At 40.6% G+C, this 71,695-nt stretch overlaps 3 protein-coding genes and 1 long non-coding RNA gene across 39 annotated transcripts; 1 reads left to right on the top strand and 3 right to left on the bottom strand.

Moving 5' to 3' along the window:
- Positions 1 to 14,721: 14,721 nt before the first annotated feature.
- LOC140586876 (uncharacterized) lies at positions 14,722 to 22,534 on the bottom strand. Its single transcript, XR_011988675.1, has 3 exons — positions 22,185 to 22,534; positions 18,643 to 18,711; positions 14,722 to 15,812 (listed from the first exon to the last, which is right to left on the bottom strand). It is a non-coding gene; the product is annotated as an uncharacterized lncRNA (long non-coding RNA).
- Positions 22,535 to 23,389: 855 nt separating this feature from the next.
- On the bottom strand, positions 23,390 to 41,530 carry LOC140586872 (probable ATP-dependent RNA helicase DDX4). Of its 12 annotated transcripts, none has more exons than XM_072708320.1 (22): positions 41,448 to 41,530; positions 41,117 to 41,131; positions 39,584 to 39,626; positions 39,446 to 39,476; positions 36,288 to 36,347; positions 35,939 to 36,001; positions 35,769 to 35,819; positions 35,281 to 35,337; positions 32,544 to 32,606; positions 32,315 to 32,368; positions 31,307 to 31,360; positions 31,176 to 31,217; positions 30,307 to 30,449; positions 29,860 to 30,012; positions 29,117 to 29,271; positions 28,805 to 28,931; positions 28,394 to 28,560; positions 28,067 to 28,212; positions 27,327 to 27,426; positions 24,647 to 24,917; positions 24,435 to 24,542; positions 23,390 to 23,954 (listed from the first exon to the last, which is right to left on the bottom strand). In XM_072708320.1, exons 1-22 carry the CDS (start codon positions 41,513 to 41,515, stop codon positions 23,865 to 23,867), a joined length of 2,061 nt encoding a protein of 686 aa, XP_072564421.1. In that variant the 5' UTR covers positions 41,516 to 41,530; the 3' UTR covers positions 23,390 to 23,864. The 12 variants fall into 12 exon arrangements, with proteins under 12 accessions (XP_072564421.1, XP_072564422.1, XP_072564427.1 ...); XM_072708321.1 differs by having other exon boundaries at positions 35,281 to 35,331; XM_072708326.1 differs by lacking the exon at positions 32,544 to 32,606.
- Positions 41,531 to 42,021: 491 nt separating this feature from the next.
- Positions 42,022 to 52,368, top strand: LOC140586873 (uncharacterized). 13 transcript variants are annotated; one of them, XM_072708335.1, is made up of 10 exons: positions 42,022 to 42,070; positions 43,426 to 43,462; positions 43,748 to 43,770; positions 46,605 to 47,649; positions 47,752 to 47,898; positions 48,506 to 48,607; positions 48,965 to 50,297; positions 50,424 to 50,449; positions 50,592 to 50,617; positions 50,716 to 52,368. In XM_072708335.1, exons 3-7 carry the CDS (start codon positions 43,763 to 43,765, stop codon positions 49,193 to 49,195), a joined length of 1,533 nt encoding a protein of 510 aa, XP_072564436.1. In that variant the 5' UTR covers positions 42,022 to 42,070; positions 43,426 to 43,462; positions 43,748 to 43,762; the 3' UTR covers positions 49,196 to 50,297; positions 50,424 to 50,449; positions 50,592 to 50,617; positions 50,716 to 52,368. The 13 variants fall into 13 exon arrangements, with proteins under 13 accessions (XP_072564436.1, XP_072564434.1, XP_072564435.1 ...); XM_072708333.1 differs by having other exon boundaries at positions 50,551 to 50,617; XM_072708334.1 differs by having other exon boundaries at positions 50,380 to 50,449.
- Positions 52,369 to 59,357: 6,989 nt separating this feature from the next.
- On the bottom strand, positions 59,358 to 69,704 carry LOC140586874 (uncharacterized). Of its 13 annotated transcripts, none has more exons than XM_072708353.1 (10): positions 69,656 to 69,704; positions 68,241 to 68,300; positions 65,326 to 67,978; positions 64,077 to 65,121; positions 63,828 to 63,974; positions 63,119 to 63,220; positions 61,429 to 62,761; positions 61,277 to 61,346; positions 61,109 to 61,175; positions 59,358 to 61,010 (listed from the first exon to the last, which is right to left on the bottom strand). In XM_072708353.1, exons 4-7 carry the CDS (start codon positions 65,109 to 65,111, stop codon positions 62,531 to 62,533), a joined length of 1,515 nt encoding a protein of 504 aa, XP_072564454.1. In that variant the 5' UTR covers positions 65,112 to 65,121; positions 65,326 to 67,978; positions 68,241 to 68,300; positions 69,656 to 69,704; the 3' UTR covers positions 59,358 to 61,010; positions 61,109 to 61,175; positions 61,277 to 61,346; positions 61,429 to 62,530. The 13 variants fall into 13 exon arrangements, with proteins under 13 accessions (XP_072564454.1, XP_072564456.1, XP_072564455.1 ...); XM_072708355.1 differs by having other exon boundaries at positions 66,981 to 67,978; XM_072708354.1 differs by having other exon boundaries at positions 68,264 to 68,300.
- Positions 69,705 to 71,695: the final 1,991 nt, after the last annotated feature.

Below are 71,695 nucleotides of genomic sequence, written 5' to 3'. Positions count from 1 at the left end.
ATCAGCTAAACTGAAATGGAAGGCTTGTAGTATAAGGGGAAAGGTGAAGGAGAATGTTTTATGTGTTTTAAGTTGATTAAGCACGGAGGAGCACTTCTCTTTCTCACATAGTAAAGGTTCATTCTCTCTTCAAATGATTGCTTGCAAATTTAAGGATCTAGGAAATTAGCTTATATAATATAATATTATAATATAAATATTATATATATATACACTCACCTAAAGGATTATTAGGAACACCATACTAATACGGTGTTTGACCCCCTTTCGCCTTCAGAACTGCCTTAATTCTACGTGGCATTGATTCAACAAGGTGCTGAAAGCATTCTTTAGAAATGTTGGCCCATATTGATAGGATAGCATCTTGCAGTTGATGGAGATTTGTGGGATGCACATCCATGGCACGAAGCTCCCGTTCCACCACATCCCAAAGATGTTCTATTGGGTTGAGATCTGGTGACTGTGGAGGCCATTTTAGTACAGTGAACTCATTGTCATGTTCAAGAAACCAATTTGAAATGATTCGAGCTTTGTGACATGGTGCATTATCCTGCTGGAAGTAGCCATCAGAGGATGGGTACATGGTGATCATAAAGGGATGGACATGGTCAGAAACAATGCTCAGGTAGGCCGTGGCATTTAAACGATGCAAAATTGGCACTAAGGGGCCTAAAGTGTGCCAAGAAAACATCCCCCACACCATTACACCACCACCACCAGCCTGCACAGTGATAACAAGGCATGATGGATCCATGTTCTCATTCTGTTTACGCCAAATTCTGACTCTACCATTTGAATGTCTCAACAGAAATCGAGACTCATCAGACCAGGCAACATTTTTCCAGTCTTCAACTGTCCAGTTTTGGTGAGCTCGTGCAAATTGTAGCCTCTTTTTCCTATTTGTAGTGGAGATGAGTGGTACCCAGTGGGGTCTTCTGCTGTTGTAGCCCATCCGCCTCAAGGTTGTGCGTGTTGTGGCTTCACAAATGCTTTGCTGTATACCTCGGTTGTGACGAGTGGTTATTTCAGTCAAAGTTGCTCTTCTATCAGCTTGAATCAGTCGGCCCATTCTCCTCTGACCTCTAGCATCAACAAGGCATTTTCGCCCACGGGACTGCCGCATACTGGATGTTTTTCCCTTTGCACACCATTCTTTGTAAACCCTAGAAATGGTTGTGCGTGAAATCCCAGTAACTGAGCAGATTGTGAAATACTCAGACCGGCCCGTCTGGCACCAACAACCATGCCACGCTCAAAATTGCTTAAATCACCTTTCTTTCCCATTCTGACATTCAGTTTGGAGTTCAGGAGATTGTCTTGACCAGGACCACACCCCTAAATGCATTGAAGCAACTGCCATGTGATTGGTTGATTAGATAATTGCATTAATGAGAAATTGAACAGGTGTTCCTAATAATCCTTTAGGTGAGTGTATATATATATATATATATATATATATATATATATATATATATATATATATATATATATAATATACAGCTGCAGACTCTTAATGCCACTCTCAGGCCCCTTCCGTTTGGTGGACATATGTGCGGAAAACAAAGAAAGATGTACTTTATCAGTTTCACAAGTTTTCAAAGTAGAGTTGGATGGCACCTTTAACCTTAAAGGCTTGTTTTTGCGGCAGAATGGTCATGCAATTTAGGTTTAACACCAAAAACATGTCCCTGTGCTTGCATCATTTAATGAATTGCCCCTCTATGTTTTTTGCATTGCACTTGAGAACTGAAGAAACCTTTAATTCAATGGTAAGTCCACTACAATTCTCTACATGTACATGAGTTTAACCAATCATTATTTAAGCTAATCAAATTTTGTTTCAAACTTCACAATGTTTTAAATAACCACACAGACACAAACCAAATGCAAAATAATCCACATTTATTTATATCTTAGTCCTATTTAATTCTATGTTATCTTACGTTATACAATCTTATCTTAACCTCATCTTAACTTACTCTATATTAGTCTTATCTTATTCTATGTTACCTTATGTTATACAAAATCTTATCTTAACCTATATTAGTCTTATCTTATTCTAATCTTATGTCATACAAACTTAGGATAAGTTAAGGTTAAACTATCTTAATCTTATCTTATCCTAAGTACTTGTGAGATCTCTCACCTAATTATTTACAGGTTCTATGAAAAACTATTTACATCACACAGATAGCCCATCTCCACAGCCAACTCCAGGACCCCGGGGATGGCACTCAGCTGGTCCAGCGCATCATTAGGAAATATCACCTCAGCTTCATCATCCCAATTGTCAACATACGTGTAGTGAGCCTCTAGGTTTTGGTCCCTCCCCTGCTTGCAGATGGAAATTGCATTTAGAAACTCACTCCAAAACTGAATACACCAATGGTAAGTAAAGCACTTGGCCTCATAGGTCATTTTAGGGTAGTTGCTAAGATAATAGTTATGCAACTTATTGAATCTTTCCATTTTTTCAAAAACAACGGAAGGGGACATAAATGGGGGTGTCGGACCCGTAACCAGCTGAGATGAGGGGTGCGCTGGAACCTGATACGGAGGGGTGGGATGAACCATGTCCGGAGCTGAAGATGGATGTGGGGCTGGGCTTACAGGTGAGACTACGTGTGGTGACGGAGGAGGAGAGTCTGTAAAAAAAGATGGAGATGGAGAGGAGACAAAAGAGGATGGGATGGGTGACGGAACTAAGAAAGAAGTGGAGGAGAAGGTGTTGGAGCACGGCGTCTCCACCGGGTTCGTGGATGAGAAGAGATTCACAGCTGACACGGGGAGAAGTTGCAAATCACCGGTTTATTGTCTGACAGATTGCAATCCGGGAGCGGCCGTCTGACATACATTCAGCATGTACAGGAGGAGGCTCTGCCATATGTATCAGCTGTATCCCTTTTAAAGCCCTTTGGGCATCTCCCCCCCCTTTCTCAGTACCTTCCCTCTACTTGACAACCACATGTGTGACTCTAGCCAGCTCGTAGTTGTCCTTCTGGAAGGCTAAAAGATAAGTAGGGGCCGCTGATATTCTCTGTCGCCCCCCCTATCTGTTCCGATTAGGTAGCCTTGCCTTGCCGGCGCGCCAGTCAGTTGTTGTTTCAGTTAACTGCATTTTTTAGAATGAACCCCCCCCCTTTTCATCATGCCCTGCTTTAAGCTATATTCTCTTTTTCCTCTATTCATTGTATGTTATTTATAATTCTATTTAATCCCACAAAGGCCGGTGAGCAGGGCTCAGGCTCAGGCTCTGACACTGATGGAGTGCGACACAGGATGGTTGCAACCTCGTCGTCACTCTGGGTGAGATCCTCACACGGGATCTTCTCACCCACTTGGGTTGAGTCAAAGGGGTTTGCCAATTTGCTGTTACTGAAGCGTACTAGATTCTGTAAATTTTTTGTAAATGGCCCCTTTTGTTTTTTACACCAATTTCTACGTCCTGACCGGCCTCCCGCCGAATGAATTCCGGGTCGCTGCTCGTGCGGTCGACCGGCTGGTTAGAGGAGCGACATGTGTATCGTATTTTATCGTTCTTGTTGGTTTGTTTTTGTTTTTCTGCGTGCTTCGGTACAGTCTTGCACAAACTGCTTTGCACTTTTAACGGAGCTGCTTCTTTTTTTGAGTTTCTCTCTTATTTTTCCATACTTTTTTCCTCAATACTCACGGAGCGCTCTAGACGCGCTCACTTTGCGCTGTCTCTTTGTTCTAATCGCGCTCACGTTACGTGGCTGCTTGTTACTCCGGACACAATTTTTATTTATTTATTCTTTTAATTATTATTTTATTTATTATTATTATTCCCGGAACATACCCCAGCATGAATATCTGTGAGATTTGTGCATTTTTTTGGACAATTGCATGTACGCATTGGCTGCTTATCTGTGAGTGTGCGTCTTCTACTGGAAACAACCCTCCCGACGGATCGCGGCTCATCTAGCACAGAGATCGCTTAATTCAGCTTGGACTACAGACTCAACACTCCACAGACACGGTCAGCTTTCCAGAGGAAATTCTCCGCGTGAACTCCTCCAGCCAGCATAAATTCACACACAAAAAGGTAACCAGAAGAGGGAAGAAAAAGGGTGGCGTTAAAGCCAGGCTTAAAAGGGAGACCTTTAAACAGCGAGCGCTTCCGTCCATCATCCTGGCTAACGTTCGCTCTCTCCGCAAAAAAACGGATGAGCTGCAAGCTAGCGTTAACCATATGCATGAATACAGAACTGCTTCTATCCTGGCATTTACGGAAACATGGTTAAATGAGAGCGACAACGATGACATGCTACACATTGATGGCTTCACCCCCCCGGTACGTCTGGACCGCGTCAGTGTGCTCTCCGGTAAACATCATGGAGGAGGCGTGTGTCTCTATATTAATTCACGCTGGTGCTCCACAGACATCGAGCTCCTGGCCCTTTCTATCTCCCCAGAGAATTTCCACAACTTTTCCTCATTTTGGTCTACATCCACCCCAAAGCCAACGCCGCCACTGCTACGGAGCACATCATCAACACTCTAAATAAATTTGAACAGTTATCACCGGACTCCCCCAAACTCGTTTTGGGAGATTTCAATCACTGTTCGCTTGACAAGTCCCTCAAAGGATTCCATCAGTACGTCACATGTACCACCCGCATGGGGAAGATTCTGGACAAATGCTATGGTTCAGTCCAGGATGCATACAGATCTCTTCCCCTCCCCCCTCTCGGCTTGGCTGATCGTCATACAATCCTGCTCGCCCCAGCATACACGCCAATCATCAAAAGGGCAAAGAAGGTTGTTACAAACATCAAACAGTGGACAGCAGAAAGCATCCAAACCCTACAAGGATGCTTTGAATCTACAGACTGGGACAATCTTCTTTCTTCCAACAATATACATGAGCAGGTAGACACAGTCTCATCATACATCTCCTTCTGCGTTGACAATATCATCCCATCAAAAACAGTCACCATCTTTGCCAACAATAAACCTTGGATCACCAAAGAGCTCAAGGAAATACTAAACAAAAAGAAAAGGATTTTCTTTACTGGCTCTGAATCAGACAAGAAGGAAATCAACAGAGAAGTCAAACTAGCAATTAAAATGGCAAAACTGAGATACAAAGACAAAGTGGAGCAGAATTTTTCAGAGGGGAACCTCCGCTCTGCTTGGCAGGGACTGAAAACCATGGCCACTGTGAACACAGCTGTCTCCAGTCCCAGAACCATCCACGTTGAGGGCAGCAGCGACACATCACTCCCTGATGACCTCAACTCCTTTTACACCAGGTTTGAGTCAGACAACTCCACTCAGCTCCAGAGTTTAAGATCCTCACTTAAATCAGACAACTCCGCACTCATCTTCAACACTCTGGACGTAGTGAATGCCCTTAAGATGACTAGAGAGAGAAGTGCACCCGGCCCAGACCACATCTGCAGTGGAGTCCTGCGGCATTGTGCTCAGCAACTAGGTGGCGTATTCCGGACCTTGTTCCAGAACTCTATGGACAGCGGCATAGTACCCCGCCTCTGGAAACATTCCACAGTCATCCCCATTCCTAAAAAAAGTATAACCAGGGGAGTCACGTGGGTACCTCAAGCAAGATGGCAGCTCGCTAGATAAGCTCTTACCCACCCGCTAACTTTCTTTTAATTAATGGCGAAGTAGTTGACATTTCGTTGGTAAAATACTTTGATATCGTCCCCGATCCGGATTCTAGGGATTTACTTGCGTTTTTCGACGTGTAACAATGGCGACAACATCTAAATATTTCAAGGAAACAAACCGCATGGCGACTAGAAAGACCCCGCCACTCCCGGAGGCTACAGCAACTTCGAGTTCGCCCGGGAAACAGACTGACGTTGAAGTGAGCCTGGAGACAGTTTTTACCGAAGTTATTAAAATGAACAAGACCCTTCAGTTAGTGGCGGCGGACACAATCGCCATTAAAGGGACAATGACGGAGTTAAATAATACCGTGAACGGACTGCAGGCCCGAATGGGAGAGGCGGAGGGCCGTATCTCGCATTTGGAGGATGTGACGGAGGCGATGGCGGCAGGTAAAGACGCTACAGAAAAGAAGATAAAAACTTTGTGGGATCGTGTTCAAATGCTTGAGAACCATAGTAAAAGGAACAATGTAAGGCTCGTGGGTTTACAAGAGAAGTATGGGACGAACGGTACCTTGGAGAACTGTGTCAAGCGAGTTTTGAGCGAGGGCCTGGGGATCGACATGGAGGGGGAATTCGAAATGGAGAGAGCTCATCGAACGCCGGCCCCAATGCCGAGTGAGGATCAACCTCCGAGACCGGTGCTGATTAGATTTCTGAGGCAGTCAGCACGGGAGAAAGTACTGCGAGCCGCACGTGAACGCCGAGGAATCGAGTGGGAGGATCGTAGAATATCCGTGTTTCCTGATATGACGAGGGAATTGGCTGAAAAAAGGAAGATGTTTTTGCCTGCTAAGAAAGCGCTTCAACAGTTAAATGTGAGATACACGCTTGCTTTCCCTGCTACGTTGAGGTTTACCTGGAAAGGTAGAAATCGTAGCTTTACCAGTATTGAGGAAGCAGTACGCTTCATTGGCACACTGAGTAACGATGGGTCATAAGCAGGTATGCCTAAGATAGTAATGCTTACGGACGTTGAGGAAATTATAACAGTCAACTATGGGCGGATGTTAAGCGCGGGTGGGTTCTGAGCTTTAGAGGATGTGCTGCCCGAGCAGCATGCAGCTGGACAGTGCTGTGACCAGCTGCATGAGGGGTACTCCACGGACCAATAGGAGTTTCTTTTTTGTTGTTGCGTGTTCTATTTGCAACTGTTTTTTGTTTAGGGGTGGAGGTTTAAGGACCAGAGACTGGTCAGAGCTCCCGGTTTGTGTTTTGGGGGAGCATTTTATGTTAACTGATTTTGTTCTTTTCCATACGTTTCTTACAAAAAAAGGTTCGGTCATGACGCAGTTTAATAATGAGAATTCGTTACGTACTGTACTTCATAGGTTACGATGTCAATGTAGGTCTATATATATGGTATAGGGCGCTATGGTGTGGAGAAATATAACATGTATGTCGTGGAACATAAAAGGTTGTGGGAATCCTATAAAAAGAGGCAAAGTTATGACCTATTTGAAACATAACAAGGTAGATATAGCGTTTATTCAGGAAACACATTTTAAAGGGGAAGAGGCTCTAAAATTGAAGTATGGGTGGGTTGGACAGGTATTTCATAGCTCTTTTTCCAGCAAGCGGAATGGCGTCGCTATACTGATACACAAAAATTTAAATTTTGTTCTGACTGGTGAGGTCAGAGATGGTGAGGGTAGAATGGTGTGTCTACAGGCCACGATAAATGGAACTGCGGTGGTGTTATGTAACATTTATGCACCAAATATAGGGGATCCTAGTTTTTTTCACAAATTAAACAAGATTTTAGGGGAACTGGATGGCCAAATAATACTAGCTGGAGATTTTAACCAAGTGTGGGATGCTTTCTTAGATAAAAGTAGATATAGCGGCCAAACATGTCCTAAAGACAGAGCGGCAATTCATATGATGGGCGAAGATCATGGACTAGTGGACATTTGGCGTCTAGTGAATCCACGTGAAAGGGAATACACCTTTTATTCACATTGTCACAAATCCCACTCCAGACTCGATATGTTTTTGATCTCAAACACCTTGACAAAGCAGGTCACATACTGCAAAATAGGTGCTATCGCTTTATCGGATCATGCTGCCGTGATATTAGGAATTGATATTAGCTGTGACAAGGAGAGAAAAGGCAGATGGCGGTTAAACACCTCACTGCTGTCCCATGAGGCCTTTAGTTTATCATTAAAAGAGGATCTGCAGTCTTTCTTTGAAATTAATACTGGAAGTACAGATAAAAGATCGACGGAATGGGAGGCCTCTAAGGCATACATTAGAGGGAAAATAATAGGGTACGCATCTAGAAGGAAAAGGGAGGATCATGACAGATTACAGGAATTAGATAATAAAATAAAAAATTGTGAACAAGAATTATCTCAGTGCTTCTCAGATCAGTTATATCAAGATATTTGTAAACTTAAATTTGAATTACAGGAAATTTATAATAAAAAGGTGGAATACGCCTTATTTAGATTGGGGACTACTTTTTATGGGGAAGGGGAGAAAACTGGTAAGCTGCTTGCTAGACAGTTGAAACAAAGGACTACATGTAATTTAATATCAGCTATTAAGAAAGGAAACACAATAGTAACGTCAACGGAGGAGATAAACGATGTATTACGGAAATTTTACGAAGAGTTATATACCGCGGACATTAATCCTAAACAGGAAGAATTGCTTAGTTTCTTCTCCAGACTTAAAACGCCTACATTGTCCCCAGAGGAGATGTATATGTTAGAAGGCCCAATCACGGAACTTGAAGTCAGACAAGCTGTATCTGTTATGCAGAATGGAAAATCAGCAGGGATAGATGGGTTTCCTGTTGAATATTATAAACAGTATGTAGATTTACTTGCACCCATTTTAACAGAAGTATATAATGAGGCATATGCTAGTGGATCTCTGCCCCCGTCTTTTAATGATGCTCTAATATCGGTGATTCCTAAGAAAGATAGGGACCCCACCGAACCCTCAAATTATCGGCCAATAAGTCTCATCAATGTTGATTGCAAGATCCTTAGTAAAATTCTTGCTTTACGGCTAGAGAAGGTACTATCCAGCATTATAAACATGGATCAAGTGGGATTTATGATGAATAGATCATCAACGGATAACATGAGAAGGTTACTTCATTTAATTTGGCTAAACAGAGAAAAATCTGACCCGATTGTCGCTCTCTCACTTGATGCGGAGAAGGCGTTTGATAGGGTGCACTGGGAATTTCTATTTACAACGTTATCAAATTTTGGGTTTGGGCCTTGTTTTATCAAGTGGGTTCGAACATTGTATAAGGCCCCTAAGGCGTGCGTGTTTACTAATGGTAAAGTTTCTCCGTCTTTTGACCTCACCAGGGGGACGCGTCAGGGATGCCCGCTGTCACCATTATTGTTCAATATTACACTGGAACCTTTGGCCATGGCCATTAGGGCTAACGCAAATATTTCAGGCGTTCAAGGGGGCGGCACAGAACACAAGTTGTTCTTATATGCCGACGACATTTTGGCTTTGGTAAAAGATCCAGATAAATCCTTACCTTACTTAATGGAGACGGTTCAATCCTATTCTATGGTGTCTGGATATAAAATCAACTGGACAAAGTCAGAGGCGGCGCCTATATCCGGAATATGTAATGCAAATATGGTAACTAAATTTGGCTTTAGATGGATTCCGAGTGGGATAAATTATTTGGGTATCAAGGTAAGCAGGGAGTTGGAAGAGATCCCCATGCTAAATATGGCGCCACTTTTACAAAATATAAGAAATAATTTTGATAAATGGGGGAAAATTCAGTTAACTTTATGGGGGAAGGTAAATGTAATTAAGATGGTGGTCTCACCTCAGTTTAACTATTTGCTTATGATGCTGCCGCTTACAATACCACAATCGGTGTTTACTCAATACGGTATGATGGTTAAACATTTTTTATGGAGCGGAAAAAGGCCTAGGATAAAGCTTAGTAAATTATGTGCGCCTCGTGATAAGGGAGGGTTGGGATTACCAGATCCTCGGCTATATCAGATATCATTCGAAATGGCCAAATTAGCCATGCATTGGCACAATACTACTCAATTAGAATGGGTTACTATTGAAAAAACTTTGTCATGGCCATATAGCCCTATCGAACGCCTGTCTCAGAGTTCGGATATGATCACAAATCCTGTTATGAAGCACTCGAGAGAGATATGGGCAAAGATTCACAAGATGTATAAATTATCACATTGTAAGCAACCATACTCTTCCCTGTGGTACAATTCGGCTATTAGTATTGGGAAATCACCAATATACTGGAAGAAATGGCATATGAGTGGTTTGTGTACTGTGACTGATCTGTTTGACCAAGGTGTATTTATGTCTTATAATAATCTCGTACAGAAGTATGATTTAAAGGGGAAAGATAATTTTTGGAAATATCTTCAGATTAGAAATTGTGTTCTCACCAAAATTCAGCGCATAGATGGGAATCATATCTTGGATTTTCTGACACTGCCCCATTTTCGGATGAAAGCCTCTGTATTCTACAGGACTACCAACCATTTGCTCAGTAATGATTGCCTTAATATAAAGACAATATGGGAGAAGGATATTGGGACTGTTATTGGGGACGAGGAGTGGAAACGAATTTTGTCAAATACTGGCAAATATATAAGAGAAGCTAAAGGACAATTTACACAGTATAAAATTACACATAGGTTTTATTTGACGCCTCATAGGCTTCATAGAATGGGTTTGACTGATAATAATGTTTGCTGGAAATGTCAAAAGGACATAGGTACTTTTATTCATTGTATCTGGGACTGCCCACTTATTCGGCCTTTATGGCGCCAAACTTTGAATATTATGAGCAAATGGCTTGGAAAGACAATACCATTTTCACCAAGGCTGTGTCTATTGGGTGACAGGGAGCAGATGCCAAATCTTACAAAGGGAGGGTTCTCTGTGATTATGGTGGGGGTCTCTGTGGCGGCTAGAGTTATTTTGAGACGTTGGAAGACTCCCGACACCCCAGACTTAAAAGAATGGGTCATTATGATGACTAAGACAGCTGCGTACGAACGTTTGCTCTACAAACTGCATTCTAAGAATACAGCAGGGGTTCGGGAGGGTACTCCGGTTTGGGAAGACTTTTGGTCTTTTATATCTCTGTCTTCACAAGTGACACAGTAACTTCTCATATTGTTATTATTTTTATTTTTTATTTATTTTTTTTTTTTGGTGAGATTATTTACTTCTCCCTCCTTAATTAATTAATTAATTAATTAATTAATTACTGTCCCGTTTGAACCTGTTGGTTATAGCCACTGTGCACTTTCTGCCCTGATGTGTAGTACCTGTAAAATTTGTAACCTGTTTTGGATGACACTGTCATGTACCGAATGAAAACAATAAAAACTTGAATTATAAAAAAAAAAAAAAGTATAACCAAAGTTCTGAATGATCTTCGGCCCGTGGCTCTCACCTCTCTAGTGATGAAAGCCATGGAAAGGGTCGTAAAACACCACATCATCAGAACAACTAACCCCTATATGGACCCGCTTCAGTTTGCATATCGCACAGACAGAGGTGTTGACGAGGCAAAATCATTCATTATAGACACCATGCATAAACATCTGGAGCAGCCTAACTCATCAGTTAGACTCTTGTTTGCCGACTTTTCCTCAGCATTCAACACTCTGCAACCCCACATCCTGGCTACTAAACTCTCCCTCAACTTTCATCTGGACAACCAGTTAATCCTGTGGATATTGGACTTTCTGACCAACAGATCACAGAGGTAAACAATACTCTCTCTGACCTCCGTTATACCTCTACCGGGTCACCACAAGGATGCGTGCTGTCTCCTCTGCTCTTCATCTTATACACGGATGACTGCAGAAACACACAGCCCAACTGCCATCTGGTGAAGTACGCTGATGACTCCATCCTCCTGACTCTGCTGTCAGGCCCCTCACACAACCATGGTCACGCTCTGCAGAAGTTTGTGGGCTGGTGTGACACCTCATGTCTGGAACTAAACGTGACTTACTCCAACAAGCAGAGAGACATGGCTGCAGCAGTTACCACCTTCATCTATGGTAAATGAGGGGTTAATGATTGAGTGCGCTTGTATAACTACTAATATCTAATAAAAGACATATGTGCAGACACGCAGCCACTAATATCTAACCGAAGCTTATCTATCATTAATCATAACAGAAAAGGGGAATTGATACTGGCCCTGCACTATGGAAAGAGCTTACCGATGCAGGTGCAGACCAGTAGGAACAGAATGTGCATAAAAACAGGAACTTAGCATTTGACTAATGTTTATATTAATCAGGTGCCAGACAAGAGACGGGGACATGAACCTACTGGCTAAAGGGCTTGCGGGCAGATCATACCATAACGTCAGAACATTATATTAAGACATATTACCTATCAAAAGCTTGCTGGCCAATCAGACTATAATGTCAGAACAATTATTTTCAGAGATGTACCAGACGGGTTGAATAAAGGTTGGAATGTGCTGTTGTCATGAGCAGGGGAAAGTACCGAAGAGAAGAAGGGGGGTTGTCACCCCAGAAGGCCTATAAAGGGGCAGACTCGATACCTGTGGATCGAGCTCACTCCTCTTGCTGTACATTCTGTACGTGTGTGAGATGTGTGCTCCCTGATTGCAATCAGAATAAGATAATAAACTGGTAACTGGCAACAACTCCTCTGGTGTGCAGTGAGTCTCTTCTCATCAACGGACCCGGCGGAGTTTTGACTCCAACATAAACCAGTAGAGCTAGTCCAGGAGTATAAATATCTGGCCACCATCTTTGACCATCTGCTGAATTGAGATTCTTAGGAAGTGTCATCAGCGGCAATACCTCCTTAGGAAGCTCAATTCCTTTGGAGTCAGGAAAGACATTTTACGGTCCTTTTACTACTCCTTCATAGAGAATGTCATCTCATTCTCCATCATCTGCTGGTTCCATTCCACCAGCATGCAGCACAGAAATCGGCTACAGAGCACTGTCAGCATGTGCTCTAAGATTATTGGTCTGCCCTTGAGATCCATATCACACATCTGCGACCAGCAGACACACAGGCTAGCACTCAAAATCATTAAAGACCCATCACACCCGCTGAACTCTGCCTTTGAGTGGCTCCCCTCCAAACGTCGGCTCCGATGTCCCGGTTGCAGGACACAGAGGAGGAGGGCCACCTTTGTTCCTAAAGCTGTCCTTCTTTTGAATTCCTGACACCCCCCCAAACCCACCATTATCACCTCACACTCCCACCTCCCCTCCCCCTACAATCCAGACCTCCTCTGATCTGAGTCTCTCATCTCTCTCTTTTTTTTTTCCCACTTTCATCATCATGCATCTTATTGCCTCTGTACTTTAAGCTTTATTTATTTTGTTCATAGTTCATTATGTGTGTGTGTCATCTGTTGTGTTACTACTGTTATTTGTGTGCGTTGCTCCTCTGTGCCTTTTAAATTGCCCCTCGGGGACAAATAAAGTTTTTTGAATTGAATTGAATTGAATTGTATTTCTACGGCGTCCTGAGCCCTGCTGACCCCTGCTGGTTGCCACCGGGGTGGGAGTAGACGCAGTGGCGGCAGACATGGTCATGGAGCTGGGTGCCGGCGGCCCAGTGCGGCATTTCCTCCGACGGCCTCCACTACTGGTGCTGGTTCGTCCTTTGGGGTTAAGGTCACATTCGATCTTCCTTCTTCCTCATACTTTTTCTACCTCCAGCTGAGGTCCATGCTTAGGGCCTGTAATATCTCTTTTTCCTTGCTTCTTCCTCTTCACCCGCTGTGCAGATTTGCTCTGTCCTTTCACCTGTTTCTAAGCCCGTGTCCTGTCTCTATTCTCTCCTCTGCAGATCCTCTCATAAACCTCTCCCCATGATTTCTGTCTGGCAGGGGGAGCTCTCTCCAAACCCTGTCCTATCTTGGAGTGTTATTTTTCATAATATTAAAAACTGCTCTAAAAATCCCAATCACCAGCAAACACAATTTAAGTTTCTTCACAGGTTGTACCCCACTCCCCGGAAATGCCATCTCATGGGCTTAGAGCCTGACCCCATATGTCATTTTTGTCCCCTTCAGGTCCCTGGTACCTTTCTCCATATGTTCTGGGACTGTCCTCCAGCGCCTGCTCTTTGGGATTATGTGGCCAGATCTCTCTCATCAGTTCTTTCCTCTCCCATCCCTCTGTCTCCCGTGGTCCTTCTTCTCCTGGACTTCTCTTCTCTTCTCTCTCTCGCTTCCAGCGGAGGCTCCTGATATCCGCCTCCTTAGCGGCTAAGTTGTTATTAGCCTCTCGTTGGAAGTCTCCTGATCGTGCCATTCCCACTGTCTGGAAGTCTCCTGATCGTGCCATTCCCACTGTCTGGAAGTCTCCTGATCGTGCCATTCCCACTGTCTGGAAGTCTCCTGATCGTGCCATTCCCACTGTCTGGAAGTCTCCTGATCGTGCCATTCCCACTGTTTGGAAGTCTCCTGATCGTGCCATTCCCACTGTCTGGAAGTCTCCTGATCGTGCCATTCCCACTGTCTGGAAGTCTCCTGATCGTGCCATTCCCACTGTCTGGAAGTCTCCTGATCGTGCCATTCCCACTGTCTGGAAGTCTCCTGATCGTGCCATTCCCACTGTTTGGAAGTCCACCTTCCTTGATCTGCTTCTGCTGGAACTCTCTGCAGCCTGGATTAACAACTCGTCTGGTTCTACGATCCAGAGCTGGCTCCATGACGTGCAACTGGTAAAGGACTGGCTGTGGGTCACGTCCTGAGGCCGTATCCCTTGTTTTTTGTTTTGATTTTTACTTTCCTAATTTTGACATTTCTTACTGATTTAAGTATGTTATTTCTTTTCTCCTCAGTTTTTAGCTGCACTCTTTGGGGCTGGGTGCTGCCGGTGACCACTGTTGGTCCTTTGTCTCTTTTCCTTTGAGGTGCTGTCTCAGAGTGTATTGGGGGGGGGGGGGGGGTCGAGTGTGTTTTGTTCTGTTCCGTCTTGTTCTTTGTTATAAAATCTCCAATTAAAATTTGATCACAAAAAAAAAAAAAGAAAAAGCAGAAATCCTAGTTTCGATAACTTGAGAGTGAAGATGCAATCCCTAATACTAATAATGCAATTTATGGAAATTGAAAGATATATAAATGATTTTACTTAATAGTCAGTTCCTGATGTCAGCATTTGGATTGAGCAGGCTGCTATATTTGGTGCACATGAACCTTTCCAGCGTTGTTTTTCGCTGTTGTTCTGCATATCAGGGAATCTGTGCACCAACTGTCATGTTTTTATAGGTCAAGTTCCCCTGTTGAAACGCAGGCGGCCCAATTCAAGACCAGCGCATAAGTCTCCCAAGCCTATATTTCCTGTATCCAATAAGATGGCAGAATTTTTCTCAATGTGCAATACTGACTGCCAAGTGTGATATCTGTGATGTAGTTTTGTTGTAGAGTGACATAAGGATTCAGTTTAATTAAATGTGCTGTCCCCTGTCTTTTTAATCCCAAAGGACGAACCAGTACCAGTAGTGGAGGCCGTCAGAGGAAATGCCGCACTGGGCCGCCGGCAGCCAGCTCCATGACCATGTCTGCCGCCACTGCGTCTACTCCCACCCCGGTGGCAACCAGCAGGGGTCAGCAAGGCTCAGGACGCCGTAGAAATACAGCGGGAGGCCGGTCAGGACGTGGAAAGAGGTGTAAAAAACAAAAGGGACCATTTACAAAAAATTTACAGAGTCTACTACGCTTCCATAACAGCAAATTGGTAAACCCCTTCAACTCAACCTAGGTGGGTGAGAAGATCCCGTGTGAGGATCTCACCCAGAGTGACAACGAGGTTGCAACCATCCTTCACTGAGCTCTCATCGGAGGCGGACGCACTTCTCTCCCTCTCCCTCCCCTTATCTTCCCTGCTTTGCTTCTCTCGTCTCGTCTAGTCTACTGTCTTACTGTCTATACTTGAGAGACTCTCTCAGCCCTGCTCTTCAAAACTAAGGAAGTTATGGATTTGATCAACTGGTCTCTCAACGCAATTGACACCATCTTCTCGACGAGAAGCCCAGGTTCAGGGGAACCTGACTGTTCTGCAGGAACATGCGCAGCTGGCTACACGATGGACGGATGGGAGAAGTGGAGGGTCGTGTGTCTGGCAGCTCTTTCCGTGGAGGACATCGAAGACATTTAGGGACCTGAAGGGGACAAAAATGACATATGGGGTCAGGCTCTAAGCCCATGAGATGGCATTTCCGGGGAGTGGGGTACAACCTGTGAAGAAACTTAAATTGTGTTTGCTGGTGATTGGGATTTTTAGAGCAGTAATTTGAAATCAATACGCTAGATGGCAGACTTCCGAGAATTTCAATCCGGGTTTTGAAGCCTTTCTATATACATAAATATTCCGTTCACCATGCACGTTTTAAACGTCAAGTAACCACGATTGTATTTCTTTCCTGTTTATATGGCATTGTGTATTATACCAGATTTACAATAAATTAAAAAAGACATACGTTAATAAACAGCTGTCATGAAATGCTCGTATCGTCTTGGTCTCGCCAGCACATGAAATGTCTAAAGAATTTGCTTCTATAACACGATTGCTATGAATCAACACATAAATAATGACTCGTATAAATAGATTTACACTGCTCATAATCCAAACTATCATATTGATCTACATACAGAAGTTCGTGATACTGGATTAAAAAAATTTTTTTCTATTATTATTGATTATTATTAAGTATTGATTGGTTACACTTAGCTGTCTATGCATCTATGTTATACTGACAGTGAAATACTCTCCAATGTACCACTCTCACTGCTAATATACAGGGGAAACCAATCTGCCCAGTGGCCAGGCAAAATGGTTCCCCCTGCTATAAGGAATAAGCAGTAATTCCCAGGCACTGTATTGAACACACTGATCTGTCTATAGGTCCATGTGATACTGGCAGTGAAATACTCTCCAATGTACCACTCTCACTGCTAATATACAGGGGAAACCAATCTGCCCAGTGGCCAGGCAAAATGGTTCCCCCTGCTATAAGGAATAAGCAGTAATTCCCAGGCACTATATTGAGCACACTGATCTGTCTATAGGTCCATGTGATACTGGCAGTGAAATACTCTCCAATATACCACTGTCACTGCTAATATACAGGGGAAACCAATCTGCCCAGTGGCCAGGCAAAATGGTTCCCCCTGCTATAAGGAATAAGCAGTAATTCCCAGGCACTATATTGAGCACACTGATCTGTCTATAGGTCAATGTGATACTGGCAGTGAAATACTCTCCAATGTACCACTCTCACTGCTAATATACAGGGGAAACCAATCTGCCCAGTGGCCAGGCAAAATGGTTCCCCCTGCTATAAGGAATAAGCAGTAATTCCCAGGCACTATATTGAGCAGACTGATCTGTCTATAGGTCCATGTGATACTGGCAGTGAAATACTCTCCAATATACCACTGTCACTGCTAATATACAGGGGAAACCAATCTGCCCAGTGGCCAGGCAAAAAGTATAATCTTAAATAACTTGTTAAGAACAAGTATATATAGCCATGGAAAAAATTTAGAGATCACTTCACTTTTCTTCGTGTTCATTGCTTTTACAATTTGTTGGAGTGTGTCTGTATAAAATGTAAATGTTACTATTGTTCTATACACTATTGACCACACCCAGTTCAAAATTGCAAATTTAAAAAAAGGTTTGGAAAAAATAATAAATAGCAAATGTATATAATGTATTATACTTAGGAAATGACAAACTAAACAACACATATATATATATATTAGGGCTGTCGAAATTAACGGGTTAACGCGGATTAATCCATCATCATGATTAATCTGATTAAAATTTTTTACGCAATTAACCCATCTGCAGTGCAGAATGACTCTAAATCCCTGAAATGTCTCTGTCAACCCATTTCGGCCAGTTTTAGTGCATTCCATTTGCCCTGGGAACTCGTATTCCGAGTTGTATTCTGGAGTTTTGAAGCCGGAAGTGACAACATATGCGCTCCCGTTTCTCGGAGATCCGAGAAATATCTCGGAGCAGCACAGAGGATCCCGAGTTCAGAATCCAAGATGGCTGCGCCTTTTATCAACAGAAGGGAAAGTTGTAGTTTTATACTGTTTAAGCACTACTTCTCATTTATGGCTCATTAAATCAGTCGCACAAATTATACCGTCCAACTTATCTGTGGACGTGTTGCTACGGAGTTTTATACGTAAAGCACCGCGCGTAATGTGTTAACTGATATTGCTAATAATGGCAATTAACTGGGCTAGAATTGGATTTCATGATTAGTCGGATTATTTGTCGGATTTACGGTAGTTCGGGCTAATTGTAAGTGAACGAAGATAAACTGAGGTACCTTAAATATGACAAGTTGTCCGGCTCAGAAAAAATCTTGCTTTTTGATATGGGTTCATGGTATTGCACTTCTGTGGCAGATGGAATGCATCCGACTCGTGTTCAAGATGTTCAATAAACATGTTAAGTGCATATATATTCCCTTTTTTCTTGAGTCCGTTTGCTCATGTAAAATGAATTGTGATTAATATAGATTAAAAATGAATGATATTTAATCGTGATTAATCTAAATTAATCCACAGCAACCCTGTGATTAATCTGATTAAAAATTTTAATCGTTTGACAGCACTAATATATATATATATATATCTAACCTTGTGTACAAATTCCCTTCCCTGATCTGTCAGAATCCTTTTCGGTGCACCAAATCTGTAGCAAAAGTTCACTATGCACATAGTGACATCTTCAGCATTTTTCGATGGCAGTGGAAATGTTTCCACCCACTTCGTGAAATAATCTATCAGCACACATATGTACTGGTTTCCCCTGTCCGTCATGGCCAATTTGCCCACAAGATCCATGCCAATTAACTCCCATGGTTCAGTTACCTGTCAGACAAAATGTCATATATCAAAAAATATATCAGTTGTTCAATTTAAAAGTCATACAACATACTAATCAAATATCAAATAATGAAGACTTACAATGATGGGTGGGTGCTCTTCTATGGATTTGACAGTCTTCTTTGATTGACATTCTGAGCATTGTTTAATCTGTAGTTAGAAAAAGAACATCTATTATGTTATTAAGAGAAAACATATTAGAAATAAAAATAGTGAATTATTCCTGAATTAATTCAGTAAAGTGCCATAGGTTGTTATACATTGCACGCAAAGTATTGAATGAAGCTCTAAGTTCAGGATTAATAACATACTTTTGTTGCTACTCTATGTAAAAGACTAAAAATAATATTAACAGTAATACAATGAATAACCCAAACTGATATTATTAATAACATCAAAACACAGATTAATTTAAGCACCTTGCAAGACATTTTTCCTTATGTCAGAAGGTCACGATGAAGTGTTTAAACTATGGTTTTGTAAGCTGTAGCATTACTGTACATGATTCATAAATGCTATTATTGATTCATTTTAGCCTGTGTGTAGTACTTAGTAATTGCTTTTTATTGGTGGGTGGTAATGAACAATATTTAGTCCAACTTTTACACTTGTCTGTGATGATTAAAAACTGTGCAGTTAATTTTTGTCAGTGGGACAAGATAAAACACAAAAACACAAGCCTAATGCTGTGCACCTTTTCGATATCTTGGGCCTATTTGCAGCATGTATTAGTGCGTCGGTGAATCACGTTCTAAGAAGCGCAGTTAAAGCGCAGTGAAAAAAACGTGCATTACAATGTTACCATTCTATCAAAAATGTAAATAAACATTTATGTCACTTGGTTAAATACATTATCAAAATTAAATTGCACATATCTGGCAATGGTGTATGCAGGGTTCCTGATTTTAGAATAATGTAAAATATATATGTAAATAGTACACTGTAACTGGCGCATTAGGATCAATGTTTATGTGTTACAGTTGTATATAAATTAGTGCCGATATAACTGTTAGTATCACATGGACCTATAGACAGATCAGTGTGCTCAATATAGTGCCTGGGAATTACTGCTTATTCCTTATAGCAGGGGGAACCATTTTGCCTGGCCACTGGGCAGATTGGTTTCCCCTGTATATTAGCAGTGACAGTGGTATATTGGAGAGTATTTCACTGCCAGTATCACATGGACCTATAGACAGATCAGTGTGCTCAATATAGTGCCTGGGAATTACTGCTTATTCCTTATAGCAGGGGGAACCATTTTGCCTGGCCACTGGGCAGATTGGTTTCCCCTGTATATTAGCAGTGACAGTGGTATATTGGAGAGTATTTCACTGCCAGTATCACATGGACCTATAGACAGATCAGTCTGCTCAATATAGTGCCTGGGAATTACTGCTTATTCCTTATAGCAGGGGGAACCATTTTGCCTGGCCACTGGGCAGATTGGTTTCCCCTGTATATTAGCAGTGAGAGTGGTACATTGGAGAGTATTTCACTGCCAGTATCACATGGACCTATAGACAGATCAGTGTGCTCAATATAGTGCCTGGGAATTACTGCTTATTCCTTATAGCAGGGGGAACCATTTTGCCTGGCCACTGGGCAGATTGGTTTCCCCTGTATATTAGCAGTGAGAGTGGTACATTGGAGAGTATTTCACTGCCAGTATCACATGGACCTATAGACAGATCAGTGTGTTCAATACAGTGCCTGGGAATTACTGCTTATTCCTTATAGCAGGGGGAACCATTTTGCCTGGCCACTGGGCAGATTGGTTTCCCCTGTATATTAGCAGTGAGAGTGGTACATTGGAGAGTATTTCACTGTCAGTATAACATAGATGCATAGACAGCTAAGTGTAACCAATCAATACTTAATAATAATCAATAATAATAGAAAAAAAAATTTTTAATCCAGTATCACGAACTTCTGTATGTAGATCAATATGATAGTTTGGATTATGAGCAGTGTAAATCTATTTATACGAGTCATTATTTATGTGTTGATTCATAGCAATCGTGTTATAGAAGCAAATTCTTTAGACATTTCATGTGCTGGCGAGACCAAGACGATACGAGCATTTCATGACAGCTGTTTATTAACGTATGTCTTTTTTAATTTATTGTAAATCTGGTATAATACACAATGCCATATAAACAGGAAAGAAATACAATCGTGGTTACTTGACGTTTAAAACGTGCATGGTGAACGGAATATTTATGTATATAGAAAGGCTTCAAAACCCGGATTGAAATTCTCGGAAGTCTGCCATCTAGCGTATTGATTTCAAATTTGATCGTGAACGCGCATTTCAAGGGGAAACATAGGGAAACTGAATTGAGCATTTAAGGAAGTTTCGAAAGCCAGTGTTTTTTTTTCTTCAAGATATATTCGAGGAAGTTACTCAGCTCACCATCAACACCACTGGAACAATCCTCCTTCTGAGAAGCCGCGCCTTTGCATGACCCTTTTAGTATTTGCGTTCATCATATATAAACCTCGTTTTTAATTCATTGGAAAGTGGCGGAGCAAATGCCATTAAAAATATAAATGCCAGGCTTTTCAATATTTACAATGAAACAATTTACAGGATGCTAACTTGCATATATATGACATTCAACTGAAAGTCATATAAACATCCCGCGATGTTATCGCCTACTTTGGTATATTATATAGAGAAGATAGGACGTTATAGCTGGGGGGAATGTAATTTGATTCATCTTTGTTTAGTGCATTGTTGTTTAGTTGTTTCGGCAACTCCCTTTTGAAAAAAGCATTCCATGCATAGAGCGTCAGTTTAGCTTAAAAACGATAGTGCACAGCAATAAGCACTTTCTGCCAGCTGGAGATTTCGGAGAATGACGCGTGTGCCCTTAGGAATACCCGCCGGAGAGTTACCAGCGAAATACGTGCAAACAGATTTTATACCTGTGAGGGCATGTTATGTTGCCGTTGAAGGCATTCATTAAATAAAAAGCCTTCAGGCATAAATGTGTAAACAGTGCCAGACACGAAACTAGAAGAGACAGAACTAAACTACATATTTTGCTAATTTTTAAATAACCAGTAACACTACTAAGACCAAATTAACAAAACTCTCAGCAGCACGTTTCCTCCTATTTTAGTGAGGAAGCATCCACATCCTCCACGACTTATCAGCCCCAGGTTATAAGTTGTAAAGTCTGTCAAGCTCTTGGGGAAAACAATCAGCTGAGACTTGGGATGGGAGACTCACAACACCGCCACCATCAAAGTAACTCATCAGAGAATATTTTTCCTCGGGCTGCCGCGAAAAACGGCTGGCGTGAGATTTTCCATTCGAGACAAATCCGCGCATACATAGGCCTTTACGTACGTGTAACAGTTTTATTACTTTGTACATAATCTGTAGGGTTTTCATACTACCCCAACGCTTTTGATCCATATTTGTTATCCAATTTTAGGTTTTATAATAGAAAACAGATTTGCCGTACGATTTTTAATTATTTTTTTTTTGCGTGAGCGTGAGAATAGCGCCAGATGCGCTACCTACAGAGCCACTATTATAAGCGTCCTCATCTCATTTATCACTGTATGGTACCATCACCCGATGCTGCAATAAAACACAGGCTGAAACGTACCGTGTGATCAGCTAGGAGGCTGGCAGGCTAGGAGCATGTGCCTGCGGGGGTCCAGCACGACGCGAGAGCCGGGAAGCCAGCCAAAAACGTTGAGTCGGACTCACACCATCTCGCCCACTTCCTCTTCAGTCGGCACCACACTGTTCACAGGTTCCGCTCATTCAGCTCCAGGACCACCAGACACCTTAACTATTTTCTGAAAGCCGTAAACATCCTTAATAATCTTATACACAAGTCAGTGTTATACTTATACCGTTAACTCAATTTTCCGTTTTTCATTTTATTGCTGCTGCTGTCCAGTTGTACCAAATTTTATTGTGTTGCATCACCAGGTGAAATTCTTGTGTGCTTGTACATTTGGCAAATAAACTGATTCTGAACCAGACACGCACGCGCACACACAAACACACCTACAGTAGCAGACAATTATTTATCGTACTGTATCGCTTGCTGTGAACAATGAATGGGTTGGCCCTGTAGCACCGGGGGACAACCATGCTGCCACAGTAAGTTTAACATGCGGTAGACAAACATTTAAATCTAACCTCTATTTATTCTAAGCAAACTCATTATTTTAAAATGTTTAATAAAACTAGTGAGGGCTTTGCAACTCCGCACAGAACAGAGGTGATATCTTCTTGTAGCTCAGGTCTCCACTGGGTGTGTCCTGTCACATTCCAAAGACGTGGGTAATTGGTATCTTTCAATTGCCTTGTGTAGGATTGGGCACTTGCACATGGTGCACCCTGTGGGTGACTGATAATCATCCAGGATACAACGCTGCCTCATTCCCTATAGCAGGGGTCTCCATCTCCAGTCCTGGAGAGCTACTATCCAGAAGTTTTCTATCCTACTTGCTTCTGATGAGTTGACACCTGTTCCTGGTATTTATCCAAAAACAGGTGTGGCTCATCAGAAGTCAGGTTGGATAGAAAACCTACTGGATAGTAGCCCTCCAGGACCGGAGTTGGAGACCTCTGCCCTATACTATCTGCGCTATAGAATAAGCAACTTAAGACAAATATGAGTCTGTCACTGAACCTTAAACAATCTCAGACATATAAAAAGGGTGGACTCCTTCCAGAAATAAGTACGATACCATCACCTTAAACTGACTCGCACAGTATCCGGCTACCCCCATTCTCCATGGCCCTAAGCAATCCTAAAGCAAACCGTACAAGAAAAATCACAAGCTGCAATACAAGAAAATTCAAAAACTTAATTTTATTGCTGTCAGGACACTCTTACCCTAGGAAATGAGGCACATGCATGAAATTGCCACAGCAAAGTAAACATTCTGCCAAAACTACAAAAGAAAAAAAAAAATCTAGGTAATATAAAGGCAGCTATGATCTCAAGTCTATGCAGTAATTTAAACAGCATGCAGACTTTAGGATATCTTGAAATCACAGCAATGATAAACATTACTAATAAACTGTGCTGGTAGTAGGGTCTTGAACAAAAGCACATCTACTTGATCAACACTTGTAACGTCAGTTTGAAACCAAACTTTGGCAAATGGCCAGAGATACCCAAGTGCACTGAGTCAAGGTCAATATTGTCCAGCAACTGTGCACATAAGTTACATTTCTGAAAAATATGCTGTCCTGCATATTTTAAAGACAGGAATGAAAATAAGGGCACAACTGCAAAAGCTCAGTCCCACAAAGCGAAGGGGACTCAATCCCATACTTCGTCGTCGTCATTGGCAGTGGCTGCTGGGCTCTGGGTGATGGGCTGCAGCTTCTCCTCCTTCTGAAACGAACCTCCCTAAAAGACAACAGCCAGTCAGGGCAGGGACTACAGTAGGATTAAGCAGAAAATACTTCACCAGCAGACCATTATAGCCTCTTCCCCACTTGTGTCTCAAACTCACAACATTTACCGGAATCTGAACAAGCATGGAAAGTGCTTAGCATACTTTTCCAGTTCTTATACAGTAACATTATGACACTTGCACGTAGTGTGCATAGTTAAGGATTTTTATTTGGCAGCGAGGACCTTTTCTGAAAAAGGGACCCCAGAAACGACAGGGTAGCCAAAAACAACAGATGTAAATAAAAAAATGTTTCCAAAAAGACAATTGTTTTTACAGCAAACAAACCAGTGTACGATTCCAAAAATAAACTCCAGCATAAACACTCCCCCCACAAATTACAATGACTCCCAAACTGAAGTCTAATGTTCAGAAAAGTGTCTGTGAGGGATCAGCTGCCACCATTCAAGTACAAAGAGAAAAAGGTAACATACTTTGCGTGTATCGACAGAAGCGAAGGCCTTCCCACGTGGATTAAAGCCAGTTGTCCCATGTGCGCTGAATGCTATGTCTTCCAGCCAAGACGGTACTTCCTGCTGGGCCTTAAACAGAAACATGCTCCATCCAATCGTGTTGCAGCGGAACGTAAAACTGCCTGGGCCCAAAATTTAGAATGCATCTCTGGATAGGACAAGGTCCCACTTACCCTGGAGAGGACCTTCACCAGGGAGCGAGCCAGTGGGGTGTCGCACTCGGGGTCGAAGAATGACACCGCTCTGCCCGTGTTCCCACAGCGGCCCGTCCGGCCAATGCGGTGCACGTACTCGTCGATGTTAGTCGGGAGGTCAAAGTTGACCACGTGCTGGACGTGCTCAATGTCCAGACCCCGTGTGGCGACGGAAGTGGCCACCAGGACAGGACATTTCCCGGAGCGGAAGTCACCCAGGGCTTGTTCCCGCTCTCTCCGCTCCCGGTCACTGCGACAAAGACATGACCAGCAGAGTAAGCACATACTAAGCTCTTTGGCCGCCGTCACATTAGGGGGTTTTGTGACCTGCTGATTTTTTAATCAGTCACCAACTCTGGCAATTTAGTAAACTGCTGATTGCGTAATTATGACACGACACAAAAAGTTTTCTGCCTCTGCTCTGTCTGGTTAGTGCTACTGAGGCTGAGTACTTGGCAGCAGGTGTTTCATTTTTAGGTAGTAAGCATGGTAGTAAGCATGCATGGTCAAAGCAGAATCTGGGAGGGAGCCCTGTCAGCTTCAGAGAAGGGGTCCTGTACATTCGTTATATGCATTTATGATGCAGTATGTTAATTTGTTGGGATGCGTTACCACTTTAAAACAATACGAAAAAATTATGGGTATTGCCCATCTCATGGTGAAGAAGTACTTCAGTAATAAAATGCATCAATGACATCACTACAAGTAATATTCTTGCTTTTTCATTAGTAATATCCCTGTGAAAATGCATAAAAATATATTCACCACTTGCTTCTTACACACGACTGACCTCCACCAGTCTAGTCAGGAAGTGATGTTTTGGCAGAAGAAAGATCAGCAAAATAAGTCAACACACAAAAACACAAGACAGAAAATGTGTCATGTAGGAATATCTCATCCACTAAAATGTCTGGTCAGAGCTACTAATGAAAATTCAATTCAAAGCTGAGGATTTAACTTTTTGGTTTTAGACTAATACTTTGAATCTTTCAATAAAATTTTGGGACATGATGAAAGGAACCGGAGCCGGGTTCGTCTATATTTGAGCCCTGCTTTTGTGGTACTTCAGGGCAGCATAATTTGCAGGTAACACTAAAACGGATATCTTTTGTAAAAGTATTTCCGTACTGCTTAGTCTGTTTATCATCTTCAAACACGGCTGCTTCCTCTGGATGCCCTGTTGCATTGTAAATGGCACACAGACACACCCAGGCATCAGATACGTTTTTAAAAATGCCACTAATTTAAAATATAAATTCTTCAAAGCCAAACAAAAGATAGGCAAAGAAATCTAATAGTCAAAGATGGCTTACAGACTTACTATTGAAAATCTGGTACACATTCTGAAACCAAATTGCCAGCGACTAGTCCAGTATGACCAAAAGCTTCAACTGGTAAAGTTATTAGTTGACTAGTCGATTGGGAAGCAAAATTCAAGAAATACGCCCAGTTGGAACCATGAGAAAACCCTGGTGTTTGACAAATCTGCCTACTGCCAGAACCGCACACATGCCAGTCTGACGGATGACAGCAGAATGACTCGGACCATATCAGATCACTTTCTCCAATGAAGCGTTACTAATGTCAGGGACATGTTAAAACCTGTCAACCTTGCTTGCATACAGTAGCAAGGGCGTTCCAGAGTTGTCAGTTTAAACTGAGAGTCTGCAGCTGAATTCTGTAGCTCATTCACCTTTATTCGTGGCAGGTAGAGGTGGATGGTATAAACTATTTCTATACATACAGTATCTCTCTCTCACACACACACACACACACACCATGCTGAACAGTCATGCAGGCTCAGGCTTTGTCACCACCAGCCTGCACCAGCATAATCCAGAAAATGTCAGAGTCCATGCTGCTTAAATAAAGTATTGGCTGACAGTGCTGGGCACATTTAAGAGGACTTGGTTTAAAATAAATTTACAAAAAATGGAACTTCCATCATATGGAATTTGTGATTTAAAAACAGACAAGCAGAAAAAGATAATCTGCAAATTATGTCGGGCAACAGTGGTTGCCACTTGTTCTATAACCTCAGAACAAAACATCCTGCTGTACTTGGTCAATTATTTGCAGTTTGCAGCTTGAATTTATCGATTTCATCGTTTTTCAGAGATGGAACTTACTTGAGAACAGGTTTTGTATCATTTCTATTATTGCAGTTTGCGTTTGCACAATAAATGTTCTTAAAATACCAGTGTACTATGAAATATGTCCGGGTAATACAGTTAAGAGTACAGTAACTGCTATGCAGTTCACACACCAGTGCATTGCCCCTTCAGAAGCACATTGTTCAAATTAAGAAAAACAAATATACAGCAATATATACACTGTTACCAACAGTGCTGCAAATTATAAAGTGATATAAATTTTAGGTTAAACTGCCCAGCCCTAATGGCAGGCATCCAGTTTTGTTCTCAGAACCCCCCCTGACACCCTCCCCATGATTTCCCAGGGGAGAGCCCACTGCTCACAGATCTTTCTGCAGTTTCTACTGGATTTAAAACGCCAATTTTAAACATTCACTGTCTGATACATCTAGAGGAGTCCTGTACAGCACGGTGCTCATAAAACTTTCGTGTGGGGCGCTGTGTTAATGCCCGTAGGACAGGGGACCATGCCAGTGCCAGCCAGAAGCCTGGCACGATACACTTACCCATGAATGCTTGTAGCTGATATGTTCTCCTGACACAGAAATACTGCGATAAAATCCGCTTTTCTCTTCGTCTCTACAAACACCATTGTGCGCTCTGTGCCTAATTTAAAAAAAAAAAACACATTTCTGCCACAACAGAAACCCAAGGCAACCCCACAGCAGTAAGGAATACACCCTCTCTCTTCACAACTAGACCTAACAAAGCAAATAATGGATTTTACCATTTTAGCACCAGAGATATGGCTGCTTGAAGTTATGACTTCAGTCCACGGCTGCGAGACATTTTCAAAGTACTGACAGAATTTTCATCTTATATCCTTATTTTGGGTGTTAAAATTAGGACTGCCAAAGTCTTCTAATGAACACAGTGGAGTGAAAAGCTTGTCATGGCTGCTTTATCTGATCCATGGAACACTGATATAGGTGTAATTTTCTTTTCATTTTTAGACTGATGTATGGAAAAAATACATTTCTATACTGAATAGTAGTACATTTGCCAACAGGGAAGGAAACATAATACTTGCACTTCACTTTGACCATAATGTTTCAATAGAAGTGTTTGCGAAACCTGAAATGCTTCCAACTTCGAACTGAACATTTCACTCACTACTGCCCAACACTACCAGCTGCTGTTTTATCAGAGGAGCAAAAGAATTTCTGAGAGCTTGGTCTTTTTAATCCGCGGGGCGTTATTTTTCAGACACACGTAAGGACAGAAGCCTATGGAGAGGAATGAGTACCGGTTGTGTTCAGCAGCTCCAGAAGCTGACCCCTCTTTGAGAATTGGGAGACCTGAATTAGGTTCTGCTCCACATCACTGCAGGCACCACCGACTTGCCCAACAGCCAGGAAGAGGTAGTCAACCTTAAAGAAGTCGGCAGCAAGCCTACAGGAGAAGAAACAGTCTCGAGGGCATTCCCTTCCCCTGCCAGGAGTAACCCCCCCCCCACCCCCGATGCAGGAACTCAAGCACTGCTGAACACGATATTGTACACGCAAGTCTGGGATATCATGTTAAGTTGTATGTTAATTCCCTTCCCCCTCCCCCCCAACGGCCACAATTGTACTTCTGGATGTCATCAGGAAAGGTGGCGCTGAACATGAGGGTCTGCCACTGCTCTTTGGGGGGCATGCCAGGGGAGGACACCAGCCGGCGCATGTCTGGCTCGAATCCCATGTCCAGCATGCGATCGGCCTCATCCAGCACCAAGTAGCGAATCTTGCTCAGTCCCACCTGAGAAGGTCACATCCCCAGAAGCTCAAATCACTATTACTCACAAAGGCAAAATGCATAAAGCCGATCATATTTCCAACAAGCTTGTCTTTAAAACTGGATCTCTGTTTATATGGATCCTTCCGGAGCTGACAACTGCATAAAACTGCATCAAAAACCTATGCTGTATTATTCAGGAACAAAAAGAGGGATTGGATCTACCAAGCTGCTATCCAATTATTTGGTTCATCTATCAGTTTAGTACCTTTCCTTTGCCAATAATGTCCAGCAAGCAGCCAGGAGTGCCACACAGCACATTGCAGCCACGGAACACCTTGCATATGGTGTAGCCTGTGCTGATGCCCCCATAGACGACAGGCCACACGTATGTCCTGTGATGAAATCAGCGCAAAACACAGCAACTTCTGCTTAAGAAACAGGCTTGCTTCAGACGTCCTCTCAGGACAGTCGGCACCAAAAAAATGCATAACAGACTGAAATCAGGCTCAACTATATCTAGGACTTTAAAATGAAAAGATGATACATGTAGCTGTGGAGGGGGCAGTTGAAGAAATACCCATAGGCAAACTTTCTAGCCTCCAAATTGATTTGGTTGATGAGCTCGCTGGTTGGGGCCCCGATGATGACCTCAGGCTCCTGGATCTTGCTGAAGCGGTTGGCTGCCACCCCGTCTGTCATCAGCTGCTGGAGTATGGGCAGCAGGAAGGCAGCCTAGTGTGGAGAAGGCGTTTAGAAGGTTCCAGATGCATCGGGACCAGATCGGGACCTGGGGGTCCACTCTTCCCTGTCCAAGCCGTTACGACAGAAATCCATGCAATACTCCGCTTGATATTCCTTACAATGTTACCATTTAATGTTGCTCATTATTTGTTACAATTTAAGTGTGTATATATATCTAATCTAAATGACTGTTCAACGACTGCAAACCTGCAATCTCCTTTCAGGATTAATAAAGGATCTATGCACCCAAGCAAAGCTCTTTAAGCTTCTGTCAAAAACAGCTCTCATGTGGGCTGGGTGTGAGCAAGATACCTTAAGCTTGCACTTCCCAAGTTACTGTATATCACTTTCACAACCAATGATTAAGAGCATCTGAAACATTTCTGAATATATATTTATCATCATCAGGGTAGGGAGCATTCCCTCCCACTTTAGGGAGGCAGCCCGTCAATGTTCATCCAGAACGCCAAGTCACTGGAAAACAATGGAACAATGGAAGCCATAATGGTCCCAAGTGGGGGCAGTGACCAACCCAAGCCTGGACACACTGAATCCTTCCTCTAACTTCCTCTAACTCACCGTCTTCCCAGAACCGGTTTGCGCACATGCCATTAAGTCACGTCCCGCCTTGGCGATAGGGATGCTGTACTTCTGGACCGGCGTGGGCTTCACGTAGCCCGATTTCATGACGTTCCTGCTCGATGACTCGCAGAGCGCGGCCTCTTCAAATGACTATCACAGTGATTCAAGCACAAGTTTCAAGCGGAGCAACTGCACTCAAAACAAGCCACAAAATTTACTGGTACAGAAATGAACGTAATAAACAGAAAAAAGTCATTCCAAAGTAATTCAGTGGTCAAACTGTAAATTATGCAATTCAAGTCATATCAGTGGCCAAATGCCTGTGGTCTGGACCAGGGTGAGTAATTGGAAGACAAATGGCAATATACTATTGGAAAAAAGCCGCATTTAAAGGTAAGGTAATAACATTTTAAAATGCTGCCCAACCTCCACAAGAGCACTTACCACAATGGCCGGTGGTGGGTTGTGCCCGCTGATCTCCACCAGCATGTCATTATATGTGTCAAAGTTGATACCCGTTTCATAGTGGGCAAAAATAGAGCTCTCCTCTTCAGGAGGGAGAGGAGGTACATAAATAACCTTTGGACCTGGTAGACAAGGTGAGTCGACAAAACTGGATTAGGAGAAACAGCATATAATTTATCCCAAGAAACAGAGTTCCAGCAATCAAACCACAGTTAGTGGCCTAATGGTTAGGGAAGTGCACTTGTAATTGAAAGATTGCCGATTCGAATCCCCGAACCAGCAAGGTAACACTGCGGTACCCTGAGCAAGGTACTGCCCCCAAGCACTGCTCCCCGGGCACTGAATTAGCTGCCTCCTTCTATGTCAACAGTGACCACCGATCACCAAAATACACCGGCATACGAAATCCATCCATAATTCCAAACCACTTATGACCAGCAGGATCATGGGAAGAATGCAGCAGGCCTGGAACCTATGTCAGGCAGCACAGGGAGGGCAGGGAGTTTACAGGCCCATTCAGATGCCAGTCCTTGGCACACACACTTGCATGCACACACAAAGTTAGCTTAAACAAAGTTAGCTTAAACGCAAATATTTGCACCATGGCTCCACCCAACATGGGGAGAAAGCTTCACAGCCCAGACAGTGGGGGAGCAGGCTCCTAACACCAGAGGGATAAGCAAACAGTGCTACCCACTGAGTAACCTTATCACCGCCTATATCCCAATCCACTTCCAGAAAACACACTTTCTGAGGAATCTACATGGGGAGGGTGAGGGGATGTTAGGTAAAAAAGCAAATATTAAAAATATTTTTTTTAAAAAGACCAATGACAAACCAAACAGAACCTTTTGCATCAGAAAACACTTCCTCATCTCTTCCTCGATATCCTGGTTGGGAAGGAAAAAAAAAAAGTTGTGGTAAAGGAAGGTGGGGAGAGAGAACAGAGGGTGAGTGCGAAAGAGAGAAAGAGACTGACCTCCCCCTCCAGATCTCCCTCTACTGCCTCTTCCTCCACCCTCAAAGGAGCCCCCTGTGATGAGCAACATTTCCTGTCAGCATCCCTTCCAAGTAAAGCAGCCTGCACAAGCTCAGCGCGTGACATATGGTGAAGCACGGCCCTCACAACCGTGAGCAGAGTTCCCAGGAATTTGGATTGTGCAAATTTTGAAATGAAACCAATTTTGCAGTTCGCTTAAGTATAGGTACATTACAATGCTTTCATTTTCACGTATCCCATCTTGCCACCTTTGTTTGAATCACAAGCTTCTCTGTTTTCCTCACAGTGTTGGCCATTTATCCAGTACCTGGGGCATTTCTCGGGCAGTTAAGGGCCAAACAGAGATGTGACTGAAACTGGCGACGTTCCAATTACAGGGCCCGACTTAAAACTGCGTAAACATTTGAAACGAAGAACAGTGCTGGTCAATGGTTGATGCATATATTCATAGCTTTTGAAACTGTACTTCCTGTACAAAATTATACAATAACCCTAGGGTTTAATTTTACAATTTTATATTTAGACAATCACAAATAATATGACAGCAAACGTTAAAAAATAGTCTAAATTTGATTAAAACTGAAGGACACACAGCAGTACCCTGGTTATGAACGAGATTCGTTCTCTATGCATCTTTAAGCTGAATTTGTAGGCAAGTCGGAATATTTTCACAAGTGACAGAGAAATGTGTGATTTCGTTATTACAAACCAATGCATTTCACAGTTCTACCAAATGACAAGGTTTTGAGCACGTACAGCTCAAAGTCAGGCATGCAGCCGTATAGACAAGTAAGCTTAAGTGCCCATTTCTGCATTGCATGACATCCTATTTGAGGCTTCAGGTGGGAAGCCTCTGGCCAGTCAGATATCGGTAATTATTTAACTGCCTGGGAGAGCTGAAAACAAGGCCTGGATTTGGAACCAAGTGCCAGATTTGAAGAGCCCTGCTGTATATCACATGGACTTCACGTGCAACCTCAAAATTACCTGAGGGGGCACTGCTGAACCCTCCTCTGCTGCCACCACGTGACCCCCCACCTCCTGCAGAGCACAACAACAAAACGCACAGATGACTAAGGCTTCCATCAATTTACTACACTGCAGGCTCACTTTACAAGCTGAAAGCTATGCATTAGGACTTAATTGATGCCATTAAAAACCATCACTGCCTACGAAAGGAGGAAGACGAAAGTGAAACTGGGGCTGGAGAACTTGCCTCGACCTCTGGCTCTTCCCCCATATCCACCTGGAGCACCACCCCAGGAGCTGTCCTCATTACCTGAGAAGCGACACTGAGGTTCACATCAGAAGCCAAAAGGAGCAAAATAACATGAAAGAGGCACGCTTGTCATTTCGCCACAACAAACATCTGGCCCTGGATCCTAGTAGCATTCCTGCCACGCACCAATAAACATTTGAGAGGCTGCTTACAGGAAACCACGTGACCTGCACCAGACAGGTTACGCTGGCTGACTCATTATAAGAACATAAGAACATAAGAAATTTACAAACGAGAGGAGGCCATTCGGCCCATCAAGCTCGTTTGGGGAGAACTTAGCTAATAGCTCAGAGTTGTTAAAATCTTATCTAGCTCTGATTTAAAGGAACCCATGGTTTTAGCTTCCACTACACTAGCAGGAAGACTATTCCATACTCTAACTACACGCTGTGTAAAGAAGTGCTTCCTCAAATTTGTTTTAAAATGTTCTCCCATTAATTTCCACTTATGGCCACGAGTTCTAGTATTTAGACTAATATTGAAATAGTCATTTGGCTGAACAGCATCCAGACCCGTTAGAATCTTATAGACCTGAATCATATCCCCCCTTAGTCTCCTTTGCTCAAGGCTGAACAGATGCTTCCTATCAGTTAGCCAGTTTTTGATCCAAGCTGCCACAGTTCCTAAAATCCCTGTAGCTTTAAGCTTTAGCAAGAGCCGTTTGTGGGGGACAACATCAAAGGCCTTCTGGAAATCTAAGTAAATCACATCATAGGCCTTTTTGTGATCAATTTCACTTGTAGCTTCCTCAAAGAACTCAAGTAGATTCGTTAAGCAGGATCTACCTCTCCTAAATCCATGTTGGCTATCCTTTATAATGTTATTTGCATCTAGGTAATCTACCATTTTCACTTGAATTATAGCTTCCATTATTTTTCCAGTAATGCTAGTTAAACTGATTGGCCTATAGTTTGCTGGATTACTTCTATCCCCTTTTTTGAATATGGGTGTTATATTAGCATGCTTCCAATCTGACGGTACCACACCCGCAGATAACGATTTCTGGAATATTAAAGTTAAAGGTTGGCTAATAATATCCCTCATCTCTTTTAAGACTATAGGTAAGATGCCATCAGGCCCCTGCGATTTATTTATTTTGAGTTTAGCTAGGCTTAGTATCACATAAACCTCAGTTATACATATATTGGTCATAGACGATGCTGTATTCGTATTAATTGGTGGTAAGTTACTTGTGTTCTCTATTGTGAACACCCTTGAAAAATAATCATTAAACTCATTTACCATATCAATTTCGTTATCAATTATAAGTCCCTTACTATCCTGCAAATTAGTAATTTCAGCTTTTAGTGCTCTCTTGGAGTTAAAATATTGGAAGAAACCTTTACTGTCATGCTTAGCCTCCAATGCAATTTTTCTTTCTACATCCCTCTTTGATAGCCTAATGTCATTTTTTAACTCTGCCTGTAGACTTAGATACTCCTGCTTGATTTTGAAATCATTAGTTATTTTCCAATTGTGGAACAGAGCCCTTTTCCTCCTGACTTTATTCTTAATTTCCTTAGTAAACCACCTTGGTTGTCGTTTCCTAGATTTAGTTTTGCTGGAAACAGGTATGAAGTCCTCTTGCACTTGCAACAATGTGCTTTTAAAAAATTCCCATGCCTCTTCAACTGTTTTGCTATTTAACTCTGTCCAGTTTACGGTTTCTAATTTCCGTCTCATACCATTAAAGTTAGCCTTCCTAACATTGTATACTTTTAATTTAAGACTTTGCTCTTCGGACACTAAAATTAACCTCGAATTTAACCATGTTATGATCACTACCGTACAATGGGTCTAAAACCTCTAATTTTCCAATCCTATCCTGGTTATTACAGAAAACTAGATCAAGAAGGGCTTCTCCCCTGGTAGGAGTATTAACAAACTGAGTAAAAAAACAATTCTGTACTAATTCCACCATCTCAAGTTCATTTACTGTACAGAAGAGCCAGAGACTGTGTCCCACTGTATCCCAGGTAAATTAAAATCACCCATAACCACCACATCATTTTTATTACTCATAATCCTGATATCATCATATAATATTCTGCTTTCCTCTACAGCTACATTAGGTGCCCTATAACAAACCCCGACAATTAGGCCATTTGAATCTTTAGCATCAAGTTTTATCCATACAGCTTCTGAATTTTTATTTTTATCAGTGAGATCCCTTGCCTGCAAGTTTTCTTTTACGTATACTGCAACACCACCTCCCTTCTTGCCTATCCGGTCCATACCATTATTCCATATCTACATCACCATCTTTTTAACAGGAACCCAATTACAGGAATAGCACCATTATTAGGTTCCAGCACTTCAACTCCCTTTAAGACGGCAAAGCCAGGTCACAGTAAACTGGATGTCTGGGAAATTGGGGTGTGTGTTTAAGTGCTTTCTGCTGGTGTAAATTCCTACCTTTATGTTTTGGCACCTGGTTTGAAATCATTTCATATGCCACTAGTCAACTAACAGACTTTCAGTTTGCAAAAGTAGAAATCCCACAAATCTTTCCATAAAAATACATCTACGAACTATTATAGCTACTTAAAAAGTAACCCTTAATGTTAGCACATGACTGTAAATTTAATCATTTAAAAAACACTGGATGCAGAGTGTATAATACAACATGCGTGAATCTGCTGCAATAAGCGAATAAAACTATTACTGCACTTACCATTATTTTCACCATCTCCATCACAACTGTCCTCATTGTACACTTGAGGTCCTTTTCCTCCAAAAGATTTAGCATTATCCAAATATTCCAGAAATTTAGGTTACCCATTACATTCATAGGTTAGCTCAGAGATAGACAGGAAAGCAAGATGAACATATGATCATAAACTCTAGGCTTTGTACACTGGCAGTTTTAAATCAATAATCAGTATAGAGAGAGAACAGAAAGAGCCAGTAAAAATCCCAAAATGTATTAGTCCAATCAAGAAATAAAGCTTATTTCCACAATGGGAAAACATCATGTATACATAAGTTTAACACTTCAATTGCTTACATAACGAAGATTTTTTTTTTATTATTATTATTTGGCTATGGGTACATCAGAAACAAATCCCTTTAATCAACTGAAAATCTTCCCCAAAACTCTCAAATGTTAACTTTCACTAATGTTTCTTAGCAGTTATATTTAAAAAAATTAAGAGAGAGAACCTGAGGCACTGGAGCCCCTGTACCCTCCACCTCCTCCCCTCGAGCCCCTACCTGTAAAAAAACAAAAGGGGGGGGGGAGGCTTTCAGCAAGTGATTCTGTACTTCTGAAATCCAGGGGCAACATGCTGTAAATAAAATATAATCCCCCGTTCATCCTAAAAGACCCTCACCACTGCCCCTTCCACTCCCGCCAAAGCTGCCTCCAGAACTGTTCCAAGAACTGCTTTCACTGCCTGAACACACAACAGCAACATGTAAGAAAAAGAACAAACAACAACCTTGAGTGGAAGGTCCTACATTAAATAACTACACATTATAGAAAAACAGCAATGCCCAAGTAAGCACTTTGCCTTTGGAACGCAAGTTTGTACATGATTCTTTTCAAAAGTCAAAATCCATGTTATCCACACGGGTTGTAGAGTTTGCATTCATCCACCAATAGCTGTACATCATCTCTTTGAAAACAAAGTATTCCACTGATACTGCAGACATGGATACACAAAAAGCACAATGACCCACCGTTAAGGCTCCCATGACTTTTACTCTGGTAATCACCACTGTTCCATGAGCTTATGGGAGCTGCAAGGGAATACGAAAGGGAAAAGCATAAGGATCAGCTTTTAGGCAAACTCAGCTCACCTGCATCGCATTAAGTACTGAACTCTTGGCACTTCCAACCCAGTAACCTTAATAGGACAAGGTCTCAAATAAAGAGTCATAAGGGACATACGCTTGGATCCCAAATAAGATGAGCACCCAAGGTGGTACCATTCAATTAAAGTGCAGATCTTCATTGAAAAGTCTTCACACTCACATAGAGCAGGAGCCCTACAGATCACACAACGTCAGCTGTGTGTATTTCCTTTAAGCACCAAGCAGGTCCATGGTGCCCAACCCTTCATTTCACACCAAATGCTGCAAGGCCCCTTAACCCTCTGGAGTCAGCGATCCCGCCGGCGGGATCGGACAGAAATTTCGCCAAACCGTTTAAATAACACTGCGAGTTTTTGTCATATACACATTTAAAAAACACCCTCAGAAACCTTGGATGGTCTACTTTTCAAATATATATAGGCAGAAACTAAATATATTCGTACAGCTTCGTGATACAAATAGAAAGAACAAGAGTGACTGACTTAAGCGTCTGCGTCTCGAAGCAGCTCTGATCGGCCACTCACTTGCAAATCGCGCTATTCGCATGATAACATGATAAATCGACAGTTAGTATTGGGTAAACAAATACGTGAATACGCCCATTGTGATTGAAATAAACAAGAGCACATGTCTGGGTAGTGTTTACACTGATCGGCTACAATATAGCACACGGATACGTCGCTGCCGCTGAAGCTTTGTGCCAGTGTTGCCACTTTCAGCAGCGAATCTCACACCTGTGTTCATGGCTCAGTGGGCTAAGCTTGTATGCCTGTAATTATACGGTCACCAGTTCAAATCCAGCCTATTGAGAAAGTGAATAGCGATCTTCAGCTAAGAGCAGTACTATACACCCCCGATGCAGGTAAAACAAAGAAAGGTGACATGGTTTATTTTTTGCCGATTTAACCTAATTTTAAAAACTTTAATACTTCTGACAATGAGACTTTTGAAAAGAAGACAGATTAGGGATTTAGTCAGTGTTTTTTTCATGATTCTACATAATGATTTCAGCGAGATATAAACTGAAATACACAAGAAAGATATGCGGTTGACAATGCCCTCGTCCCCAAAGCGTTAATAATAGTGAATTATTTTATTTCTGTTAACTCTGCATAGGCACTGCATCTTATTTATATGGTCACAATTTTTCATTTTTCATTCCATCTATCAATAAACTGGGAAAAGGATCTTATTGTTGCTACTTTTCTTGCGTTTCAAACTACCTTTCCAAGGTTATGGGTGTGGGGTGCAGTGACATTCCAGACTGATGGGCCATTGACAGTATGCAAACTACTACAGGTGTGAGGACACCTATCTCATCAATATTCATTGTGCAGGCCACTGACTTTGAGGAAAAAGAGTGTCACTCTAAAGTTCTAACACTTTAGTAATCAAACTACATAAAATTTCAGAATGTCACTTTCACCTATGTGTAGCCAACCCCTGGGTCTATAAGCTTCAGAGCTCAAAAGTCTTGGCTAGAAATGTCTATAATGTGATTTTTTACAATTTCTGAAAACAGGTTTTTGGAAAGCATATGTTTAAAGTTGATTTTAACAAAAAACAGAATAAATATTCTAAGTGGTGTCAGATTATTTGTGCCGAGTTTGTGCTGAATAAAAGCAAATGTAACACTTTGGGATAAATGTTTTTTAGATAGGTGAAATATTTTAAAATGTCAAGGCATGTTCTCACTTACACTCTAGGTGCAACTTAGACACATCGTCAGTGTTGTATCCTGGGTTCATTGGGTGTTTCGGGTCTCACAACAGACACCCCCGCCCAGGTGACCCAGCCGGGGTTGATCAGGCCCCGGCTTGTGTCTAAGTGGCCTGTGTAGCCCACGGATCCCCCCGCTTGATCCACAGCCATCTTGACGCCTTTTCTGCTGCGTCAGAGATGTTTCTAATGGCTTTCTTGTTCTGCAACCCTTTCACTCCCAACAACTTGAGTGCCCTGATGAGAGACTGGCCGACGAAGCCTCTACACCCGACCTCAATGGGGTTGACTCGGATTCTCCATCCTGCGCTCCGACATTCGCCTGCCAGCTCCTCATACTTGGCCCTTTTCCTCTCAAAGGCCTCCTCCATCCGGTCTTCCCAGGGAACAGTCAGCTCCAGTAGGACCACTTGACTCGTTGTTTCAGAGACCAGGACTATGTCTGGCCTGAGTGTGGTCACTACGATGTTCTCTGGGAACTTGAGCTGTCTCCCTAGGTCGACCTTCAGCTGCCAGTCCTGAGCTGTTGCCAGCAGCCCCCCTGCCTGGCTCCGGTGCTGTTGTGGCTTCTCCCCAGCACTAACAAAAGCAATGGGCTGCCATGTTGGTTGTTGGTACTTACTGCTGGAGATCCCTGTACTGATGACCTCAGCGATGACCCGCAGCACTTGATCATGGCGCCAGCGGTAACGCCCGTCTCCAAGTGCCCGGGGGCAGCAGCTCAGAATGTGCTCCAGTGATCCGGCTTTCTGGCAGAGAGGGCATAACGGAGTCTCGGCTAAGCCCCAGCGGAAGAGGTTGGACGGGCTTGGGAGTACATCATACACTGACTGTATGAGGAACTTGATCCGGTGTGGCTCAGATCTCCATAGCTCTGTCCACGAAATCTTTCGGTCAGCTGCCTCTTCCCATCGAGTCCATGCACCCTGCTGTAACATCCCTACTGTCCTACTGCAGTGGGCTTCCTCCACCCCTGCTCGGATCTCCTCCTGAATCAGCTGTCGCCTTTCCTTTCCCTGGGACTTACTATAGAGAGGTCTTGGATTGCTCCCTAGGCCTGCCCGTCCGACTGCCACTGTTCCCACCAACTCACTATGTCGCAGCTGTGCCTCAGCCTGATGTCAGACTACCCCGAAAGTGGCTGAGAGGCCTCAGACTCCAGAGGGTTAAAGTTTCCAAACAAGCACCCATGACAACCTGACTGGTGAAATAGGTGGGCAGTGAAGCGCCTGATAGCAGCACTAGCTTCATTCAGACCTGACCTGAAGAGTCAAGGAATGGGAACGACTTAACTCTGCACCTACCATTATTTACAATGTTGCCTCCAGAAGTGTCCTGCAAGGAAAACAGGATCAAAGCATAAGAACTATGCATTTTCAATACAGTTGCGAACGTATTGTTTTTTACAATATATATCAACGAGCTCAGATGCCTTTGCACACCTGGTTGTCTTCTTCCCAATCCTCCATGGTTTCACCAACTGTGCTGTGGGAAACAAAGATGAGTGTTAAGAGAAATATGTAATCTAAGATATCTAGAGGTTTTTTACAACCTCAAACAAACCTATTTACAGTAAATTTTGCTTAGCGGACAAAAATTCACACACGGAGCGGTTAAACCCACATCCATCACTCTAAATTAAAAAATGTTATACTAACTGTTAATAAATGTGAAAGTACTCGATTTACACGATGCCCGAGGCGCTGGTTTAGATAAAACCTTTGCACACCAAAATATCTAACCAGCACAAAGCGCAGAAACGCTGTGGTTCCGCTAACCTCCTCAAGGTCTGTTTTATAACTGGCAGCTATCTTGCAAAATTAAGCTTCCACCCATGGCCTGAACTCAAATGAGTCCGGTAAATCAGCCAACGACCCACGGGACACAAGTTAGCCAAGCCGGCGCCTGGCCTGGTCCATCCACACCTCGGTAACAAACCAGGGCGAAAAGGAGGTATTTGAGCGGTAGGGCAACAAAAAGCAACTCAGACAGAAACTGCACTCAAATCCCTTTTTCTAAATAATTAATATTTGACATTTTACCAGTAATACTAGGGACATAAACAAGGGACAGCCTGAGGATGTCCTTTGGAGGGCCAGCTCAATTTCCTTTATTGGGTACATTCTTAGGATGACCATGTTACTGACGTGCTGCTGTGGCCAACAGGTTACCCCATACTGTGGTCTGTGTGGATCCCAATGTCTCAGTGCAGTGATGGGGACACTGTACTGTAAAGTGTTGCCGTCCTTCAGATAGACATAAAACCGAGGTCCTGACTGTCCCAGGTTATAAAAGATCCCTGGGCATCTTTCCAAACAGTAGGGTTGGTACCCTGATGTTCTGGCTAAAATTGCCCACTGTTGCCTTATCAAATGTTACCTAAGGTGGCTTATCAAATCTGGCCTCCTAATCATCCCCTTTATCTAACTGGTAAATTCTCTCCTGCTCCTTCACCACCTTAGCTACTGTGTGGTGAGCGTAATGGGGCAGAACGGCTGATGTCACATCATCCAGGTGGGTGCTACACAGTGGAGGTGGCTGAAGTGGCTCCCTATTGCATCTATAAAGCACTTTGGGTGTCTATAGTTCTATATAATGTAACTTTCATTCATTCTTTCATGAAAAGTAATGAAATCCTTCAAAAACAATTCATTATGACAGCTTGCTGGAATAGCATTTAAATAGATATAATTTTGTCTTAAGTATTTCTCTGTTTATTAATGTTCCATTAGGATGTCCAGAGGACAGCCACAGGATATCCTTCAGCTTTGACCTTCTTTGAAATTTTTTTTAAAAATTCGTTGAAATATATATTTTTATTGTAAGAACATTAGAAATTTTCTTTAAGTTTCTAATTTAACAAATGGCATTAAGAAAAATACAACATAAATATTAAGACAACACATTTTAAAGGTCTTCTTGTGAACATTTCATTCTGAGTCATCAGTATCGATGGCCGGATATTGCTTCCTTACTTCAGAACCTGTGCCCTGTAACAAAAGCATTTATGGAATGTTTGATCCCAATCCATTGATTACTTCATTACTGCTAATTAAAACTGTCAGCACAGGCGATAGATATCTCCTCCACTCTTCCTAGAAAATTCATAGCGATACCGTTAGCTCGTTCTGACAGGAATTTTAAATGTTGATTTAATCGGTTTAATACCAATGACACTAAAAAATAATGTAGGATTACGCCTAAATGTGTTTCAACCCATCGTATTTTATCACTTTATACACGTTAATATGATACTTAGAGGATTTTATTAAAGTTTTATGCACAAAGAAGAGTGTCGCGTCTTACCCGTGACAGTGCTTTGAACTGCGCGTGAGGGTGAGCGAGGGAGCGCGAGCCGCAAAAAGCGTCTCCATGGCATCAAGTACAAAAACGCAGCTGGCCTAAGTTTGAATCTGACTGCAATTCACTAGCATGTAGCATGCAATTCACTCGACAGCCATGCATATCCAGTCAGTTTTTATATATTTATAAATACTGTTCCTGCGGGCTGTCATAATAAATTGTTTCTGAAAGATTTCTTTATTTTTCATAGTGGCACAGAAGAACGGGCTTCACTCCACTGTAAAAACTGTGATTGGGGTTAATTATTATCTAATAGGAGAGTAATAGTAATTATTACTCAGTAAAAACGTGTATGTGTCGTTTTAATTAAATCTAAGCAAAATTCAACAATTTTGAGATGTTCAGTTATTTAAATTTACACACTTTCGTTTGGGATAAATTAAGCAATGGTTTGTTGAGTAGATTTAACAAAAAATGTATGAGTACCAAGAAAATTTAAGAAATCTAATAGATTTAACTGATGAAAGCATTTTCATTTTAATCATTGTACACTTCCGCCCATAATCCTTTGTGCCACGTGCAGGACACACACGCTTCATGAGTGGACGATCTCCATTTTGTAAGAGGTAAGATTTCTTAATTTGTTCGAATATAAGACACGGTTTAAACAATAACGTATATCGGTTTTGAGTAAAGGTTTTAAACAGTATGATACGTCAAAATTAGATTAATAATGATCACTGTAATGATAGTATCGTTTTTTTACACAAATGGCAGTTAGTGGACTGCTAGCACAAGGTCACTTTCCAAGACTTCACGACTGTGTTACTGAACAGCTTTAACTAACCACATGTTTTACCGTATTAAAAAATATCAACGATATATTCCGATGAGTTTTAACGTCTTTCATCCACTTTTAAAAGTTCATGAGAAAGTTTTGCGCTCAGTGGTGAGTGATTTAGTTTAAATCATTTGTGCCGGATTTTGTCAGCCACAGTCAGTTTTTCGAAGCTTTTGTCTCGATGCGGTGGTTTTCAGTTGTGGTTAATGAAGCTAAAGTGACTCAGTCCAGCGACATAACTGTTTTTTCGCGTCATGCTGTCGGAGCCCCGTGACTGTGGCGTTATTTTTGTGCCACTATTCTGAGCGCACGTAAAAAAGAATTTCAGGTGCAAGTGTTGCATTTTGAGGAGAAATTTATTTTGAGTGAAGAAAAGCTAAATTTGAGTGAACAAAATTCATTGCTGCGTGCAAAAAATGTATTTCACCGTTTGCTATTATCCATACACACACACACACAATAGCAGCTCCTCTCGCTCAGTTTTTGCATTTGCGCTTGCTCGCAATGTGTTGCTTATACGCTCTCAACATTTCTGCCCGTGCGCGCTCAACTCTTTCTGAACACTGTTATATTTGTGCCACAAAACCAGCCAATCAGCCCTACCCTCAAACGAGGCAGTGGCGAAGGAACGCAGAGTGGCGGAGTTTGAAATATTACTCTTTCTGGGTCACAAAATAAACTTTTAAGATATTTCCATGCGAGAATGTAGCTGTGTAAACTTCAAATATTTGCTTGATTTGTCAAGACATCGCATATTTGCATAAGTGTTCTAACGTTTTGTGTTTGTTTAGAGGCGTTAAGTCAGTGTCAGTGAGTTTATATTTACTGTTAAGAGTAAATATCTCACATGAAAATTTGTAGAATCATTATTAGAAAATAACAGTAAACATCCTTATATGTTTTGAAATGTGTTAATCTATTGGAATGACTGCATATCAAGTGCTCACATTTGCAATTTTGAAAAAAGGGGGAAGAATTATCCCCTTTTTAATCTAATAAAGAGTTTCCTTGTGTTATATAGGAACCTCACCTTTAAAAATTTTTGCATTAATTTAGACATGTCTTTAACAATCTGCGTGTGTTTGTGTAAGTTTTTTATTTTGGAGACTGCTATTAATGATAATGTTGCTTTCCTTTCAGGTAATGGAAGATCCCTCAACTTAAATTCACCTGATCGGTATGTAGACTGTGCATTATAAAGTAAGTTGTGATACCATGTTGTATTAAATTAAACTAATGGTTTTGAAATTGAAGCAGCAGAAAATTATCAAGTTGACCCCACTTAATCTAACGTATTTGTTTTTGTAAAAATAATAAATAGAAAATAATTGCTTATTATTTGTAGGATTTTTTTTCTTCTTCTCTATAATCTCAACATCAAATGTGTATAGATACCCATGCTCTTACATTTGTCATGAAAAACTATTTAGATTCTTACATATATATTTTTCCATCACTTTAGGACCTGGCAAATGGGATGGCAGTGTAAGATATGCAAATCTTTTTCTACTACAAAGGGGAATCTACTACGTCATTACAGATTACAACACGCAACATTTGGTCGTGGACAGCACCAGCCATGTCTGTATGGCAGTTGTCCTTGCACATTTAAAACACAAGGAGCCCTTCGCACACATTTGTCCAGATACCATGCTGCTGAAGAGAGTCCAAGGCCTGGAGTGATCACTGCATTTAAGTGTTTGGCTTGCACTGCTTTTTGCTCTACTCAGAAGGACTATTTTCAACATATAGGAAATCACTTGAAGAGACACGAAACTGTATTTTGCGTTTTTAATGGATGTGACTTTCGCACAAATATATACAATACATTTCTAAAGCACAAAGGCAGGAGACATACATGTTGCTCCTTAACTGATTTTAAGAAAGAAGTCTTGGAAAGTCATCCTAGTCAGAACACTGACCATTCTGATGTCCCTGAACTCAACAGTGATGAATGCTCTAGTGATGTTGATCCAGAAAGTGCATCTTGTACTGTTCTTCAAGGACTGGGCTTACTTCTACTCAAGTTAGAAAGCACTTATAATGTTTCAGTGAGGTGCATTGATGCTTTGGTTGAAGATCTGTTCTATATTTCTTCTTCAGCATCTGTAGAGGCAGTTAAAAATATAATTGATTCAGCACTGAAATCTAACAAATGCACAGTTGACCACACTATCATAAAGGACTTGGCTGAACAGTTGTGCCGCTCTCATCCCATTAGCAGAGCTCTTGGAGCAGGCGGGCCACTTGGTTCAGCTTTTAAGAGAAATAAGTATTTTAAGGAGCATTTCCAGTTTGTGGATCCTATTGAATATATTCTTGATGCTGAACAAAAAAAGAGCTTTCAATATGTACCAGTTCTAAAGACTTTGCAAGAAGTACTGAAGAACAAAGATATTGCAGTGGAAGCCTTTTCGAGGTGCTCAAGTAGCACTGGGCATTTTAAGTCCATTTTTGATGGTAGGTGTTTTAAGGACAATGACTTCTATGCTGTAGAAGAAACAAGACTCTCAATAATAATTTAGGTTGATGATTTTGAGGTGTGTAACCCATTAGGAACCTCTCGAAAAAAACATAAAATAACTGCAGTTTATTGGGTTTTGGCCAATTTGCCATTGAGATTACAGTCTGCCTTAACATCAATACAACTAGCTTTACTTTGCAAATCTGTTGATGTGAAACAGTTTGAATACAAAGTAGTATTGGATCCACTTTTGAAAGATCTTGTCACTCTTGAACAGGAGGGGGTTTTTATTTCATGTTTAGGGAGAAATATTAAAGGCGCCCTACACTGTGTTGTAGCCGATAACCTTGGTGCTCATGCAATTAGTGGACTTGTTGAAAGTTTTAACGGGCCATATGTTTGTAGATTCTGCCTTGGACATTCTTCAGAGTACCAGACATATGAAGTACGGTCTGGGGTCTTCCCACTTCGAAAAAAGGATGACTATGTTTTACACGTGCAAGCTGTCAAAGAAAATCCAAATTTAGTGCCTCATTTTGGCTTAAAGCGGTCATGTCCATTAACTGATCAACTTAATAATTTTCACTTTGTGTCTGGATACCCACCAGATGTCCTTCATGACCTTTTTGAGGGAATAGTGCCAAGAGAGTTAGCATTGTGTTTTCAAGTGTTTTTGAAGAAGCACTACTTCAGTTTGACTGAACTGAATAATATAATCACACGTTTTCCATATAAGGGCTCAGACAAATTGAACAGTCCACAAGCAATCCCTTCAAATTTTGCTGGTCGCAAAACTATAGGAGGAAATGCTCATGAAAACTGGGCCCTAATACGTTTGTTACCTCTCCTTGTTGGTTTACGTGTACCTGAAGATGATCCTGTTTGGCAACTTCTTCTGACTTTGAAGGACATTGTTGAGTTAGTGGTTGCCCCTGTTCACACAACACAAAGTATTGCCTACCTTGAATTTAAAATATCTGAACATCGTATCAGATATTTGGAAGTTTTTCCTGATCAAAGGCTCACACCAAAACACCATTTTTTGGAGCACTACCCTGCTTTAATAGAAAAATATGGGCCATTGGTTGGAGTATGGACAATGCGCTTTGAGGCAAAACACAGATTTTTCAAGCAAGTTGTGAGACACACTAACAATTTCAAAAATGTGTTGCTGACCCTTTCTACAAGGCATCAAATGATGATGACATACCACATGCAATCAAAAGAGGTGAAACCTGCCCTGCTTGTCACAAAAATATCCAGAATGCCTGTAGATGTGCTGCATCCAGACATACAGGCAGATTTAAGAGCAAGATCACCATCTCTGACTTGTGTGCAGCTTGCCACCACTGTCACCTACAGTGGAACAAGATACACTGCTGGGATGATCCTGTCTAATGGTTCAACATGTGGACTACCAGACTTTGCTGAGATAATACAGATAGTCGTTTTGGACAATTGTGTATATTTCATTGTGAAGTTACTTGCTGCATGGTATGTAGAGCATCTGAGATCTTTTCAACTGGAGGACACTGGCAAGATCAGTCTTTTGGAGCAGCAGAAACTTGGTGACATGTGGCCCTTGGCTTCTTACAATGTGGGAAGAAAACGCTTGGTAACCCTGAAACGTTACATCTGCTGTGAATAATAGGTAAAAAAAAAACCAAAACGACAACAACAAAAACTTGATAACATGTACATCTCCCAAGTATTTGTTTTTTGCAACATTTGGTGTGTTGAAGTGTGCTTTTTGTTTTATAGTTTTATATCTCTACTATTGTATAAATGAAAAGTAATAACTAATTTTATTTAATTGAAGGGAAATTTAACTCTGCCCATTTACATTTTATTCTAGGTTGAACGAGATGGAGGCAAAGCTTCGTGTAATTATTGATGACCAAATCGAGAAGTTGGTTCTTCCATCAGGGATCCCACCAACATTGGAGGAGCTGCAGAGTGTTGTGAAGGATACTTTTGGGATTTCAAATGACTTCAGTCTTCAGTATTTTGACCCAGAATTTCAGGACTACTTCACTCTTCACAGAGCTGACCAGATAAAAGACAAAGACACTGTGAAGGTTGTTGGCATCACCCCGGTCATCCTAAGCTTGACTCCGGTTGATGACAGTTTTGGCAGCCCCTCTGGCCAACTGTCTGACTATGAGTCCTCATATGCTGAGTCAATTGTATCCAATGCAGACTCTGCTGCAACCACTTCTTCTCAGGACACCATTATTCTCAAAAGGCAGAAGACCACAGAACGTTGTGAGCCCTGGCCAAAACAGTTTCCCATTCCACAGTTTGCATATGAAACTGAGATGTACCTGGAAAGAGCCAATGAGGAGTATAAAAAGAATGGAAATCTTCTGCCCACCTCCAAAGTAAAGACTGATATTTTTGAGAAGTTGGCTGAAACTGTATTTACATTTACAGCCTATCCTTCAAGTGCACAGGTTAGTTATGTTGCTGAGGCACTTGTGACAAAATACCCTTGTCTCAAGGAACCTGGCTCTTTCTCAGGTTATTATGGTTGGCAACAAAGCATCAAATACAAGATGGCCAATTATCGTACAAAACTTAGAGGGTTTGGTGTTCCTGAGTTGACATGCAATGCCATGAAACACAAGAGTCCAGGTGACCAGAAGTCTGCAAATAAAGTGAAAAAGCCTCGGAAAGCAGAGGTAAATTACCTTCCGCCATATCCAGCAGGTGAAGATGAGGACAGTCAAGAAGAAGAGAGAATTCAGTTGCTTACTGAAGTCAAGAAAAGAGACAACAACAAAGTGATAAAAGAAAAAATGGCTAAAACATTTGCACATAGACGACATGAAATTGTCAACCTGTCCCCCAGCATTGAAGACATCAAAGCCAGATGGCCAGCTTTGTTTGAGGCATCTCATGTGAGTTCCAAATTCATTTTGGGTAGGCTTTTGGGTTTTTTTAATGTAATCTTTCAAGCTTCAAATAATTTGAGGCTTTATCGTGTTTTATTTGTCATTCAGCTGCAGGATGAGTTCTACAGGATCACCCTGGTACACCTTGAACCCAAATTCATGTCCATGCTGGATGAGTACACTCCCAAACTGTTGGCCCTTTTCCATTCCAAGGGGGGAGCCATGGGATTGAAGTTGCAGGCTATCATAGCCAAGGTATTTTCCACAGACATTTCAGCTTGTAATTTTATTTAAAGAATTATTTTGTCAAATTTCAAGAGTCATTTGCATGGTGCATAGCTCCACTAACTTGTTTGCATGTTTTTGTCAGTGCAAGAGGACGTCACTGATATAATTAACAACACAATTATGGGTTTCATGTTTTAATTGTATTTTAAATACATGTCTGTTCTTAGTAAAAAAAAAACCCAAAAAACCCCACAAGTACAGGTATTGCTGGGGTTTTGTTTTTTCCCAAGAAGGAAAAACCCTTTCTGACAATCATAAACTAAATTAAATAAAAAACTAAATGACTAAATTAAATTAATTTACTAAAACGACACATTTAAAGATTGAAGCATACAACTTGTTGAAGCATACAACTTGGAATTGTCTTTACCTATATAATGTTGACAATACCGTTTTGTTGACTGTCAGCACCCAGGCATGTGCATTAACATCAGCTACTTATCCCACATAATGTTCCATGTGATGATAATTTGATATTTAACAGTTTTTTTTAATACTGCCAATTCTCACAGTTTTGTCTTAATAAATGGTCACTTATCTGATGGTAATTTTTGGAATTCTTGCTCATTTTCAGTCACCAAGCAATCCTAGCAATAACATAACCAGAAATCTGGTTATTCAGTGCTTGATGGTGTACCTTGGGGAGTCCATTGATCAACTGATCAAAGAGTACAGTGTAAGTGTTGAAGTAGAAACATTATTCTGTTTTTGTTATTCATATGTGTTTGTGTATGTGTTTGTCAATTTTCAAATAATTTGAGATATTATCATGTTTTATTTGTCATTCAGCTACAGGATGTGTCCAGGAAATACAATTGTGTATATAATGTAGTTGCAGTTTGTCAGGACTAAAGACTGGCTAATATGACATGGTGAACAAGTCCTGTGGTTAAAGAATGCCTGCCTGTTGCTTAAAACATTGTGTTGTATGCCGAATGTTTCTTGCCCATAGACTACATGTTGCTATACTGTTCCTTTATAATATTCAAGTGTGCAATTACAGTCAGAAAAACCCATGTGTTTGTTGTTTCAGGATGCTGATGAGGACAGTGTGTCACAAGATCTTTCTGAACAGAGGATGAAAATCTACAAAATCAAGGCTGTTGGATCTGAGGAGGATGACATTGGCATTGTGCTGGAGGGTGTGAGAGTTATGCCTGAGAGAGATGGAGAATACCGCTTTTGTCAAAGTGACAGGTTGGGTCAAAGGTCACAAAGGTCAAATAAATCAAAAAGTGACAGGTCCGGGCTGCAAGCCAGGTGACGTCATGAGCTAGTGCGAGGTGGCAATTTTTTTTGGCTGTGAGCGAGTTGAGCGTTGGGATAGGGGTTTATTTGTATATAGTTTATTTATTTATTATAATTATTATAATTTAATTATTTATTATTTAATTATTTATTATTTAATTATTATTTATTTTTATTTGAGTAGAGTGAATTGTGTGCTTATGAGTGTGGTTTTTTGTGGGAATAGCCCCGTGCTACGAGGGTGCCGAGCAGGGGGACTGAGCAGGGGGGTTGGTGCGTTAAGGTCTCAAACACTGGGTCTGAGTGGGGTGGGTTACCTGATGGAGTGTGAGCGTACGCTGTACCGTGGTAAGGTCCCGGGCTTTGGAGAATCCGTGGAAAAGGGCTCGGAGAGAGCGATGCTGTGTCTGCTGCGGTACCGTGGTAAGGTCCCGTGGCTTTGGATAATCCGCAAAGGACTCGGAGAGAGCGATGCCGGAGAGCTGAGAGTTGTGCTGCGCGAGACTGAAAGAAACCCTGTGAGAATGAACAAGTTGGAGCTAAGAATGAGAGGAGGAGTTGGGTCTGACGCTATCCTCCTCCAATGAACGCTTAGCGGCAGTTTGAGTGTGTGTGTGTGTGTGTGTGTGTGTGCGTGAAAGCCGACACTCCCCTGCAGCAGTAGCAGTTTGGCCTTGTGTGGTAGAAAAACTTGTGTTTTTCCTCATGCAACCTATGTACATCCCGATAGGTCAAATCCCGGTCAAACTGTAATTTGGGTCACACATCAAGTTGGACATTTTGTATTCCAGTAAATCTTGTTTGAAATTGTGTCTTTTGCCCCCCCGAGGGCCACACATCAAGTTTGACATTTTGTATTTCAGTAAATCTTGTTTGAAGTTTTGTCTTTTCCCCCGACTCCCCCCATACCGTCTGTGTAGTTAAAACGTACATCGAAATAGACATCAGATAAAACTTGACAGGACGTATATTTCTCCTTAAAGAATCCTAATAAGTAACCAACCGCAGATATTTTTAGTATGCCGAGCAGGGATTCCCTCCTTTGGTAGACACAAGTACCCAGTATCATCAAGGCCTTGCCCTACTGGAAAGAGAAAACTACACGGGACCTGCATAGAGTAAGTATATTATTTCTTTTACGCGTGTTTTATGATAAACACCATACAATAAAATAACTTAAAATAATTATTTTATTTTTAGAGATTCAGCTATTTTGGGTTTGTTTTTTTTTTTCTCTACGGGAGACGCTGCGGATAGAAAACTCCATATAGTGAGTATATTATTTCTTTTATACGTATAATAAAAACGCTATTCATTAAAAATAACTTATTCTAAAACAAAATAACTTAAAATAATTATTTTATTTTTTAGAGATTCAGCTATTTTTTGTTTGTTTTTTTTCTCTACGGGAGACGGTGCGGATAGAAAACTCCATATAGTGAGTATATTATTTCTTTTATACGTATAATAAAAACGCTATTCATTAAAAATAACTTATTCTAATAATAGGTATTCTCTGTTTTTTCTATGTACAAGAGAGACGGGGCGGACCGGTCAAGAGAAAATCTACGCAAGACCTGAATCAGCAGTTATGGACGGAGCAACACCCCTTCCTATACCCGAAGCGTTATTAAATGAAACAGACAACAACAAAAACGCTAATAATGAAAATGATGCGGTTTACTTTGCTCAACACGACTCGCCACCCGCGGCGTCTGGTGACGCGACGGCCCAAGAGCCCTGTTTGCTACCATCCTTAGAGACATTATTAATAACCTTCCTGTGCTGATAGGGTCGGCACCGACCCATTTTTAAGTTTAACATGCATAAAAGCACCACATATATTTGTGCATACTCTTAAAACAAAAGGCTCCATATTGAACCTTTTAGCTTGGTACATATATGACACTCCTTGGACATTCTCAATTAAAAGACATGGCACCTTTTTGAAGGCAATGGTTATATTTCCTCTGGTTAGAACCCCTATAGTTCTATATAGCACACCCAAGAACCTTTTTTTCGAAATATATACTGCATCAAAGCTTTTTGACTTTGTCAGGAATCTCTATTTAAACTAAATAAATTAAAACAAAATCAAGGTAAGGCATCCCCACACATGTAAGGTAAGATAAGACCAGTTCAGTTTATTTATATAATTCTCTAGAGGTTTATTTTATCATTATTTTTTATTGAAAACGAGAGGAATGCTGTCAAAAAAAAAGGTCCAGAAAGCCACACCAAAAATATTAAAACCAATCTTTTCATGGATAAGGAAGCATAACAAGGTAACCAAGAAGTAAGAAACAAATTGGATGATAAATAATTGTTTTGAGGGTATCTTATGGCTGATGTAAGACACGTGCTGCTTGACACCGACCCGTCTAACATAAGAGACAGGAACAGAAAGCTAACATAGGCCGAAGGTTAAGCGTGTTAAATGAAAGGCAGCGGGATAATTCCCCATAATGCCGCACTATAACAAAATCAAACGCGACGTGAAAACGTTTAATAGACCTCAATAAAAATGTCAGGGACGTCTACGACAAACGCAGATTGTTGCCTAGTGGGGAAACTGCCTTTTGGATACCGAAATGTAAAACTAGCAGCATCGCAAAAGGGTGTTGTAAGTCTTTAAAAATATTTCATCGAATGAATTTGTTAATGTAACATGAAAGTTTTTTCAAAGTAAGATGTACAGATGTCTTAAAATGTAACATATAAAAGTTTTTTCAAAGTAAGATGTACAGATATTTTAAAATGTAATATGAAAGCTTTTCAAAGTAAGACGTACAGATGTTTTAAAATGTTCGGGTGTTTTATTTTCTAGACGCGTTGTACAAAAACGTTTTGTTACGTGTATGCAGCGCAAGCGTGTTTGTACAAAGTTATATGCATTCATTTTGCGAATCGGTTTTGAAATCTAATATATGAACGTGGCTTTTATTTTACAAAAACAAAGTTGCAAAAAATTTGTAGGCTCTTTATCAAAGCAGATTTTGTTAACATAACATGAAGTTTTTTTTATTTTCAAAGTTGCACAATGGTTTTAAAATGTAACATGTATACGTGTGTTTTATTTTTCAAACTTGTACAAAAATGTTTGAGTACATTTATCAAATGAGTTTTAAAATGTAACATGTACAGGTGTTTTATTATTCAAAATAAAAGTTGTACATACATTTTGTTATATGTATGCAGCACGGTCATGTTTTTAAAATGTGCTAATATTTGCGGGATGGTGGGAATAAAGTGTATTTAAAGGGGTACCTCTCGTGGAATCTACCAATCTTTAGCAGCTTTTGAAACCTGAGCCAGACGGGGACTGGGGTGTTTAACCGTGAGACTCGACACCGAGCTACGCATTAGATCCTTACTTCAGCAATGGTCCCCATGTACCCAGTGTAGGGTCAGGTCCATCGCAAGAGAATGTCTCCGCCGTGAAAGAACGATCCGCCAGCATTTTGTGTATCAACGAATCTGTAACCATTCTTTCCATTCATTATATGCTGAGTTTTCCAAAATTGTTTTTTAGCTGAAGCATCAAAAGCTGTAACTTCGAGTGCACCTGGTTTAATAGCATTTTATTTATAACAGTAGGAGCTTGTAAACTGCATTTAGCAGTCGCATTAAAACACATTAAAAACTTTAAAGAATAAAGCCTTAGTTATTTTTAATAAAGACGGCTTTCTAGTAAATGGTTTTCCTACAAGGTGACCCCGCGGCCTATACTTAAGACATCCGGGCGCCTGATTTGAGATGTTTACTGAGGACGGTATGTTAAGTTAACAGTGGTGACCGAGCTGCACCGTGTTTGACTCTTAATGAAACTTAGACCTAATTCAACAGAACCAGTCGTCATCCACTTTGCAGTGAGATTTCTGAGCGAAATGTGAACAGAGATTCATTTTCTTACTTTACTACTTACCGGATAACAAGGGAAATGGCAGCGGCAATAACCTACACAGTTATTTGTTCCTTCCATATGTATATATGTAGCACCGCAGAACGTTTTGCACTTTTTTTGCACTATTTGTTTATTGTTTGTTGTGTGTTCTACGTGCATGTTTGCACTGGAGGATCTGCTTTTTATTCTCATTGTACATGTGTATAGTGACAATAAAAAGGCATTTCATTCATTCATAATATGTCGGACACAATGGCTCTGAGCACGATGGAGTCCGCGGTGAGGCGCACGAGCTGCTAGCTGATGTAATTCTGCGAACGGTCCGGGCTCTGACATTCTTAAGGTGCGGCTATCTATCCCCGAGACACTTTAGCCAGGATCGTGTATATTTGCGCTTATTAATGCTGCAATGTCAGGGTTTTGCTGACTCTTATAGGAAGCTGGCTAGCAATAACATTTTTAGCTGGTCTTTTTCATTTAGTACATACACGGTTTAGAAGAAAATCTAATCACCATTAAAAAAATAAATAAATAAACGTACAAAACTATTGAAATCCCCCAGAAGCATGTGCATATTTTTCTGGTTTGCATGTTGTGTGTGTATGTGTGTGTGTGTGTGTGTGTGTAGTTACCTAAGCACAGTCGGCCTAGTGTTTGATAGGTGATGGAGAAGCGTATGGTCGTGGGGACAATAAACTACATGCGCCTATGCCAACATGTGTTTAAGTATAGCGACGAACATGGACGCTTTCTTTAACGTAAAACAGTTAAAGGCTCATTCGGTTTTGTTTACATTTTTATTTTTTTTTTCATTTCAAGTAGCCTCTAATCACCTTACATTAGTTCTGATTTACTGTAGTCACCAATCAGAGTATTTTAAAACAATGGCACTGAAATGTCACCACATGTTAAAGCTAACAAAGTAACATGATTATATCAGCGGAACAAACCAGTCGCCGGTACGTATAGACAGATCATGTGTTGCTCAACAATCGACAGCATTTTGAAATCTATTTGTATTTAGACAAATATATTGGGAATAAAGCGTTGTGTTTTAAAAGGCAGACATTGAGGTAGAATTTAAATTGGTCACAATTGTATTTTTTTCCGCAGCTAGAAGTGTCGGCTGAGGCTGATTTTAATTGGCATGTCAGTTTAGGATTCTTGCAGTAGAGGTTATGTAGTGAATTGCGGTACTCTGAAATGAAGTGATATGTGTATTAGAATCGTGAAGCGTCATCTTCCTTTGTTTTAGGTTCACCCCGGGCATTTTATGAATTGTAATGTAATGTCAGACAGTGTGTGATGAATTTCTGAAGGCCTGTTATAGGCCTATATGACAATTTCGTGGAAACGTCTCATGGAAAAATGTAGTTGCAGTTTGTCAGGACTAAAGACTGGCTAATATGACATGGTGAACAAGTCCTGTGGTTAAAGAATGCCTGCCTGTTGCTTAAAACATTGTGTTGTATGCCGAATGTTTCTTGCCCATAGACTACATGTTGCTATACTGTTCCTTTATAATATTCAAGTATTATTTTTTAAATCATTTAATGAAATAGGTAAATACCTCATCATTGATGACTATGGTCAACCTGAGTGACAAGTAACCCGTCCTGGACAGAGGTTTCTTCAAGGCCTGTGGTGGGAACCCCATGGTGTAGGATTAAGAGAAAGAATACAGGGAGTGGTACAAATGAGCAGTTGTCCTGCCCCCTTTTACTCATTTTGGATGCTTAAATTACTAAATTGTGATTTTAATGCTAATCTGTATGATTCTATGGTCTGAGCGAGTCTCCAGTACTACATGAATGGTAAACTTAAAAACTCTACTTCTCTTAGCTTAATGATATTTTCTTTTACTGTGTACGATTGGTAGAAATGAAAATCGTGATTTGTCTCTCAGCTTGTGTGTGTGTGTGTGTGTGCATGCGGTGTGTCAACAATGGCAATTAATCACTAAATTCTAAACAAACCCACATATAAAACCCCCTCCCCACCCTCCCCAGACACCTATAAAACACAGGATTCTTGCTCTCACCCCCCACTCATTTTGTGAAAAAGCATGTCTGTTGCCAAGACTACAGCTCGTGTCTTGAGTCGTACATACTATGACCCCAGCCACCCGGGGTCATACGGAGGGGCCTCCAGACTGCAGAGAGCCGTGCAGGAAGATACGGGGAAAAAAGTGGCTACTGATGACACCAGAGAGTGGCTGTCTATGCAAGACAGTTATACTTTACATAAGCCGGCTAAAAAGAATTTCCCCAGGAGCAGAGTGTTTAATACCGAGAGCCATGTATCAGCGGCAGGCCGGTTTATGCGACATGCAAGGGCTGGCGATGTACAACGACGGGTTAAAGTATCTCCTTACGGTGATTGATGTTTTTTCCTAAAAGGCATACTTGCGTGTGTTAAGAAACAAGACAAGGGTGGTTGTAACGGAGGCCTTTGATTTTATTTTATCCGAGGGGGCGTGTCCCTCAAGTTACACACGGATGCGGGTAATGAGTTTTCAGAATGAACTTTTCAGAAACTTCTAAAAAGTCATAAAATCACCCAATTCACCATTTAACCGAACGTTAAAAGAGAGGATGTCCAAGTCAAATTGTATTTTCTTACAGCTTGAAAACTACATCTTTTCATTGTGCCACACATACAATGTGTAGTGTACATTTGAATGTGTAGTGTACACAGGGGAAAAAGTAAATGAAAATGAAAATGTTAAATTATAGCATGTTAAATTAATGTGTGCAGTCCTGCTACTCTTGTAGTTAAGGGAGAGCGGTCGCTGATATTACTGTTTAATAGAATTATTTGGGGGCAAAATGTTTTTACTTTATTAAAAAGCGTTACATTTGAATGTGTACACTACACATTCAAATGTACACTACACATTGTATGTGTGGCACAATGAAAAGATGTAGTTTTCAAGCTGTAAGAAAATACAATTTGACTTGGACATCCTCTCTTTTAACGTTCGGTTAAATGGTGAATTGGGTGATTTTATGACTTTTTAGAAGTTTCTGAAAAGTTCATTCTGAAAACTCATTACCCGCATCCGTGTGTAACTTGAGGGACACGCCCCCTCGGATAAAATAAAATCAAAGGCCTCCGTTACAACCACCCTTGTCTTGTTTCTTAACACACGCAAGTATGCCTTTTAGGAAAAAACATCAATCACCGTAAGGAGATACTTTAACCCGTCGTTGTACATCGCCAGCCCTTGCATGTCGCATAAACCGGCCTGCCGCTGATACATGGCTCTCGGTATTAAACACTCTGCTCCTGGGGAAATTCTTTTTAGCCGGCTTATGTAAAGTATAACTGTCTTGCATAGACAGCCACTCTCTGGTGTCATCAGTAGCCACTTTTTTCCCCGTATCTTCCTGCACGGCTCTCTGCAGTCTGGAGGCCCCTCCGTATGACCCCGGGTGGCTGGGGTCATAGTATGTACGACTCAAGACACGAGCTGTAGTCTTGGCAACAGACATGCTTTTTCACAAAATGAGTGGGGGGTGAGAGCAAGAATCCTGTGTTTTATAGGTGTCTGGGGAGGGTGGGGAGGGGGTTTTATATGTGGGTTTGTTTAGAATTTAGTGATTAATTGCCATTGTTGACACACCGCATGCACACACACACACACACACAAGCTGAGAGACAAATCACGATTTTCATTTCTACCAATCGTACACAGTAAAAGAAAATATCATTAAGCTAAGAGAAGTAGAGTTTTTAAGTTTACCATTCATGTAGTACTGGAGACTCGCTCAGACCATAGAATCATACAGATTAGCATTAAAATCACAATTTAGTAATTTAAGCATCCAAAATGAGTAAAAGGGGGCAGGACAACTGCTCATTTGTACCACTCCCTGTATTCTTTCTCTTAATCCTACACCATGGGGTTCCCACCACAGGCCTTGAAGAAACCTCTGTCCAGGACGGGTTACTTGTCACTCAGGTTGACCATAGTCATCAATGATGAGGTATTTACCTATTTCATTAAATGATTTAAAAAATAATACTTGAATATTATAAAGGAACAGTATAGCAACATGTAGTCTATGGGCAAGAAACATTCGGCATACAACACAATGTTTTAAGCAACAGGCAGGCATTCTTTAACCACAGGACTTGTTCACCATGTCATATTAGCCAGTCTTTAGTCCTGACAAACTGCAACTACATTTTTCCATGAGACGTTTCCACGAAATTGTCATATAGGCCTATAACAGGCCTTCAGAAATTCATCACACACTGTCTGACATTACATTACAATTCATAAAATGCCCGGGGTGAACCTAAAACAAAGGAAGATGACGCTTCACGATTCTAATACACATATCACTTCATTTCAGAGTACCGCAATTCACTACATAACCTCTACTGCAAGAATCCTAAACTGACATGCCAATTAAAATCAGCCTCAGCCGACACTTCTAGCTGCGGAAAAAAATACAATTGTGACCAATTTAAATTCTACCTCAATGTCTGCCTTTTAAAACACAACGCTTTATTCCCAATATATTTGTCTAAATACAAATAGATTTCAAAATGCTGTCGATTGTTGAGCAACACATGATCTGTCTATACGTACCGGCGACTGGTTTGTTCCGCTGATATAATCATGTTACTTTGTTAGCTTTAACATGTGGTGACATTTCAGTGCCATTGTTTTAAAATACTCTGATTGGTGACTACAGTAAATCAGAACTAATGTAAGGTGATTAGAGGCTACTTGAAATGAAAAAAAAAATAAAAATGTAAACAAAACCGAATGAGCCTTTAACTGTTTTACGTTAAAGAAAGCGTCCATGTTCGTCGCTATACTTAAACACATGTTGGCATAGGCGCATGTAGTTTATTGTCCCCACGACCATACGCTTCTCCATCACCTATCAAACACTAGGCCGACTGTGCTTAGGTAACTACACACACACACACACACACACATACACACACAACATGCAAACCAGAAAAATATGCACATGCTTCTGGGGGATTTCAATAGTTTTGTACGTTTATTTATTTATTTTTTTAATGGTGATTAGATTTTCTTCTAAACCGTGTATGTACTAAATGAAAAAGACCAGCTAAAAATGTTATTGCTAGCCAGCTTCCTATAAGAGTCAGCAAAACCCTGACATTGCAGCATTAATAAGCGCAAATATACACGATCCTGGCTAAAGTGTCTCGGGGATAGATAGCCGCACCTTAAGAATGTCAGAGCCCGGACCGTTCGCAGAATTACATCAGCTAGCAGCTCGTGCGCCTCACCGCGGACTCCATCGTGCTCAGAGCCATTGTGTCCGACATATTATGAATGAATGAAATGCCTTTTTATTGTCACTATACACATGTACAATGAGAATAAAAAGCAGATCCTCCAGTGCAAACATGCACGTAGAACACACAACAAACAATAAACAAATAGTGCAAAAAAAGTGCAAAACGTTCTGCGGTGCTACATATATACATATGGAAGGAACAAATAACTGTGTAGGTTATTGCCGCTGCCATTTCCCTTGTTATCCGGTAAGTAGTAAAGTAAGAAAATGAATCTCTGTTCACATTTCGCTCAGAAATCTCACTGCAAAGTGGATGACGACTGGTTCTGTTGAATTAGGTCTAAGTTTCATTAAGAGTCAAACACGGTGCAGCTCGGTCACCACTGTTAACTTAACATACCGTCCTCAGTAAACATCTCAAATCAGGCGCCCGGATGTCTTAAGTATAGGCCGCGGGGTCACCTTGTAGGAAAACCATTTACTAGAAAGCCGTCTTTATTAAAAATAACTAAGGCTTTATTCTTTAAAGTTTTTAATGTGTTTTAATGCGACTGCTAAATGCAGTTTACAAGCTCCTACTGTTATAAATAAAATGCTATTAAACCAGGTGCACTCGAAGTTACAGCTTTTGATGCTTCAGCTAAAAAACAATTTTGGAAAACTCAGCATATAATGAATGGAAAGAATGGTTACAGATTCGTTGATACACAAAATGCTGGCGGATCGTTCTTTCACGGCGGAGACATTCTCTTGCGATGGACCTGACCCTACACTGGGTACATGGGGACCATTGCTGAAGTAAGGATCTAATGCGTAGCTCGGTGTCGAGTCTCACGGTTAAACACCCCAGTCCCCGTCTGGCTCAGGTTTCAAAAGCTGCTAAAGATTGGTAGATTCCACGAGAGGTACCCCTTTAAATACACTTTATTCCCACCATCCCGCAAATATTAGCACATTTTAAAAACATGACCGTGCTGCATACATATAACAAAATGTATGTACAACTTTTATTTTGAATAATAAAACACCTGTACATGTTACATTTTAAAACTCATTTGATAAATGTACTCAAACATTTTTGTACAAGTTTGAAAAATAAAACACACGTATACATGTTACATTTTAAAACCATTGTGCAACTTTGAAAATAAAAAAAACTTCATGTTATGTTAACAAAATCTGCTTTGATAAAGAGCCTACAAATTTTTTGCAACTTTGTTTTTGTAAAATAAAAGCCACGTTCATATATTAGATTTCAAAACCGATTCGCAAAATGAATGCATATAACTTTGTACAAACACGCTTGCGCTGCATACACGTAACAAAACGTTTTTGTACAACGCGTCTAGAAAATAAAACACCCGAACATTTTAAAACATCTGTACGTCTTACTTTGAAAAGCTTTCATATTACATTTTAAAATATCTGTACATCTTACTTTGAAAAAACTTTTATATGTTACATTTTAAGACATCTGTACATCTTACTTTGAAAAAACTTTCATGTTACATTAACAAATTCATTCGATGAAATATTTTTAAAGACTTACAACACCCTTTTGCGATGCTGCTAGTTTTACATTTCGGTATCCAAAAGGCAGTTTCCCCACTAGGCAACAATCTGCGTTTGTCGTAGACGTCCCTGACATTTTTATTGAGGTCTATTAAACGTTTTCACGTCGCGTTTGATTTTGTTATAGTGCGGCATTATGGGGAATTATCCCGCTGCCTTTCATTTAACACGCTTAACCTTCGGCCTATGTTAGCTTTCTGTTCCTGTCTCTTATGTTAGACGGGTCGGTGTCAAGCAGCACGTGTCTTACATCAGCCATAAGATACCCTCAAAACAATTATTTATCATCCAATTTGTTTCTTACTTCTTGGTTACCTTGTTATGCTTCCTTATCCATGAAAAGATTGGTTTTAATATTTTTGGTGTGGCTTTCTGGACCTTTTTTTTTGACAGCATTCCTCTCGTTTTCAATAAAAAATAATGATAAAATAAACCTCTAGAGAATTATATAAATAAACTGAACTGGTCTTATCTTACCTTACATGTGTGGGGATGCCTTACCTTGATTTTGTTTTAATTTATTTAGTTTAAATAGAGATTCCTGACAAAGTCAAAAAGCTTTGATGCAGTATATATTTCGAAAAAAAGGTTCTTGGGTGTGCTATATAGAACTATAGGGGTTCTAACCAGAGGAAATATAACCATTGCCTTCAAAAAGGTGCCATGTCTTTTAATTGAGAATGTCCAAGGAGTGTCATATATGTACCAAGCTAAAAGGTTCAATATGGAGCCTTTTGTTTTAAGAGTATGCACAAATATATGTGGTGCTTTTATGCATGTTAAACTTAAAAATGGGTCGGTGCCGACCCTATCAGCACAGGAAGGTTATTAATAATGTCTCTAAGGATGGTAGCAAACAGGGCTCTTGGGCCGTCGCGTCACCAGACGCCGCGGGTGGCGAGTCGTGTTGAGCAAAGTAAACCGCATCATTTTCATTATTAGCGTTTTTGTTGTTGTCTGTTTCATTTAATAACGCTTCGGGTATAGGAAGGGGTGTTGCTCCGTCCATAACTGCTGATTCAGGTCTTGCGTAGATTTTCTCTTGACCGGTCCGCCCCGTCTCTCTTGTACATAGAAAAAACAGAGAATACCTATTATTAGAATAAGTTATTTTTAATGAATAGCGTTTTTATTATACGTATAAAAGAAATAATATACTCACTATATGGAGTTTTCTATCCGCACCGTCTCCCGTAGAGAAAAAAAACAAACAAAAAATAGCTGAATCTCTAAAAAATAAAATAATTATTTTAAGTTATTTTGTTTTAGAATAAGTTATTTTTAATGAATAGCGTTTTTATTATACGTATAAAAGAAATAATATACTCACTATATGGAGTTTTCTATCCGCAGCGTCTCCCGTAGAGAAAAAAAAAAACAAACCCAAAATAGCTGAATCTCTAAAAATAAAATAATTATTTTAAGTTATTTTATTGTATGGTGTTTATCATAAAACACGCGTAAAAGAAATAATATACTTACTCTATGCAGGTCCCGTGTAGTTTTCTCTTTCCAGTAGGGCAAGGCCTTGATGATACTGGGTACTTGTGTCTACCAAAGGAGGGAATCCCTGCTCGGCATACTAAAAATATCTGCGGTTGGTTACTTATTAGGATTCTTTAAGGAGAAATATACGTCCTGTCAAGTTTTATCTGATGTCTATTTCGATGTACGTTTTAACTACACAGACGGTATGGGGGGAGTCGGGGGAAAAGACAAAACTTCAAACAAGATTTACTGAAATACAAAATGTCAAACTTGATGTGTGGCCCTCGGGGGGGCAAAAGACACAATTTCAAACAAGATTTACTGGAATACAAAATGTCCAACTTGATGTGTGACCCAAATTACAGTTTGACCGGGATTTGACCTATCGGGATGTACATAGGTTGCATGAGGAAAAACACAAGTTTTTCTACCACACAAGGCCAAACTGCTACTGCTGCAGGGGAGTGTCGGCTTTCACGCACACACACACACACACACACACACACTCAAACTGCCGCTAAGCGTTCATTGGAGGAGGATAGCGTCAGACCCAACTCCTCCTCTCATTCTTAGCTCCAACTTGTTCATTCTCACAGGGTTTCTTTCAGTCTCGCGCAGCACAACTCTCAGCTCTCCGGCATCGCTCTCTCCGAGTCCTTTGCGGATTATCCAAAGCCACGGGACCTTACCACGGTACCGCAGCAGACACAGCATCGCTCTCTCCGAGCCCTTTTCCACGGATTCTCCAAAGCCCGGGACCTTACCACGGTACAGCGTACGCTCACACTCCATCAGGTAACCCACCCCACTCAGACCCAGTGTTTGAGACCTTAACGCACCAACCCCCCTGCTCAGTCCCCCTGCTCGGCACCCTCGTAGCACGGGGCTATTCCCACAAAAAACCACACTCATAAGCACACAATTCACTCTACTCAAATAAAAATAAATAATAATTAAATAATAAATAATTAAATAATAAATAATTAAATTATAATAATTATAATAAATAAATAAACTATATACAAATAAACCCCTATCCCAACGCTCAACTCGCTCACAGCCAAAAAAAATTGCCACCTCGCACTAGCTCATGACGTCACCTGGCTTGCAGCCCGGACCTGTCACTTTTTGATTTATTTGACCTTTGTGACCTTTGACCCAACCTGTCACTTTGACAAAAGCGGTATTCTCCATCTCTCTCAGGCATAACTCTCACACCCTCCAGCACAATGCCAATGTCATCCTCCTCAGATCCAACAGCCTTGATTTTGTAGATTTTCATCCTCTGTTCAGAAAGATCTTGTGACACACTGTCCTCATCAGCATCCTGAAACAACAAACACATGGGTTTTTCTGACTGTAATTGCACACTTGAATATTATAAAGGAACAGTATAGCAACATGTAGTCTATGGGCAAGAAACATTCGGCATACAACACAATGTTTTAAGCAACAGGCAGGCATTCTTTAACCACAGGACTTGTTCACCATGTCATATTAGCCAGTCTTTAGTCCTGACAAACTGCAACTACATTATATACACAATTGTATTTCCTGGACACATCCTGTAGCTGAATGACAAATAAAACATGATAATATCTCAAATTATTTGAAAATTGACAAACACATACACAAACACATATGAATAACAAAAACAGAATAATGTTTCTACTTCAACACTTACACTGTACTCTTTGATCAGTTGATCAATGGACTCCCCAAGGTACACCATCAAGCACTGAATAACCAGATTTCTGGTTATGTTATTGCTAGGATTGCTTGGTGACTGAAAATGAGCAAGAATTCCAAAAATTACCATCAGATAAGTGACCATTTATTAAGACAAAACTGTGAGAATTGGCAGTATTAAAAAAAACTGTTAAATATCAAATTATCATCACATGGAACATTATGTGGGATAAGTAGCTGATGTTAATGCACATGCCTGGGTGCTGACAGTCAACAAAACGGTATTGTCAACATTATATAGGTAAAGACAATTCCAAGTTGTATGCTTCAACAAGTTGTATGCTTCAATCTTTAAATGTGTCGTTTTAGTAAATTAATTTAATTTAGTCATTTAGTTTTTTATTTAATTTAGTTTATGATTGTCAGAAAGGGTTTTTCCTTCTTGGGAAAAAACAAAACCCCAGCAATACCTGTACTTGTGGGGTTTTTTGGGTTTTTTTTTTACTAAGAACAGACATGTATTTAAAATACAATTAAAACATGAAACCCATAATTGTGTTGTTAATTATATCAGTGACGTCCTCTTGCACTGACAAAAACATGCAAACAAGTTAGTGGAGCTATGCACCATGCAAATGACTCTTGAAATTTGACAAAATAATTCTTTAAATAAAATTACAAGCTGAAATGTCTGTGGAAAATACCTTGGCTATGATAGCCTGCAACTTCAATCCCATGGCTCCCCCCTTGGAATGGAAAAGGGCCAACAGTTTGGGAGTGTACTCATCCAGCATGGACATGAATTTGGGTTCAAGGTGTACCAGGGTGATCCTGTAGAACTCATCCTGCAGCTGAATGACAAATAAAACACGATAAAGCCTCAAATTATTTGAAGCTTGAAAGATTACATTAAAAAAACCCAAAAGCCTACCCAAAATGAATTTGGAACTCACATGAGATGCCTCAAACAAAGCTGGCCATCTGGCTTTGATGTCTTCAATGCTGGGGGACAGGTTGACAATTTCATGTCGTCTATGTGCAAATGTTTTAGCCATTTTTTCTTTTATCACTTTGTTGTTGTCTCTTTTCTTGACTTCAGTAAGCAACTGAATTCTCTCTTCTTCTTGACTGTCCTCATCTTCACCTGCTGGATATGGCGGAAGGTAATTTACCTCTGCTTTCCGAGGCTTTTTCACTTTATTTGCAGACTTCTGGTCACCTGGACTCTTGTGTTTCATGGCATTGCATGTCAACTCAGGAACACCAAACCCTCTAAGTTTTGTACGATAATTGGCCATCTTGTATTTGATGCTTTGTTGCCAACCATAATAACCTGAGAAAGAGCCAGGTTCCTTGAGACAAGGGTATTTTGTCACAAGTGCCTCAGCAACATAACTAACCTGTGCACTTGAAGGATAGGCTGTAAATGTAAATACAGTTTCAGCCAACTTCTCAAAAATATCAGTCTTTACTTTGGAGGTGGGCAGAAGATTTCCATTCTTTTTATACTCCTCATTGGCTCTTTCCAGGTACATCTCAGTTTCATATGCAAACTGTGGAATGGGAAACTGTTTTGGCCAGGGCTCACAACGTTCTGTGGTCTTCTGCCTTTTGAGAATAATGGTGTCCTGAGAAGAAGTGGTTGCAGCAGAGTCTGCATTGGATACAATTGACTCAGCATATGAGGACTCATAGTCAGACAGTTGGCCAGAGGGGCTGCCAAAACTGTCATCAACCGGAGTCAAGCTTAGGATGACCGGGGTGATGCCAACAACCTTCACAGTGTCTTTGTCTTTTATCTGGTCAGCTCTGTGAAGAGTGAAGTAGTCCTGAAATTCTGGGTCAAAATACTGAAGACTGAAGTCATTTGAAATCCCAAAAGTATCCTTCACAACACTCTGCAGCTCCTCCAATGTTGGTGGGATCCCTGATGGAAGAACCAACTTCTCGATTTGGTCATCAATAATTACACGAAGCTTTGCCTCCATCTCGTTCAACCTAGAATAAAATGTAAATGGGCAGAGTTAAATTTCCCTTCAATTAAATAAAATTAGTTATTACTTTTCATTTATACAATAGTAGAGATATAAAACTATAAAACAAAAAGCACACTTCAACACACCAAATGTTGCAAAAAACAAATACTTGGGAGATGTACATGTTATCAAGTTTTTGTTGTTGTCGTTTTGGTTTTTTTTTTACCTATTATTCACAGCAGATGTAACGTTTCAGGGTTACCAAGCGTTTTCTTCCCACATTGTAAGAAGCCAAGGGCCACATGTCACCAAGTTTCTGCTGCTCCAAAAGACTGATCTTGCCAGTGTCCTCCAGTTGAAAAGATCTCAGATGCTCTACATACCATGCAGCAAGTAACTTCACAATGAAATATACACAATTGTCCAAAACGACTATCTGTATTATCTCAGCAAAGTCTGGTAGTCCACATGTTGAACCATTAGACAGGATCATCCCAGCAGTGTATCTTGTTCCACTGTAGGTGACAGTGGTGGCAAGCTGCACACAAGTCAGAGATGGTGATCTTGCTCTTAAATCTGCCTGTATGTCTGGATGCAGCACATCTACAGGCATTCTGGATATTTTTGTGACAAGCAGGGCAGGTTTCACCTCTTTTGATTGCATGTGGTATGTCATCATCATTTGATGCCTTGTAGAAAGGGTCAGCAACACATTTTTGAAATTGTTAGTGTGTCTCACAACTTGCTTGAAAAATCTGTGTTTTGCCTCAAAGCGCATTGTCCATACTCCAACCAATGGCCCATATTTTTCTATTAAAGCAGGGTAGTGCTCCAAAAAATGGTGTTTTGGTGTGAGCCTTTGATCAGGAAAAACTTCCAAATATCTGATACGATGTTCAGATATTTTAAATTCAAGGTAGGCAATACTTTGTGTTGTGTGAACAGGGGCAACCACTAACTCAACAATGTCCTTCAAAGTCAGAAGAAGTTGCCAAACAGGATCATCTTCAGGTACACGTAAACCAACAAGGAGAGGTAACAAACGTATTAGGGCCCAGTTTTCATGAGCATTTCCTCCTATAGTTTTGCGACCAGCAAAATTTGAAGGGATTGCTTGTGGACTGTTCAATTTGTCTGAGCCCTTATATGGAAAACGTGTGATTATATTATTCAGTTCAGTCAAACTGAAGTAGTGCTTCTTCAAAAACACTTGAAAACACAATGCTAACTCTCTTGGCACTATTCCCTCAAAAAGGTCATGAAGGACATCTGGTGGGTATCCAGACACAAAGTGAAAATTATTAAGTTGATCAGTTAATGGACATGACCGCTTTAAGCCAAAATGAGGCACTAAATTTGGATTTTCTTTGACAGCTTGCACGTGTAAAACATAGTCATCCTTTTTTCGAAGTGGGAAGACCCCAGACCGTACTTCATATGTCTGGTACTCTGAAGAATGTCCAAGGCAGAATCTACAAACATATGGCCCGTTAAAACTTTCAACAAGTCCACTAATTGCATGAGCACCAAGGTTATCGGCTACAACACAGTGTAGGGCGCCTTTAATATTTCTCCCTAAACATGAAATAAAAACCCCCTCCTGTTCAAGAGTGACAAGATCTTTCAAAAGTGGATCCAATACTACTTTGTATTCAAACTGTTTCACATCAACAGATTTGCAAAGTAAAGCTAGTTGTATTGATGTTAAGGCAGACTGTAATCTCAATGGCAAATTGGCCAAAACCCAATAAACTGCAGTTATTTTATGTTTTTTTCGAGAGGTTCCTAATGGGTTACACACCTCAAAATCATCAACCTAAATTATTATTGAGAGTCTTGTTTCTTCTACAGCATAGAAGTCATTGTCCTTAAAACACCTACCATCAAAAATGGACTTAAAATGCCCAGTGCTACTTGAGCACCTCGAAAAGGCTTCCACTGCAATATCTTTGTTCTTCAGTACTTCTTGCAAAGTCTTTAGAACTGGTACATATTGAAAGCTCTTTTTTTGTTCAGCATCAAGAATATATTCAATAGGATCCACAAACTGGAAATGCTCCTTAAAATACTTATTTGTCTTAAAAGCTGAACCAAGTGGCCCGCCTGCTCCAAGAGCTCTGCTAATGGGATGAGAGCGGCACAACTGTTCAGCCAAGTCCTTTATGATAGTGTGGTCAACTGTGCATTTGTTAGATTTCAGTGCTGAATCAATTATATTTTTAACTGCCTCTACAGATGCTGAAGAAGAAATATAGAACAGATCTTCAACCAAAGCATCAATGCACCTCACTGAAACATTATAAGTGCTTTCTAACTTGAGTAGAAGTAAGCCCAGTCCTTGAAGAACAGTACAAGATGCACTTTCTGGATCAACATCACTAGAGCATTCATCACTGTTGAGTTCAGGGACATCAGAATGGTCAGTGTTCTGACTAGGATGACTTTCCAAGACTTCTTTCTTAAAATCAGTTAAGGAGCAACATGTATGTCTCCTGCCTTTGTGCTTTAGAAATGTATTGTATATATTTGTGCGAAAGTCACATCCATTAAAAACGCAAAATACAGTTTCGTGTCTCTTCAAGTGATTTCCTATATGTTGAAAATAGTCCTTCTGAGTAGAGCAAAAAGCAGTGCAAGCCAAACACTTAAATGCAGTGATCACTCCAGGCCTTGGACTCTCTTCAGCAGCATGGTATCTGGACAAATGTGTGCGAAGGGCTCCTTGTGTTTTAAATGTGCAAGGACAACTGCCATACAGACATGGCTGGTGCTGTCCACGACCAAATGTTGCGTGTTGTAATCTGTAATGACGTAGTAGATTCCCCTTTGTAGTAGAAAAAGATTTGCATATCTTACACTGCCATCCCATTTGCCAGGTCCTAAAGTGATGGAAAAATATATATGTAAGAATCTAAATAGTTTTTCATGACAAATGTAAGAGCATGGGTATCTATACACATTTGATGTTGAGATTATAGAGAAGAAGAAAAAAAATCCTACAAATAATAAGCAATTATTTTCTATTTATTATTTTTACAAAAACAAATACGTTAGATTAAGTGGGGTCAACTTGATAATTTTCTGCTGCTTCAATTTCAAAACCATTAGTTTAATTTAATACAACATGGTATCACAACTTACTTTATAATGCACAGTCTACATACCGATCAGGTGAATTTAAGTTGAGGGATCTTCCATTACCTGAAAGGAAAGCAACATTATCATTAATAGCAGTCTCCAAAATAAAAAACTTACACAAACACACGCAGATTGTTAAAGACATGTCTAAATTAATGCAAAAATTTTTAAAGGTGAGGTTCCTATATAACACAAGGAAACTCTTTATTAGATTAAAAAGGGGATAATTCTTCCCCCTTTTTTCAAAATTGCAAATGTGAGCACTTGATATGCAGTCATTCCAATAGATTAACACATTTCAAAACATATAAGGATGTTTACTGTTATTTTCTAATAATGATTCTACAAATTTTCATGTGAGATATTTACTCTTAACAGTAAATATAAACTCACTGACACTGACTTAACGCCTCTAAACAAACACAAAACGTTAGAACACTTATGCAAATATGCGATGTCTTGACAAATCAAGCAAATATTTGAAGTTTACACAGCTACATTCTCGCATGGAAATATCTTAAAAGTTTATTTTGTGACCCAGAAAGAGTAATATTTCAAACTCCGCCACTCTGCGTTCCTTCGCCACTGCCTCGTTTGAGGGTAGGGCTGATTGGCTGGTTTTGTGGCACAAATATAACAGTGTTCAGAAAGAGTTGAGCGCGCACGGGCAGAAATGTTGAGAGCGTATAAGCAACACATTGCGAGCAAGCGCAAATGCAAAAACTGAGCGAGAGGAGCTGCTATTGTGTGTGTGTGTGTATGGATAATAGCAAACGGTGAAATACATTTTTTGCACGCAGCAATTAATTTTGTTCACTTAAATTTAGCTTTTCTTCACTCAAAATAAATTTCTCCTCAAAATGCAACACTTGCACCTGAAATTCTTTTTTACGTGCGCTCAGAATAGTGGCACAAAAATAACGCCACAGTCACGGGGCTCCGACAGCATGACGCGAAAAAACAGTTATGTCGCTGGACTGAGTCACTTTAGCTTCATTAACCACAACTGAAAACCACCGCATCGAGACAAAAGCTTCGAAAAACTGACTGTGGCTGACAAAATCCGGCACAAATGATTTAAACTAAATCACTCACCACTGAGCGCAAAACTTTCTCATGAACTTTTAAAAGTGGATGAAAGACGTTAAAACTCATCGGAATATATCGTTGATATTTTTTAATACGGTAAAACATGTGGTTAGTTAAAGCTGTTCAGTAACACAGTCGTGAAGTCTTGGAAAGTGACCTTGTGCTAGCAGTCCACTAACTGCCATTTGTGTAAAAAAACGATACTATCATTACAGTGATCATTATTAATCTAATTTTGACGTATCATACTGTTTAAAACCTTTACTCAAAACCGATATACGTTATTGTTTAAACCGTGTCTTATATTCGAACAAATTAAGAAATCTTACCTCTTACAAAATGGAGATCGTCCACTCATGAAGCGTGTGTGTCCTGCACGTGGCACAAAGGATTATGGGCGGAAGTGTACAATGATTAAAATGAAAATGCTTTCATCAGTTAAATCTATTAGATTTCTTAAATTTTCTTGGTACTCATACATTTTTTGTTAAATCTACTCAACAAACCATTGCTTAATTTATCCCAAACGAAAGTGTGTAAATTTAAATAACTGAACATCTCAAAATTGTTGAATTTTGCTTAGATTTAATTAAAACGACACATACACGTTTTTACTGAGTAATAATTACTATTACTCTCCTATTAGATAATAATTAACCCCAATCACAGTTTTTACAGTGGAGTGAAGCCCGTTCTTCTGTGCCACTATGAAAAATAAAGAAATCTTTCAGAAACAATTTATTATGACAGCCCGCAGGAACAGTATTTATAAATATATAAAAACTGACTGGATATGCATGGCTGTCGAGTGAATTGCATGCTACATGCTAGTGAATTGCAGTCAGATTCAAACTTAGGCCAGCTGCGTTTTTGTACTTGATGCCATGGAGACGCTTTTTGCGGCTCGCGCTCCCTCGCTCACCCTCACGCGCAGTTCAAAGCACTGTCACGGGTAAGACGCGACACTCTTCTTTGTGCATAAAACTTTAATAAAATCCTCTAAGTATCATATTAACGTGTATAAAGTGATAAAATACGATGGGTTGAAACACATTTAGGCGTAATCCTACATTATTTTTTAGTGTCATTGGTATTAAACCGATTAAATCAACATTTAAAATTCCTGTCAGAACGAGCTAACGGTATCGCTATGAATTTTCTAGGAAGAGTGGAGGAGATATCTATCGCCTGTGCTGACAGTTTTAATTAGCAGTAATGAAGTAATCAATGGATTGGGATCAAACATTCCATAAATGCTTTTGTTACAGGGCACAGGTTCTGAAGTAAGGAAGCAATATCCGGCCATCGATACTGATGACTCAGAATGAAATGTTCACAAGAAGACCTTTAAAATGTGTTGTCTTAATATTTATGTTGTATTTTTCTTAATGCCATTTGTTAAATTAGAAACTTAAAGAAAATTTCTAATGTTCTTACAATAAAAATATATATTTCAACGAATTTTTAAAAAAATTTTCAAAGAAGGTCAAAGCTGAAGGATATCCTGTGGCTGTCCTCTGGACATCCTAATGGAACATTAATAAACAGAGAAATACTTAAGACAAAATTATATCTATTTAAATGCTATTCCAGCAAGCTGTCATAATGAATTGTTTTTGAAGGATTTCATTACTTTTCATGAAAGAATGAATGAAAGTTACATTATATAGAACTATAGACACCCAAAGTGCTTTATAGATGCAATAGGGAGCCACTTCAGCCACCTCCACTGTGTAGCACCCACCTGGATGATGTGACATCAGCCGTTCTGCCCCATTACGCTCACCACACAGTAGCTAAGGTGGTGAAGGAGCAGGAGAGAATTTACCAGTTAGATAAAGGGGATGATTAGGAGGCCAGATTTGATAAGCCACCTTAGGTAACATTTGATAAGGCAACAGTGGGCAATTTTAGCCAGAACATCAGGGTACCAACCCTACTGTTTGGAAAGATGCCCAGGGATCTTTTATAACCTGGGACAGTCAGGACCTCGGTTTTATGTCTATCTGAAGGACGGCAACACTTTACAGTACAGTGTCCCCATCACTGCACTGAGACATTGGGATCCACACAGACCACAGTATGGGGTAACCTGTTGGCCACAGCAGCACGTCAGTAACATGGTCATCCTAAGAATGTACCCAATAAAGGAAATTGAGCTGGCCCTCCAAAGGACATCCTCAGGCTGTCCCTTGTTTATGTCCCTAGTATTACTGGTAAAATGTCAAATATTAATTATTTAGAAAAAGGGATTTGAGTGCAGTTTCTGTCTGAGTTGCTTTTTGTTGCCCTACCGCTCAAATACCTCCTTTTCGCCCTGGTTTGTTACCGAGGTGTGGATGGACCAGGCCAGGCGCCGGCTTGGCTAA

This window comes from Paramormyrops kingsleyae, unplaced genomic scaffold (genome assembly GCF_048594095.1).
Source record: "Paramormyrops kingsleyae isolate MSU_618 unplaced genomic scaffold, PKINGS_0.4 ups75, whole genome shotgun sequence".
Lineage (NCBI taxonomy): Eukaryota > Metazoa > Chordata > Actinopteri > Osteoglossiformes > Mormyridae > Paramormyrops > Paramormyrops kingsleyae.
The sequence above is the reverse complement of the archived record's forward strand: the minus strand, read 5'-3'. Positions and strand labels throughout refer to the sequence as shown.

Excerpts from the sequence above, each read along its gene's own strand:
- LOC140586872 (XM_072708320.1), bottom strand. The coding sequence starts at position 41,515 with ATGGAGACGCTTTTTGCGGCTCGCGCTCCCTCGCTCACCCTCACGCGC. Across the intron at positions 28,932-29,116 it reads GCTAGAAAGTTTGCCTATGG|GACATACGTGTGGCCTGTCG; the intron begins GTATTTCTTCAA and ends ATTTCATCACAG. Across the intron at positions 28,561-28,804 it reads ACATTATTGGCAAAGGAAAG|GTGGGACTGAGCAAGATTCG; the intron begins GTACTAAACTGA and ends TGACCTTCTCAG.
- LOC140586873 (XM_072708337.1), top strand. Across the intron at positions 47,650-47,751 it reads CTTTGTTTGAGGCATCTCAT|CTGCAGGATGAGTTCTACAG; the intron begins GTGAGTTCCAAA and ends TTTGTCATTCAG. Across the intron at positions 47,899-48,505 it reads TGCAGGCTATCATAGCCAAG|TCACCAAGCAATCCTAGCAA; the intron begins GTATTTTCCACA and ends GCTCATTTTCAG.
- LOC140586874 (XM_072708349.1), bottom strand. Across the intron at positions 63,975-64,076 it reads CTTTGTTTGAGGCATCTCAT|CTGCAGGATGAGTTCTACAG; the intron begins GTGAGTTCCAAA and ends TTTGTCATTCAG. Across the intron at positions 62,762-63,118 it reads AACTGATCAAAGAGTACAGT|GATGCTGATGAGGACAGTGT; the intron begins GTAAGTGTTGAA and ends TTGTTGTTTCAG.